The 71,494-nt window shown below is 35.6% G+C and overlaps 3 protein-coding genes and 1 long non-coding RNA gene across 9 annotated transcripts in view; 3 read left to right on the top strand and 1 right to left on the bottom strand.

Moving 5' to 3' along the window:
- Window positions 1-409: 409 nt before the first annotated feature.
- LOC134843618 (glycine receptor subunit alpha-4-like) lies at window positions 410-21,614 on the bottom strand. Of its 3 annotated transcripts, none has more exons than XM_063859784.1 (9): window positions 21,564-21,614; window positions 14,719-19,144; window positions 9,395-9,489; window positions 8,201-8,268; window positions 6,420-6,640; window positions 5,985-6,217; window positions 5,315-5,703; window positions 4,026-4,194; window positions 410-1,054 (listed from the first exon to the last, which is right to left on the bottom strand). In XM_063859784.1, the coding sequence occupies exons 2-9, from the start codon at window positions 14,793-14,795 to the stop codon at window positions 771-773; spliced, it is 1,536 nt and encodes a 511-aa protein (XP_063715854.1). In that variant the 5' UTR covers window positions 14,796-19,144; window positions 21,564-21,614; the 3' UTR covers window positions 410-770. The 3 variants fall into 3 exon arrangements, with proteins under 3 accessions (XP_063715854.1, XP_063715853.1, XP_063715855.1); XM_063859783.1 differs by lacking the exon at window positions 21,564-21,614 and adding an exon at window positions 20,269-20,288; XM_063859785.1 differs by lacking the exon at window positions 21,564-21,614 and adding an exon at window positions 19,813-20,125 and having other exon boundaries at window positions 14,719-15,826.
- LOC134843619 (galactokinase-like) lies at window positions 21,573-30,229 on the top strand. Its single transcript, XM_063859786.1, has 5 exons — window positions 21,573-21,839; window positions 23,632-23,840; window positions 25,802-25,980; window positions 26,376-26,544; window positions 29,644-30,229. The coding sequence occupies exons 1-5, from the start codon at window positions 21,595-21,597 to the stop codon at window positions 30,096-30,098; spliced, it is 1,257 nt and encodes a 418-aa protein (XP_063715856.1). The 5' UTR covers window positions 21,573-21,594; the 3' UTR covers window positions 30,099-30,229.
- Window positions 30,230-46,668: 16,439 nt separating this feature from the next.
- On the top strand, window positions 46,669-63,184 carry LOC134844091 (uncharacterized). 4 transcript variants are annotated; one of them, XR_010162663.1, is made up of 4 exons: window positions 46,669-46,865; window positions 48,096-48,161; window positions 57,825-57,864; window positions 62,579-63,184. It is a non-coding gene; the product is annotated as an uncharacterized LOC134844091 (long non-coding RNA). The 4 variants fall into 4 exon arrangements; XR_010162664.1 differs by having other exon boundaries at window positions 46,669-46,843; XR_010162666.1 differs by lacking the exon at window positions 48,096-48,161 and having other exon boundaries at window positions 46,669-46,843.
- A 5,426-nt stretch (window positions 63,185-68,610) lies between these two features.
- LOC134844618 (protein bicaudal D homolog 1-like) overlaps window positions 68,611-71,494 on the top strand; it is a 6,146-nt gene continuing 3,262 nt past the window's right edge. The window contains exons 1-3 of the mRNA XM_063861382.1: window positions 68,611-68,831; window positions 69,210-69,292; window positions 70,710-70,856. Coding sequence (XP_063717452.1) covers window positions 68,618-68,831; window positions 69,210-69,292; window positions 70,710-70,856 — 444 coding nt within the window. The 5' untranslated portion in view covers window positions 68,611-68,617. The remainder of the gene's footprint in view (window positions 68,832-69,209; window positions 69,293-70,709; window positions 70,857-71,494) is intronic.

A 71,494-nucleotide genomic window follows, 5' to 3' on the forward strand; every position in this document is an offset into this window, starting at 1 on the left:
ATGATTTTTCTCTAAAATTTGATTTTTCGCGGTTTGACTTACGATGCGATGATTTCGTTCAATGAATTCTATTTTTCTTATCATTTCCTTTTTTACCGTTTTTGCGTAGCTGTTTTTTAGCCCCGGTTAAGGAACTTCGCAGTTGTCACAAATATGGGGGGGGGTCGGGTGAGTCAGTTGAAAGGCTCAAGAGCCTCCTGCTTTTTGGCTGCTCGGTCTGCTCGTCCGATAACCATATTCGTCGCTAATATGGCTAATGAGTTCCTGAATGATTGCACTACTCTCGTAAGTCCGACGATATCAGGAAAAATCAATGGACAATGCGATCTATAATTTGATTGCGCAATTGTTGCCAATTTGTGAAGTTGAAGTAGAACTCTAGCTGGATATATCTGAGAGCTGTTGATCTCAGGTCTGATCACAAGTCCGAGATATTTTAACTTTGAGTAAACCTGCAGTTCCACAGTTAAGCTATCAGAGCACCAGCTGCTAATTGATGTAGGCTGGCTTTTTACGCAAATTAATTGAGAAGAATTCGATTTTTATTGATATAAATGCTGATTTTTAAGCATCCGACAAGGTAGTTTTACGCAGGCCTCGCTTGTCACCAGATCAAGAAAAAAAAGAAACTAATAGTATTAAATTGTATTATATTTCCACGATATTCGAAACTTCTAGCTTGTAAATAAATAGAGCTTCAAATGATTTTTTTGCATGTGCTCTTGAGTAAAAAGTTTCGTGGCTTTTTTAAAAACTGGAAATATTTGAGGTCATAGAATGATTCCGTTTTCACCTATTGGTTCCAACTGGGTGCTAATATGGTAATAGATGGACCAATACATGCACATTAGAGTAGTGAATGTCAGTGGGAAAAAGTATCGTGAGAATCGGTCGATAGAGCCGACATTGATATCACCCTGTTCGTTTTTTATTCGGATCGAGGGTCTTCGCAATGAGCAGGATAGTCTTCTGCTGCTTCGCCGTGTAATATTGCTGCTGCTGTTGTTGTAATTGAGGTTGTGGTCGTAATGTTGAGAGTAACGTATTCCGCCCCCTGAAATACAGAAACAGAACAGTCTCAGTGGTCTAAAATTTCGAGAAATTGGTGAATATTCTTATATCGTCGATTCTACAGGTCTTCGTTTTTTCAAACATCTATTTTTGGCTGATTATTGTCATATTTACGTTTAGTATTCTGTGGTGCAGGAAGTTGCTTTTTCAGCATCAAAAATTAGTCGTACAAAAAATCATAACAACCCTAAAGCATATTATTTTTCTACTAATTTTTTTTTACGTTCTTTTAGCAATTATCACTTCTTGTTTAATAAGAATAGAGATTTTTTTTCGAGTTTTTTTCTCAGATTAGTTTTAGTTTCACAGCAACCGGCTATCCATGTGACGGCCTATAACCAACATTAGTCTTTGCTATATCTGCAGCTTTCATTTTATCTATATTTTTGCCAATATTTTGTCAATACTTTACTTTGTATGTGTGCCAGTCGGTCATATTCGGAAGTTTGACCTTGAGAGAAGCAAAAAACACTTGATTTTGGAGTGAAATTTAATTTTTCTAAATTTCGAATGGAACCTGTCATGCACGATTTTCTCGCGATAACTGAAAATCAGAAAAGAGAAGTCAGAACGTTCGAGTGAAAAACGCGGGAAAGTTGCAAGAGAAATCGGTAGGAAATTGCTATTCGCAATTTCCATCATAGTGAACAAGAGTAGAGCTGTCCCATCTGAAATAGAAGACAGAGTATTCCCGAGAGAACGATTATTTGAGCTGGACCAGAGTGAACCTTCGACGGAAAGGTGGACAACTTGAGTGTCCCAATGGTTCACGAGAAACTATATCCTAGAGTTAAGACCTGTCCTCGTTATTGAAACTGATAAACATTAAAACTCATTTAGTTACATTATTTAATTCTTGAGTTAATTACCGACTGAAGTACTTCCCCTTCTTGAGTGTGCTACAATGTGAGTACTAATTTAAATTTCTAGAGTGTGTTTTATAATTGTTATGTTGAGGTAAGGCGAGTTTTAGGTTGATCCATCTGAAATGGATCAAAGTTACACTGTCTAATAAAAAGTAACTTAACGGATTGTTCCAACCCGGTTTTTAACGGCGTTCATGTATTTTGGGTATCTAGAGACCTAAGTATGGGGACGTTTCTAATTCTAGAGTGGGGGGATATTTTAGTAGTAGCCTTTAAGCTGTAACGGGTCGTAGTCTCATGTCACAAACGAACCGAACTGGCTCCGACCGTTCTTGAGGTAGAAAAACACAAGAGATGGTGTCCCTGACCCTTGAGCCAGTGGTTATAGGGCCTATTTTTCTTAAGCCTCATGTGTGACTGCAGTAGACGAATGTTACAATGTTTACATCCTTTTTCGGTGGATTACTCTTTTTACACTTGAATCATTGTACAAACACCGGAAATCGAATATTGACTCAATAGATAGCTCTGATAGAGTCTAGTGTACAACTCAGAGAGACAACAAAAATAGTCGTTCAAATTCAGTCGATACTCAGTGAGAAAACTAGTCTACCACGCTCCGAAGACAAGATTAATCTTGTCCCCTGCAACCAAATATTTCTCAGCCAAAACGATAGTGCCTTTAGATTGCTGAATTAGTATAGAACACCGTCACACTGAAAAGTAAGGCATCAAATAACACTAGTTCGAGATATATCATTACAATTAAAGCACCTTGTCATAATCCCTCTTGTTGTTACGACCAATTGAAAAATGTGGAGGATTCTTATGTTCGGGTGTTTTAGTTTTTTTGTTTCTTCTTGTTTGCCTCGCAAAATAAGGTACCAAAAATAATCATCGGTCGGAATGCGTCGAGTCTTGTTTCATTTCAAAGCCTATTCATCATGATTCAAACGGAATTAAAAAAAAATTCTGTCGAGAAAAACCGGTATGATGTTTTTGATTTTTGGTGTAATTTTGAGCTAATAATGTTTGTGAAAATAAGGTTTGCAGGCTTACAATAGATTTTTAAGAATAATTTAAACCGTGAAAACTTAGTTTTATTCGAGTAAAGTTTGTTCAAATTAATTCTGCAAAAAATAATAAAAAAATTTCTTTATTACGATTTTTATTTTTTTCTGCAGAAACTTTTTTCAAATTGGCCTATTTGATTAAATATGACTCGAATATACCTAATTGCTATATTTTTGTTCAGAGCCTATTTTTACACTACACATGTTCAGATCTTACTTTAAAAAAAATTAAGACTATGCTCGGAACATTCAGTGCTATTTGCACAGCAGGCTGGCCACTTGGTCTATATTTATAATAAAAGTCATTATTTGGTCTACAATTTTTTGGAAGACTATATTTTCTAGAGACCATGTAAAAGTCACTATTTACAACAAAGATTTCTGTTTTTTAATATTTTTAAAGGGTCGCCTCTTTGCACTGTTTTGAGATGTCCGTTTTTGGTGACGGGCCCTAAAAGGTTTCTAAAGGCGCCTTTGGCGCCAATACATACTTATATTGAGGGGGGAGCGCGCGCCGAAAAAACGCAAATTTTTATTCAAAATTATGCCTGCGGCGCAGAAATTTTGGCCAAAACGGACTTTTTAGTACTTTGGCAGAGCCTGAACTTGAAAAATTAATTTGGTCGGCCTAAAAAAAGGTCGACAAAAAATTTCGAAAATTGTCATAGTCACTTGAAGTCTATATATTTTTGAGAAAATAGTGGCCAGCCTGTTGCACAGTTACCGACTATCCGTGTTTCTTTTTGTTTTAAGAATGTTTTCTGCTTTTTTTCTGGCACTTCGGTAGGTCTCGTGCTTTTGATTACAAATTGAAATTGTATTGCGTCTGTGTGATTAGACTGTAAATAACACTTGGTTTGAACTATTGACACGTGTAACTTTTCATCGTTTCTTTGAGAGTCAATACGCTTATGATTTACACATCTCAACATAATGTTTTTCTTATAATCTTTTATCTTAGAAGTCTTTTCCTATAGTTTGTATAACGCGAACAAGCACTGTTTCGTGAACTCACCTGGTCGTGCATTGTGCGGGCGTCTCAGACTCTCTTGTTTCAGTTGGGACAGCTCAACTGCATATTGAAGTGATGTCTTGGACCCAGTAAGGTCATCAGGCATAGAAGATAGGAGATAAGAACTGGCACGCCTCGGAAGCTCCGCATTGCTGTCAGTGAGCTGAGGGCCCTGCAATGTATTACGTTCATTTTTCCAAATTGAGAAGCAACACTATTATTTATTGGCTTTTGGCAATTCACGGAACAATTTAGCCAAATGAGTTCATTATTCTAATTAGACGCCTGATTCGCTAGTAATATGTTGGGGAGCGGTGGTGAAGTGGTTACGTCTCCGCCTCTCAATCGAAAGGTCGGATGTTCGAGGCCCACCATGATCCGTGCTCGTTGCTTGAGGGTGAAGCAACATTACCCAGCCCAGAAAAATAACCAAAAACAAATAATTGCATGTAGTTCTTAAACAGGGGCACAACAGCGGTTCGCCGTGATGAGCTGTACAGCTCTTGTGTTGGTCCTTTCCCCCGTGGATAAATGATCTTAATGTAATATTAAATTGCTAGTAATAGTAAATTCATCTTGTATGTTTTCAATTTAAACAAGGATAGCCGGTTTCTGTGCAAGTAGCACAGAATGTACCGACCATAGGTTTTAGAAAGTTATTTTTCCAAGTTAGTGTAGTTTTTTCTGCGTGGTGTGATATAAGGATCTGACGTAAAAATATAATTTAGCTATTTTCGACAGTCATACTAATATAGGCAAATGGGACAAAAAACGTAGAAAATTTACTAGAAAAACTAAAACAAAATTTTTGCAATAAGTTTTTGAAGTTTTTGGTTCCCAAAATGAAGCTAAAAAACTCCAAAAACTAGTTTTACTTGCCTAAAATTCAGTTTTAAGGTTTTAAATTATTCATAATGCAGTTGTTGTAAGCCTGCTGGCTTGCTTTATTCGCTCGATGTAAGACAAAAATTTCAAACCAGTTTTTCTCAACACTGGGAACTTTTTTGCAAATTTTTTAAGGTGGTTCGAATCATGACTGTAATATATCACTCAACCCAGTCCGATGATTATTTGTGGTACTTGATTTTGCGTGGAAAACAAAAAGAAAAAACTAAAACACACCCGAATTCAAAGTTCCTCCATATTTTCAATGGTCGGAACAAAAAAAAACAATTAACGAAGAGTTTCATAGTTTGATGAATCACATGATGATCGAATGACCTAAATTGTATGATCCTATTAGAATTTCGTGTTCAAAAGTTTGAACTTTTTGTACTTCCTCCATCTCGTACCCTAGATTTAGTGCTGCTTTTTGCAGTGTCAGCTCCCGTTGATGGATTGCTGGGAGTCGGCCTGCGTACCCTGGATTTGTCCAGGTAACACACAGCTGCAAACTCAATCAAACTGGCAAACACGAAGAGAAAGCAGCCGGCGAAGTAGACATCAATGGCCTTCATGTAGGATATTTTAGGCATGTTTGCATTGGTGGATGAGATCAGAGTAAGAAGTGTGAGGACAGTGGTGATTCCGAGGGCTGCCCGTGCCGGTACGGATGCCCTGCCGACCCAGAAGGAGACCCAAGAGACCATGACTATGAGAGTGGAAGGAATGTACATCTGGATGATGAAGTAGAGTGTATTTCTGCCGAAGCGAAAAGTCACTGCTAAAGTGTCCCACTCGCCTACAAAAAAGTAGATCAGTAATAGTACTTACCATTATCTTGAGAGAAACTGCAAAGAGAGCGGATACTTTGTCATAACAGACAGTGCTTCAATCAACGTCCTTTCTTTCGGTTGTGTGGCTCCGTTAGCTCTATATAGTTTGAAAATTTGTTCATGCTTATTTTTTGTTTGATTTTTCAAGTTGTCAAACGGAGCTCAAATATTACTTTTGCATTAGGTCAATGACCTTTAGGAGCTGTCTATTGGAACTTTGAAACAGGCACTTCGTCTTTGGGCATACCTGTGGATAAGTTCCTGATGTAACTGTTCCATTGATAATTGACCACTCTGAAATTAGAAAGTGTAATGTCTTCTGCCAGTTTGATGGGCGGTGCATTCATGTGTGTGTTGCGCAGCCACTCGTACTGCAGGTCATTTGTAGTGAATCCCCAAGACGCTATCCGCAACTCACACTCCTGAGTATCCATCGGGAAAAGTCGTAGATCCATCGGACATCGTGACGTCACTGTGACTCTGAAAAATTGAACCTGGTTTTGTTTTTATTTTTCCTACTGGATGTTTTTGTGTAGTTGAGCCTAAGAAAGAAATGGTTTTCGAATTAGGCAGTTTTTTTTTTAAAAAACGAGGTTTAAAAAGAGACGCAAAGGTAAATAAATGTTAGTCCAATTTTATCTAAGTGGATTAGTTCTATTGAAAAGTTAAATGTTATTCTGACCTGATGCTCATGAGAATTCTGCCGTCCTTGTGGAGTCTGAAGAAGACGTTGGGTTTTGTGACCTCGTGTATGTAACTCTCCGTCTCAGTCTGGAAGAAGGAGTCTGGCAGCCACAGGTCTTCCAGCAGGTCCTGGCTCAACACTATCTTGTCTAGAGTGGAGTTGAAACGCAGTCTGGGGTCAGTCCAGTACTGTCGGAAGTAGATGCCCAGTTTGAAAGTCTGAACACGAAAATATTAGGGATTTATTTCACTGGCTAGCCTCTTTGTCGGTTAGATAAATACTGCCTGCCTGTTCAGCCTTTATAACCTCTTATATGTATATAATTCCTATATAATTTGTAGGTTAATCGCCAGTGAAAATCGAATGAGTCAGTCTCTTATCATTCTGTGCTGAGCGGTGGGAAGAAATGATTTAAAACCCTTGTCAAAAAACTTTGTTTTAAAACACGATATTGCACTTCTCAAACTATGAAAAGAAACAATTAAATATGTTTTTTTTAAATTACATTGCCCTTGCGATAAGCAAGGGTATTGCTATCGGGTACTAGACCTTTTTCCTGTAAACAACTTTGTTCACTGGACTCATCTGGACTCTGGTTCATAGTGGTACCTTGGTTCATAATGAGTTCAAATTTCTTTGAGTCTCCTACACACTCAGCCTAGAGGTGACGAATACGCCTGGGACGGCAAGGGTCTTGGGTTTCAATCTGACTAGAACCTATTTTTTTCAAACAGTAAATATTCCCGTTCAAAAAATTTCTAGTTTCGTCGGCTTGGTTGCCACATCTATGAATCGTTTTTTTTTGGCTGTAAACATTTTCGCTGTAGTTGTTTTTAAGTGTTTTAGCTTTTCCAAACTCCGGCTGAATCGAAATTTGCTGTTAACATTGGTTGTAGTTTTACCAACTCGAGTTATCAAGATTTTTTTCTTCCTTTTTTTTTGTCTTTTTTATGGGCTTATTAGGTTTCGGCTTTATTTATATCGACCTAGTGGCCTCTTATTGCGTCGTTCGGGGATCGCAAAAAGTTTTTGTGTGAGTGCGTATGCTCTGAGGGGTGAAGGGACATCAAATCTTTAAAATTAGTTAACAATTTTGAACTTTTTTTCGACATGAAAGGTTTCTGCTCAGGTATTTTCGGCTGTTACCGCTTGGTAATTATACGTTCAAATGCAATCAACTATCTGGCGTAGACGTGACACAACAGCTTGTAACCGCTAAGGTTTGCGGTTCAAATCCGGCCGGGACCTGTTTTTTTGCAAACAAGAGTTTCGGTGTTTTTCGGGTTATCGTCCGTCCGTTTATTGTTGTCGACTTAGTTCCCTAGCATGATTTTTTGAGGATTAAGCTTTCTTCCAAGTTGCTGTAACCCCCATGCTTGAGACGACTAAGCCCGGGAGTTCGATTCCAGTGGAGACCTGTGTTTTTGCAAATCGAAAGTTTTCGGCTTATTTAGATTTCAGTCGGTTTGCTTATTTTTGTCGGCTTTGTTCTGCAGAATTTACTTTTTTGGTAAAATTTGGTTTCTTTTTAGCATTTCGGAAGCTCTTTGTAAAGTGTCTAAAGATGCAGCCAGTTTTGTTCTGGATATTTTGTTGCAGTTTTTTCAGTGCCAAAACAGTTTTTTTGTTTTTTTTTCTTCATTTTTTCCGTTTGATTTCAATTATAGTCATTCATATTTGTATCGCAAGTTGTGCGAAGCTCAGCTTCGTCTTTGTGTTGATTTTTTTTGGGTAGAAACAGTTTTTTCGCAACCCACTTTTGCTTGTTTTCTACGTACCATGTCGACTTCGCTGACTGGACCCAGACTCACTACGTAGAGAGTGCACTCCACCATCAGAGGCTTCACTGAAAACACGAAAAACATATCTGTCGGTTATGTACACGGGAAGTTATGATTGTGTGAGTTATGGCTTTCAAAATATTTATGGCTTTCAAACAATTGAACGCTTTAACTGGCCGTTTTTGAAGTTTTTTTTTACTCTGCTCGAAAATTACTGTGCCAATTCTCAGAGTAGGTGTTTAATCGAGAAACCCGATTTTGGAAATATTCTCTACTTTACCGGCCCTGCCCTGCTTTTAGCAGAACAAAGTTACTGGTTTCGGAAAGTCAAGTTGTCTTCGAAAAGTCAAGATTGCGGAAAGTCAAAAATTTTCATAAAAATTACTCTATCAAATCTGAGTTAAAAATTTCAATCGAAAGAAGTGGTTGCGCGACTTTTTCCTGCATAGACTACTTATTTTTTTGTAAGAGAAAGGTTGTATCTTTGGCAAAATTCCAAATCTCAAAAATTTTCATTCTTAATTCAGTAGAGAAACAACTAAGGTTTTGGGCAATGTGCAATTGTTGAAATTACTTATTTTGTCCCGCATCAGTATAGCAAATTCAAAAATATCAAACACGTACCTCCAGCTTTAGCTGGGCTCTTGGTATAACATGTTCTTCCCTCTGTGTATAACTTGTTTTGAATAATCTCGAGTCAATATTTTTCGAGTCAATGTTTTTTCAAGTGCCTAGGGTGTATGTTTATTGAATCAGATCGTTGTATTTATGACATTCAAAGCTCTTTTTCCACGCTGCAATTTTTCCGAAATTTGTCAATTGTTCCTTTTTATGGATTTTGTCTGTCCGAGATTCATGCGTCTGTCTCTATGTCCTGGGCTTTACTTAGCTACCATGTGTAACAAAAGAATCAATACCCTTTTCTGTGACCTTAGCCTTATTGTTGCAATAGTTAAATTGAGCTTACTGTTTGCTGATGCTTACTCTGGGAATTTTCTACGAGCCCGTGATTTACCGCCATTTTCTATGAACTTATATTACCAGCACCTTCTTGTCAGATCAATTGAGTTGGGCTTTCAAAATTCAAAAATTAAGCTGATCAAGCAAGCCTAATATTGCTATCAACTTTGGAAATATTATTCAAAAATTCGTTTAGTATTGTTTTTCAACTGGGCAACAGATCTTTCTTACATGCACTGAGCGGCCGTAGTCTTTTCTCGTAATGACCTTCATCTAGCAGCTTCTTCAAAATCTGATCTGGAGTGTTGTGTTGGGCACAGATAGACCTGAAAAAAAAAGCTGTTCACAACTTAAAACAACTTCTATTTTGCAAGTTTCCTGACGCAAAGACGAAATAAATTACATGTAAAGAAACGCACGTCATACTTATTTCGGGGTTTTTATGGTGACTGAGCTTTGACAAAATCCACCCGAGGTGACAAGAAGGTAGCTTCTGCTAATGTAACGCCGAAAACAGGTGTCTATATGCACATGAATTCTGAGGCGGACTCTTTTATTTCAGCTGTTACCAATCGATTTTATCCGTCACAATTAATTATATGCAGACAAGGCAATGAATTATTTTCAGTGGATTAATAGCCTGGATCGTCTGATTTCGTTTTGCTCCTGGGCAGCATACCGGGAATCTACTTGACAACATGACCTCATAATTTAATCGCGCTAATTTTTATGCGGTTTAATTTTTGGATTGCAATTTTAAAATTATTTTCCAAGCGAAGTAATTTTTGCTGTAAATAAGTGTAAATGTGTTTGTATAAATATAAATGTGTTGGTAACGCTGAAAACTTTTTCTCACAGAATTTTTTGTTCCGGTCACTTAACGGATTGAGAAATAAGTATATTGTGGCGTGTGTTTTTTGCATATTTTCAGGTACCTTAAGTAATGGTTGTATGTGGTTCAAATGTGGTATCATATTAAAGTGATGTTGGTCAAGATTCGGTTTCCAAAAAATAATCAAAAAACAAATTGATTCTGTTGAGAAAAATTGGTCAGGGCTTTTTCGATTTCATGAGTAACTTGTTGACATATAATTTGTTGACGCCCGATAAAGGTGTAATTTACTTTCTTATGTTGTTTTAGAAATAACTACGTTTCGTTTTAATTTGTTTTTGATTTTAGAAAAACAATATTTGTGAATTTATTTCGGAATTTATTTTATTTGGACCATTCTGTGCTACTTGCACAGCAACCGTGATCGAACCATTTTTTAAAATTCCCAAAATTATTTTCTAGTGTCCAGAAAAACCGGTTTGAATTTTTTGGTTTTCCGTCTGTTTTCGAGCGATTAAAGCGATCGAGTTATGATTTTTGTATACTTGCACAGCTATCGGCTATCCTTGTTGTGTACTATTTTTTCTTTTTGTTTTCTACGCAAAACCAGGTACCTTAATTAATTTTCATCGAGTGATATACCAAATTAAAGCCCTTTGAGTCGTGATTTGAACAACCTTTTAAATTTTTGAAAATTTTTCTCAGGATCGAGAAAAACCGGCTTGAAATTTTAGATTTTTGGTCTAATTTCGAGCTAATAAAGTGAGCGTGCAGGCTTACATTGGCTTATTTAAGCTTGAGTTAAACCGTGAGTATTTGGATTTACTGAGGTAAAGTTGTTATTAGAATTTTTTAGCGCCATTTTGAGAATCAAAAACTTCAAAAATTCTGCAAAAGAACTTATGAAATTTTTCAAACCTTTTTTTTTCGTTTTTCTACATAAATGTTAACTTTTTTTTCGTTTTTCTACAAAAACTATTTTTCCAATTGGACTATTTGAATATGACTGTCGCATTTGCTTGATTTCTTTTTTTTTCGTTCAGATTTTTTCACACATGCAGAAAAAAAAACTATAATTTGTAAAAACTTTTTTTTGTATTTTTGAAGACAGCGGTCGGAACATTCTGTGCAGTTTACACAGTAACCGTCTATCTTCGTTGTTCCGACCATTTGAGAAATTGGGAGGAACTTTGTGTTCGGATGAGTTTTTTTTTGTTTTCCACGCAAAAACAGGTACCACAAATAATCGTCGGACTGGGTTGAGTGATATATCACATTAAAGCCCTTTCAGTCGTAATTTGAACCACTTTTCAAGTTTTCCAAAAAGTTTTCCCAGTGTCCACAAAAAACCTGAATGATATTTTTGATTTTCTGTCCTAATTCGAGCGAATAAAGCAAGTGAGCAGGCTTACAAGCTGAATTATGCCAAATTTAAGACCTTAAAATTTATATTTAAGCAGGTAAAATTAGTTTTTAGAGTTTTTTAGTTTCATCTTGGGATTTTTTTTTGCAATTTTTAAATTTTTCTACAGTTTTTCTACTCTTTTTTTTCTACAACATTTTTTTGTCTAAGTTGCCTTTATTACTATGACTGTCTAATATGCCTAAATGCTTTTAATACGTCAGATCTTTTTATCACATCAAGCAGAAAAAACTACACTAATAATAAAAAAAAGTTGTGAACCGTAGTTTTCTAATGACTGGTCGTAACATTATGTGCTACTTGCACAGTAAAAGGCTATCCTTGTTAAATTTGTGATTAGTTAAACAGTTTCATAGATGAAATGAATTGTTAACTTTAAGAATTCGTTCAATCTTGTCCGTTTTGTTTTTCAAATTCGATACGAAGGCGGATATAAATCACTTGATTGGTTACAAAGCTATTTTTTTACTGTCTGTCTGATATACTTGCATTTAAATGGCTTAATACCCAAATCGTTCGAAGTTATGATTTCATCTGATTACAGAAATGTGAAAAAATCACTCCAATGTTTCACAAATGATTCTTTCTGATTTCAATTTGTCAAATGAGTTTTTAGGAATCATTACTCCTAGATGTGCGTTTTACTGAATTAGTACCTTTTACGCTTGCGATAAGCAAACGTTATCAAAGTGGAATATAGACTTTTTTTTGGGTTAACATATTGTTCAACAGAATCACTTGTATCTTGGTTCATAATAAATTCAAATTTCTATGCTTTCCCGACCAACTTAGCCTGGAGGTAACGATTATGCCAGCGACGGCAAAGGTCTTGGGTTAGAATAAGACCAGGACCTGTTTTTTGCTTTTTTTAACCGGGAAATAATCTGTCTTAAATGAAATTGTCGGTCAATTATTTGTCTGTTTATCTGTTGTCGGCTTAGTTGTCACATCTTGAAATCGTTTTTTTAGCTGTGCGCATTTTTCTTCAATGTTGCTTTTAGTGTTTGACTCACTCCAACATTTTGTATTTTTACTTACCTTGCTTTCGTATTTCTTTCTTTTTATTTTGGCTTTGCTTAGAAATTTCTTCGCCCTAAATTATTTAGGCCTACTTTTTATCGGCTTATTAATCTATCTTTGAGTTGTTTCAAGAGAAACACAATTTCAATACTCCCCCCCCCCCGCACTTTTCAAATTGGCTGTATGTTTAAAAATCGGTGCCTGCGTGCCTGTATACTCCCGTTGTTTATCTTTTGACTTGACCCCTCTGTCTACAGCCTTCGGAAAAGTCTGTGGGGAATATTTTGACCCATATTTTTACACAAGCAAAGCTTTTGTTATAGTATGAACTCTATTTTATCCAACCGATGCCGCAAATATTGTTTGCGACGCAAACATTTTTGCGACAAATGTGTTCATTTTGAAAGAGTTCATTTTGATCAATAACCAGCTATAAAATACAGCCAATGCTAAGGATATCAACTCAGACTATTATATTACAAATAGCACTTTAGCTTCAAGTTATCATGGATCTGCGGCGTAGATGTAGGGAAAGAGGCCCGCAACAAAATAAGAGTTTTTAATGAACTTATTCGTATACTAGTTGAAATGTGTCCGCTCTATTAATTGAGGCATGTTAGTTGGTAAATTTCTTTTTTTTTTTCCAATTTGACTGCTAATGCGTCATAATTGGGTTGCGTCCCTTAGCAATTATGTAGACTCATAATTGGCGTGCGTCACTTAAGAAATTTTGTAGCCTCTAAATTTTACTCAATCAGTTTTTCTCAGAAGAGTTATCGGTCATATTTTTGCTTGTGTATGCGGAATGCAACTTCGCCTCTGTGTTGACTTTTACCCTGCCATATTTGAGATTGTAGGTTTAATTCAATGAGTGGGTTTTAGGAAGCTCATTTGTTTATGCGAGCATTCCCAATTTTTTCTTACACCAAAAATTCAGGCTCTCAAAAAAGTCAAAATTTTGATTTTGACCGTTTTTTTAAATATTTTTTTTAACGTTTGTCGTGAACGACCCTCCCAAATCTGAGATTTTGATTGCAATCGTAATTTCTGTCTGAGTTAATCCCATTTGCATAAGCGGCTACGCCCTATTTTTCCACACAAAAAGCTATGATTCGGAAATGTAAATTTTTTGATTTGTTGACCATTGTTTGGACTTTTCCCGCTAACTATCCTGCCAAATCTGATGTTATAGGCTTAATCGAAACCGCAGTTTTTTGAAAGCCAACCTTTATCATTGGCTATGGCCAGATTGTTTAAGAAAAAAAGTTATAGCCTTCAAACACAAGTCGAAGTTTTGAAACTTTGACAGTTTTTTTTTGCAGATTTTGACTTAACGCGAAAACTACCGTGCCAGTTCTCAGGTAGTGTTAATCGATAAACCAACTTTAAGGAATCTTCTCTGCTTAATCGGCCCCAAACTGCTCTTTACAGGAAAGTATCATGAATTTTGGAAATCCTTTTGACCGTTTTAGAGAACTTTTTTGAGTTTTCTTAAAATTTACACAATCAAATCTGAGATGAAAAGCTCAACTGAAATAACCCGTTGCGATAATGGTTCCTGCAGAAGCGGTGGCTTCTTATTTTTTTGGAAGAGAAATGTTGGAAAAATTGACCATTTTAGATTTTGACTCTCACTTATTTTAGTAGAGAAACAACAACTACGGTTCTGGGCAAAATTCAATTTTTGAAATCACATTTTTCTTGTCACATCAGTCAAGCAAATTCATTCAATATTAAACACATACCTCCAGCTTTAGCTGTGCCCCTAGTTGTTTTTAATCCAGACATACGAAAATAAATTTTTGGTTCACCTAGTTTTTTCCACTCGTTTTTTATATTTGTTGCCTCTGTGTCGAAAAATATGAAATTATGACATCGATTTTTTTACACCTGAACCGTGCAATTTTGGTATCGCAAGTGATGCAAAGCTCCTCTTCGCGTCTCACGAATTATTGAGAAATGACTAATTATTGACTAGAAGATGTTTTTTGCATGAATTTTTTGTGGTATATAATTTTTGAATCTCGTTAAAATTATTCATTGTGTATAAGAAATCAGAAATGAATAAAAAACAACAATTTCAGACTAATTCTTCTAATTGGTCTATAAAATTTGCCTGATCAGTCATTGCCCTGAAGCTCAGAGTCATAATGTGTTTTGGTTTTCTCAAGTCTCAAAAAAATTCATTGATGTTTTTTTTGTTCTTCTCTTTTGTTCTGCCGGAGCTAAGGCTTGAGTTAACTTAATCCTGTTTTTCAAATGCGCTAACTTTGATTTTACCTGTGTTTCAGCTGAACGAGTATCATGAAGACAAACAGCATGTGTAGATAATTTTTCTGTGGTGCAGCCATAACCATACTTGTGACTTTTTTCGAAATAGATAGAGTAATGAGTACAGCTGTTTCATAAAGTGCCGCTTCAAATGAACAAAAATCTAGTATATTTTTTGATTTAATTGTATTCTGTTCGAGGATAAACTGGACGTTATAATTTGAATTGGTCCAGAGAAATCTAGGACACAATATAGACACTAAATGTGAAAGTTAGAGATCAAAGAAGATTACCAATGTAATCAATTTTCAGTCAATAACTCTTCAGTTTTTCACATGTGGGCTGGTCGTGGTTGACGTGAAAAGATATTCTGAGTAAGGCGGTTTAGTTATGCGGTTCTCTAATAGGAAGAATTTCGAGATCGTGTTCACTTTGTTTCTGAATAAGGTTTGATAACTTGTTAATAAAAGTAATTTAACACCGTTTTTCTAGTAGAGCTCAAATTTATACAATTAAGTGTTTTCAATCAAAAACTTGAGGAGTAAATAACCAAAAATTGTCATTCTGTATGCTCTGAATTACTATTTTGATCGTAGCCGCTGAGACAGCTGACAATAAATCACACGAAAACTTTGGAAGGCAGAAACATCTGGAGTTAAATGAATGGCTTTAAGGCAAACATACTTGGAAGTAAACAGGAGTAAAAGATCCATTGGAGATTAGCGGAATGTATCCAATAGGTACTATTAAAAGAGGAAATGTCACCTGTTCGAAGGACTACATATCCGAAAATTGGTTTAGACAATCAGAGATTATGATTTAAAATTCTGATTGAAAGCGTGACAATTCAGTGCGATTTTTGAAAAGTTAAAAGCCTTGGCTGCCATTGAGTATATCAGTAATGATTTTAACCCCCGTATACTGGCTGATATCTTCTGGTGTTATGGTAGCTGACGTCACCTAAATTAATTAAAAGACAGATGCAGAAACAATTGTAAAGGGAAGGTATGAGCTGGGATTATCTCTTCTAATGATGACAAAACGTGATTTGAAGAAGCAGCTGGAAGCAACTCGATGATTTGTTTGGAAGAATTTTTAGGCAGATTCTTGTAACTATCTAAATTTTCTCGTAACTAAATAAGTTTAAAGCAATTTTTTTGTATTTTCAACTGGAGACTTTAAAAATATTTCAAGGAGAAAACTGACAGCTCGTGCGAATCTTTGAAATGCTAGAATTTGAACCAGAAGAGAGATTGAAGATAAGTATTGTATTCTCGGTTTAGAATAAAGGAATCTTCCTATTTGCTGGAAATTACGCAAATTCTGTGGACTTAGCTGGCTGATAGCACCAGTTGCTTAAATAATACTTTTCTGATTATATAGAACGAGTTTTGATGCGTAGAAGAGACATCTGAAAACGGAGACCCAATCGTGCTATCCCAACGAAGCGATGCAATGCTTCCTATTTTTAGGTTTTTTTTGTGAAAAACAGGAAATCTGATTGTCAATGTGAAATAAGAAAATACAAATCAATATTTTGCTTTGAGAAATTACTAAAAAGGGGGAGCTCTCTCTCTCTCTCTCTAGCTCTATTAGAAAGAGTGATTTCATCAGTCTGCTTTTACTAGACTTCTTTGAACCGGATTTCCTTCCGGCTAAAAGTGTCTCTCGAAACACAGGCACTTTTGCGAAGATGTTTGTTTATTTGTCTCTTTGTTTGTTTGTTTGACAGCAAACACTTCACTCGATGCCTGTTGTCACTACCACTGGTAAACAACATAACAGTGAAGGCTGTGGTAAGACAGCGAAGGGAGAGCTTTTAACTTAATTAAGTCTGGCTGCCATAATTCAAATATAACACTAGAGCGTTTGTTTGTGCTCCGAGTATCTACTTCTACTGTCTTCCAGATCGCAGAATTAAACACTGATCGCCTCCCAAGGTTCCCGGTTGGGAATTAAAGTGATTACTTTTTAGGCCATGGTTGAATTTCAGCGTTGATTATTTTATCTATGTAATTGGGTCAGTTGCTGCATGTTACTTGAGACATGCAAAAGTTGTTTTTTTTTGTCGATCCGAGGTACCCAAAGCAAGCTGATTAATGATTGACTCTGGCATTTTTTCTGGATTCCCTATTTGGAGATTTTTTTGCTCTCCTAAAACTTTTTGTCGAGAAATGCTGATTTGAATATTTTTGATATATTGACGAAACTACGGGAAGAAGAGCCAGCTTTTGGCTCTGTGATTATTTTAATCTAATCTCGTCCAATTATGGATAAATTTGGATCTGTATTTCAGTTCTCTCTCGCTACTCCTACCAGAGTTTTTTGCAAATCAACAATTTATAAGACATTGAAAACTTTTTTTTTTCAATTTTTGCATTGATTTTTTTTCTCATTAGAAACTTTGCCCACTGATTTCAGCTCGTAAGAATTTTAATCCGTTGGGCCATGCTCAATTTCGCGAAACATCAAACTTGAACCATCAAACTTCGTGGAACATCAAACTTGAACCAGGATGAAAAAAAGCGTAAGTTGCGGAACTTCGTGAGCTCAATTTTTAGGACAAATTTTTTTCCGGCTCAATAGACCCGAGTATTGTCGGCTTAAATGGCGCGGGGTAAGTTTTTCAAAATGCTTATTACAATGTACTTGAATACTTATGACAATTTGCTAGCCTTTCAATCATTTTAAAGGCTTTATGCCATTAATGCTTGTTGAAGTTTTGAGTCATTAATTACAATAACCATCTTTCGTTTTCCTTCTTTTGAGTTTTAATGTTGACGAATTTTTGATTTCGAGTTAGACTGACAATATCATATAAAACAAACGTTTGAAAATTGTAGTAATCTCTTTGGCATTCATTTCATACGTTTTTTGACTTAGCGGCTTTGTCTCTTTTTCTGTCGTGTGCCTCCTATTTGTGTTGTATCTCAAAAGGTGCGATGCTGTGCTTCGCCTCTGTGTGGTTGTTTTTATGTATCTCTTGTGCTGCTTAACTCCGCCTCACCTTTGTTAAAATTACTGTTTTTTTTCACTACCGAGTTTTGCATCACTACTGAGTTTCTAAATCAAAAGTTAGCTGAATCCGGCTATAAAAAATAACAATGATAGTAATATTTTTAAAGTATTGTTCAGTGTTTGGTGTATTAGATAGCAGCTTCTTCAACGTGAAGAAAATGAGATGTAAGCTCTGCTTTATTGAGCCCAAATCATAAACTTCTAAATTGGGTTTGGTCTTTAGTAAGCAGAAAGCGAATGAAAAATAGATAGGGCTGATTGATTACAGCTTTTTTCTATTCTCTGATTGACTTTAAAACATACCAGACTACTGACGTCAGTTGAACATAAACAATTGCGCAAGGTGAATTAGCGAGTAACTTGTCGTTGATAACTGTTCTATGCAAAAATCTTTGAATTGGATGAAAACTTAAAAGCTGCGGTGAAAAAAGAAAAGAATAGCAGGAATTCAAACAAGTGATGTATCATCAAAGAGTTCTTGACAATGTTTCTATCAAGTTTTGAAGTCAAACCAAGCGGTCAATAGAGTCAAGTTCTAGATGAATATATTTGAAAGTCTGATGCGGCATTTTACCTTGGATTTCGTTCGAAATTATGATTTTTCTGAGCACCGCTTTTCCGTTCGAAAACAAACTCATTGTAGGCAAACTGGTGTAGCACATTGAGTATTTGCGTTTCTTATTTCAGCAAAAATCTGAAAATCATATTTTAATTTCAAACAAAGTCCAGAGATTAGAAAATCACCATCAAATAAATTTTCCTAGAGCACTTCTACTAGTATGTTTTCAAAACTCAGAAATCGAAGTCCACAGATTTAGTCAAGCTATATCTTGGAATGTAAAGCTGTGCTGTTATAATGGAAAAGTTTGTTATTATGCTCTTGAAAGACAGAGATTGGTAACGCAACATACTTTTTCGAGATACTGATGGTAACGAAATGATTTTTCGAAGCTGATGAAAATAGATGGTACGCTTATTCCGCGAAAACCAATAACTACTGCGGGGTACGTGTGATTACTCAAAAACTGTGCATTTGTAGTTGTTTACTAAATTCACTCATGATTCTTACCCAGATTGATAAAAGAGACATATTCTATTTGTTATCTGACACTATATGCAGAAGTAAGTGCAATTCTTACTCGAGGGCTAACTTTTCTGACCGATTTAAGACCAAAATTAAGAAGATTTCTCGTCTTAGATTTGTCTGATAAGGCCAATAAGACTAACAAATAGCATTTTTTTCTCTTCGATAGTAACAATACCTTGGCACATGTAGCGAAACTCTACATGAATCATCGCGCGGCGAAATTGATGGTCTAATAAGTGAAAGGCGCAAAGTATCAATTGACGTTATTGTTGGGAGAAGTGTGGGAAGTAAACATGGAGAAGGTTGAGTTTTCCTACCGATCTTATGCACCTCAAACAAACTTAGAGGGGGTTTAGTGTGTTATTATACAAAAGGCTCATTAGAGGTTCTTTGAAAAAGTTTTATTTATGTCAATTATTTTCGTGGAAAATGCAAACAATCTTAGTTTTCACGACAAAATTGAATCCAAAATTGCAAACAGAGCCCAAAATCGGCACTCAAAATTGCTAATAAACAGACTATTCAAAAATTTGAATTACTGACGAGAAATTTGAATATTTGCGGTAGAAAAATTTAAATTGGTGCCAAAAGTTTTATTTTTGAATTATTATAATTTATTTTTTTTTCTTGTTTTTTAAACGGATATCACTGATTAGAGCCTGTTTAACTGTGATATACAAGGCTATTGTAGTCTATAGTGAGTTCATCGTCTGCAGGTTTATCCACTTGGAAAAATATGATTCTTTTGTCTATTTTCTGGATTTAAAACTGTGGTCGGAGCATTCCGTGCTAATCGCTTAGCGTCCTATTTATCACTTTATTTGATAATAATCAACGAACTATTTTTGAAAGGTATTGCAGCGCCAGAAAACAGCTGAGCTGGAAAAAAAATCCGCCCAATTTAACACGTGATAGTTAAGAAAATTTTTGGAAACTTAAATTTAAATTAGTTTTTGGTTAAATTGAATAATTTTGTTGTCCGGACTTATTTTCCGTACCTCAATTGATCCCGCTCGATTCCTCGCTATTTCTGTTAAAAATGATGTTGATTTCTTTTTCCTTTTCTTAATTGCCAATTTAAATGAAGTAAACAAATAATTCAGTGGAAGAAACCAAAAATTAAGTAACCAAGATATATTTCAAATTTCTAATTTATTCAAATTTTTCTGCAAGGTTTGAAAGAAACGCGATAAAAGCAGTGCTTTCTGTAAAAAAAAAATTATACACAAAAATTAAGTTGAACATGATAATATTTTCACAGTAGCTTTTTATTTGTTCAATTTCTGTCCCAGATTGTTGTTGCTGTTTGCATTTTTAGAACAAAAGGCTAAAAGGGGGTGTAGCGACTTTGCTTGCGTGCCGCTTAGCATGCGCAGTTAAAATAGTTACTCTATTTGATGCGGCACAAGTGACAAAGCAAACTCAATTCTTTAGCGCTAATCGATTCATGCTACGCGGCACGCATGATCGTAGGCCTGTCCTCGCGCAAATAGTAACAACAATATGCGACAAAAACGTAGCAAATAGTACTTTTACTGTGACTGGTTGGTTATACTTGTAGCTAAGAGTCGTTTTCAATTTGTTTTGTTTTTTGCTTTACTTTTACCGATAGATTATTTACCGATAGATTATTCCTAACCAGGTTTCAATCGGTTGGAAGTTAACTTCCTCTGGTTTTTGGTTATAGAAAGAGTTTCTTGACATGTTGTTTTGCTTGTAATCTCTCTTTATTATTATAGGTATGCTCAAAAATTAACGACGTCTCTTTAACTTTTTGGATCTGCAAAAATTAATGATGTCTATTTGACTTTTTAGATTTGATTTTTTTTTGGATAAGGGCAGCGTAATAATTTACGCCATGCAACCATTGAACTGCTCTGCATAAATGATTGTGTTCGGCTGATTTTAAAAGCTTGTGTACGCTAAATTTAGGTCGCAAAAAACTCCACAAAGCTAAACAATGAAAACCCGAATGAAAAAAAGGCACGAGACCACTCTTAAAAAAAAAGAAATGTAATTTTTCATTTTTTTGTCTAAATTTCCTGCTATTTTTTAGAAAGAGCGAAAAGAGAGGTTTCAAGTGCCAAAAACTTTTGGATAACTTTTTCGTGATGTCGATGTTTGTGATGACGATGAATTTCAAATGCTTTTTTCGTTTTTTTTCAGGAAATCTTAAAATTTGTTCAGGCTCAAATGTACTGTTTCGCCGTTTGATTTTTGATTTCTTTCGTAGTTCAATTTATTTCATTTGTTAAAAGGAAAACAAACCCCTCTATTGAAAAGCGAAAGTGTTAAGGTCCCGAAAAACGTGATCAACTTCTAAATTCGAAAATGGAATTTTATCAGATTTCGACCAATTTGATTTTCCGAGCTCTCCGAAAATGCTAGGAGGACCGAATTTTTCGGAAAGTTTTTTCGCCGCAGGCAAATATTTGAGAAAAAAACAGGCTAAAATGACGTGTTGGAGTACTGTTAAAAAAAATCATCAAATATTTGAGGTTGGCCAGCCAAAAATGGATGACCTTTTGGATAGTTTTGACAATCAGAAATGATGGAGGGCGGTCGATACTGAAGGCCATATTTCTTTTTTCTTCGAAATTCGATAGTTGAGAATTTGTCAAAAATCAAGTCAGTATTTTTTTCGGTTTACTTGCGTTCATTAGCTCTTTTCCAACCGCCTGTTTGCTTTGTTTAAATTATCATTTTTTCAATCAAGGCCTCAAAACTTATTCTAGGCCTTAATGTTTACGTTGCATTTCGAATTGATAGTAAATTTTAGAATGAATTTTCTAGAATTAATGGTAATGGAAGTTGTCCCGTCGTTAGAGGAGCTAGTTGAATCTGGTAAGAATTTGTTTACTTCTCACTTTGGCCATGCGCCCTCGGTGGCCTCGTGCGCCCCTGGACGCGTGAACATAATTGGGGAACATGTGGACTATAACAATGGCTATGTGTTACCTATGGCCATGCCACTATGGACCGTCATTGTGGGGTCATACAGTCAGACTAAAAGTAACAAGTGCAGGTTAGCAATTATTTTCGACCCCTCTCCTGCATCTGTGCAATTGTGAAAAGCCAGAGTGTCCTCAGTAAAAGCCTGGCAATAAGACGCAAAATCTTACTTCTGGCAACTTAAGCCAAATATTCCACGCTTAAGGTAGTTCCGCGCTGAATTTTCTGGTAATATTGAGAGGACGAAAGGTAATATAAGGGGAAGGTTGGTTAAAGTTAGAATTGTTCGTCACAACTCTTGAGGTAACAAAGTAACTTTGAAAGTAAATTTATCTCAACAGTCTGGGGCAGAATAAACGATAACTAGTTTTATATGAAGTTGATTTACATGTCTCGTCTTCAATTTTCCACTTTTGAGATGTTGTTGCACTATGTATTTGGACCAACAGGCCAATAAAATTGATTCGCTGATAATAAACTCCATTATAAAATAATTGTGAAAAGAGCTGGGAATAAATGAGGTAAAACTATAACAACAGTTGAAACTGCTTTAATAATTGATAAAGCTGACTGTTTTTTTTGTTGTTCTCGTCGATAGGAGTTGTCAACCGTATCGTGTTGTCTTCAAATCATCGTTGTCGTCTTTCTCGAAGCTGTCATACGATTAATTATGTTAATGGTTATTGCGTAATTACGCTTTTGAATATAAAAAGTCAAATATCTTTTTAGCTCATACTTTTGCAATAATTTTTGATTGAACATGAAAAAGGTTTTTTCTCCCCAATTGATATATAAGGATTGTTAAATTTGATATTTTACCACAGTCCTTTAAAGACTTTTCGCCAAATTCCCAACTCGGAGACATGCATTTGAAATTTTTAGGTCGAAAGTAATCGCGAGACAGGTAACTATAATAGACTTTTTGAAAAGAAATTGGGTACTCCGAAAAAGTAAACTAGGAGCTTTGATGAAATCACGACAACGAAGAATGCGTAATAAGGCTGACCACTGAAATCATAAATCTAATATCTGAAGTTTAGACGGTGGGTGGTTTCGTTTGAATTTATAGTCCGCCTTTGGTTAGTTGAACAATCAGAGCTAGACAGAAAAAGAAAATCTGCGTATGTACCCTGAAACATGACTCTAAATCATATCAAAAGTTTAAAAAAAACGTTCCCTTCAGAATCTTTTTTCGACCCCCTCGTTAACCAAAGGTTCCTCCTTTGGTATATTTTATGACATCCTGACCAACCCTTAAATTTTTCTAAGGAGCCTTTGGCGCCACTATATACTAATGTTGAAGGGGAGCGCGCGCCGAAAAATCGCAATTTTTCGCCAAAAATTGCCCAAAAACGTATATGCACGGTATATACGGTGCAACTTTTTGTCAAAAAAGCGTCTGAATAGACTTCTGAGACCGCTCGGAAAATCAAAATTTTTGATCAAAAAAAGTCGACAAAATTTTCGGAATTTTTTTTTGAAAATCCGCCATCTCCCCTCGAGACAATCCTAGATCCGCCCCTGGTCGATCACATGACTAAAATTCTCTAACTCTCAAGGTGACCTTTGGTTTCTCCGATTTGTAAAAAAAATTGAACCGTTTGATATTTTTTTGAGTCTGAAAAACGAAGCTAACGAAGAGCCACAATTTACTTTTCGTTAGTAATGTTACCAAGATATGCTGCGTGCTTATTTTATCTAATATTTTTGTTTTTGGTAATTAAATTTTGTTGGGTACACCTACAATCCACGCCACCTCGAAAAAATGTAAGCAAAATCCAAAAAACAGAAATCGAAGTAGTTTTTTGTTCATTTGTTTTTTGCAGAGAGATTTTCCTTTTTAGTTCCTTCTTGTTTCTTTTTAGAGTTCGAACAGATCTTGCCTCGGCTCAATGCAAATCGTATGAGTTCGAAGTCCCAACCGTCGAGTCCGGATCTAGTGTGAATATTCATCCAACCGAGGAGAAATCTACCAAGTGGGCCAACTACATATTGGGTACCGTGAACGAATTCGTCAAAGTGCACAGTCTGCAAAGTGGATTCGACTGCTGTGTGGTGTCTTCTGTTCCTGCAGGTAAAGTTTTTAAACAATCTGTACTGTAAGATTCTTATTCTCCTCATAAAACTCTTTCTATCAGAATGATATACGATATCTTGAGTGAAATTATTAGATGTGAAATGTTTACTTCCTGTATCCCAGAAAATTGAAAACTCTAGTAAGTGTAAGATATTGCTGACTTAAACGCTAGTAGCGCAGAATTGTTGAACCATAGTCTTCTTTGATTAAAAAACTAAGGTTTGTAAGGAAATAAATTTCTCGATGAGATAAATAATTTAAGAAAGCGGACTGGCAAATTGTGTTAAATGAAATTCAAGATGCTCTTGCAAAAAATTTGATGCAGCTTGACGCTGCCGAACGAACGTTTCCCACACTATTCTCGCTACAGCAAGTCACAGCATTCGTACCGACCGACCTTGTTTTTTTAACTGCATTAATTGACGAAATAAAGAAACTTGCACAAAAAGGGGAATAAAATTAGACTTACAAATCCGTTTGACCCTATTTTAATTTCGCTTTCGAGAGCAAGTGACTTGTAATCGGGAACTTGAATTTTTTCCTTTAAACAAACTTTATTACAAATTCTGCCGACATGCTCAATTTCTCAAAAATTCAAGAAAAGCTACTTTTTAGTTCATTTGGGGTAGAAGTTTTTTCAAATATAATTATTTAAAAATTTTGATTGTTTCGGATTTGTAGTTTTCGTCTTAATTTCTATCGGCTGTGTTTCCGTTTTTTAAAGTGCAATTTGTTTCTATCTGGTAGCTTTTCAAACGGTTCTTTGTCAAGCTGGTTTTTTTTCAATTGTTTGATGCAAACGGTTTCTAGTATAATTACACAAGCAAGCAAAGTATAGCCAATGCTAAGGATATTAACAAAGACTATTATTTTACAAATAGTACTTTAGCTTCAAGGTATCATGGATCTTTAGCGTAGAGGTAGGGAATGAGACCAGCAACAAGTGATTTTGTCAGATTATTTATTTTTTGAATCTCTTGTAATGCAGTGTTTTTTTTGTATCTCAAGTTTTGCGAAGCTTTGCTTCGCCTCTGTGTAAAGAAATTGTGACCAAAATGACTAGAAAAAAATAAAAAGGAACTGGCGTGAGTTTCTCCAGACTTGCAGTCACCCCGTGTCGTCCAGTAAGTTCAGAAAAGGGGTTCAATACTTAATCTGTACAGTCTGTAGCAGGATCCCACCCAATTTATTTAAATGAAAATGGTTTTCTAAGACGACAGACTTTGAAATAGCTTATCAGATTCAATATACGAATCGGAGAACTCATAAAAGCAACAAAACTTAGGAAAGCTCTCAAGTTTAACCTAGTTGACTCGCTAAGTTTCATTCCACTAGAAGCTGAAAATTGTATTAACCGGTGAAGCGTTTTGTTGTGAAAGCAGTGGCTCACAATTATTGCGTCCTTTGGCCTCTGCACCGTCCATCTCAAATATATTGGCCCGCTAGCCATGAAATTTATAACAGATGTTTTCAATTTCTTGCTTTCGTTGAATATCGGTCCACAAATATGTGGATGGATATTGTGCATCCTTGACTCGAAATTTTTTAATTCAGTGACTGATTTAAGCAACAAATGCCACCAAAACAGAACAGTTCTGGTCGCACTGGACCTATCTAAAGCTGCTTCGGCATGATCTATAATTTTATTTTTCTGAATCTGCTTCATGGCACCAGCATTACAGAAAGCTTGGTTATATGGGTATCAAATTGCTTGAGAGGTCGACAAGCAAAAACTGCGATTTATCCAGACTTACTTCAGTTTTTTTCATGAAGTGAATTAAGTTCGGCAGTTTTTTTAAAACCATTTTTTGTGCCAGTTTCATTAAAAACAACCACACTTAACTAAATCTGTAACTATACAAGTTTTGTTGTATTACCTGAGTCAGGTGAAAATCATGTATGAAAATTTCTCTTCATAATTCCCAATAGAGATAGAGAGTAGAAATAAAATATTTTAGGTGGTGGACTATCTAGTAGTGCTAGTCTTGAGGCGGCCATGTTTACTCTGCTGGAAGCATTGACTGGTCTCACTACAGTTGATAAAGTTGAAAAGGCTCTGGCGTGTCAGAAAGCAGAACACGACTTCGCAAATGTCCCTTGTGGCATCATGGACCAGTTTGCATCTATTTTGTGTCAGGTTAGCAGATACGGCTTTAATTTGGGCCTTTTTTATTGTCCTAAATGTGGGTTTCATGAATTTGAGTTCGTTTTAGTCAATTTAAGATGTTAAGATTATTTGGTTGTTATTTCTCAGCGAATTCATTATATCAGTTTGTTTTAATAGTTAGGTTTTTCAAATTTTATTTTATAAATTATGGATTCATATAATACTTTTTAAAACTTTCATCTTAGAAATGAGTGTGAAAATTACATTTTTTCATCTTGCATTATCTGTTTCAAACTTTTTTAAGCATGTGATAAATAGAAGTTATCCATTTTAATTTCTACGTATGCAATCACAGTACGCAAGATGATTATCATTAACTGTTTTCGTATACCGGTGTTTTTGAGACTTAAGTGGCATGTCTTTAGGAAAATCACCTTTTGATGTTGGACTGCAAAACCCGAGAGGTGACTCACTTGCAGTTTGCATTTCCCGAAAGCGCCTTCCTTGTCATTAACTCTCGGGTGAAGCACGAGTTGGGCGACGGAGCGTACCGAAAGCGAAGAGCCATGTGCGAGCATGTGGCCGCCACCTTAGGTTAGATTTGGGTCTCCGACTCATTTCATCTTTCTTTGGTTTAATAAAGAGTCATGAACGTAGTAATACTCTTTATAGGGCTTGGTTTTTTTTACGGAAAAAGTATTTATTTTTTCGCGGTTTATCTTTTGTTTTTTCGTTTCTTTTGCTGAAAAGAAAGTAAATTCCACTATCGAACAGCAAAGGCGAAAAGATCACAAAAATTGTGATCGACATCTAGTTTCGAAATTGGACTTTAATTTTCAGATTTTCCCGCGGAGTAAAAAATTTACCTATTGATCCAGTGGGTTAATTTAATCGAAAAAGTGTCTCAATCACAAATTGTTTTTGAAATTGAAAGAGCTCTAAGGTCTTATATATTTTTATCTTGAAATTCGAAAGTTGAAGCGTTTTCAAAAACAAGTCAGTGGTGTTTTTGTCTTGAGCTCATTGAATTTGTTTTCTAACTGTCTGTTGGCGACGTTGTGATAAGTGCAATTTTTCGTAGATTTCGACTAAATGGTTACAGAAATAAGAGAAACTGGATGCTATGGGCAAGCAACACAAAAGTTCCGACCACAGTGGTTTTGAAAAAATACTTTTAAACAGAACTGAACTTCTGCTTTTCACAAATGACGGCCTTTCTTGTTGGTCCGACTACTCTCGAACAGTGGTAAGAAACTTTAAGTTTTTCCTGCCACTTTTGATTGCAAAGGAAAACTCGTAAAGGGACCACGTGTGCCATGTTTTTGAAACCCCCATTGGTCGCAATTTGGATGATAAAAAATCAAACAAAGTTCTCTCTGGGTCGAGAAAAGTTTGTCCGAATATTATAGGTTTTCAGACCAAACTCGACAAACACTGATGCTAAGTCGACCTTCCAATTAGACAAAAAAAAACTCGATCTTTTCTTTGCTTTCGCAATTTATTTGTTAAATCAGTCTTGTCGGAGCGCTCTCTGCCCTTTGTTATCTTACATTAATGAGCAGCCATCGCCGAGTGGGGAAGGCCGCCCAATGGTGCCGTTTTTAGGCGATAGACTCAAAGCGCGACAAAATTCGCCGCAAATGGCACCGAAAGTTTGTCCCATTTTTGGGAGCTCAGCGGGTAAGGCAAACGTCTCACAACTCGAAAGTTGTGCATTCGAATCCCCCTTCGGTCACGGGTGAAGCGGCCCGAGCGTCATTCGCTTCCTCAAGGTAGGACTGGCTAGGGCGAAATGGATGATTCACCTACACCACGGTTGATCCTGCATTGATTAGGATTGGGGCAGTAAAAAATCTTAACTTTATGGTTGATTAAGCAGACTGTAGTCAGAAATTCTGCGTTTAAATTAAATTTTAAGACTAAAAATTTGTCCAAAACCTTTCCAGGAAACTTTTTATTTACTTTTGAACGAATTCAAATCTTTCGTACAGATTTTTGGTTTTTATTAGAAATTTCTACTTTTCTAACTTTTTTTGAAGAAAAAAAGCCCAATAGTCGTTTTAGCGTAAGCTAAACGACTAAACTAAACGGCCATGGTCTATTCGTAGGGCTTGTACCAGGAATGTCGGTGCTATATATATTCAAATTAAAAAAAGAAAAAATTTATTGAACCCGTGGTTACATGCTGACGGGTGTGTATTTTAGGGTTGAGGTTCTAACGCTAAAATTTGACCTTCCAGAAACTCTTAGCTTAGGAGATATGGACGATTTTACGATTTTTAAAAAAAATACTCAAAAACTTATCATTTGAAAATGTAATCGAATTAGATTTTTTTTCTAAGTAGAAAATTTGTTGAACCCGTAGTTGCATGCTAATGTTGTGTATCTTAAGATTGAGATTCTAGCCCTAAAAGTTGACCTTACAGAAACTCCTAGCTTAGGAGATATGGACGATTTTACGATTTAAAAAAAATTCCAAAAAAAATCTAATTTTAAATTTTTGTTTTCTTTTTTTTACCGGCGGTTGCCTGCTTACGTAGGTATAATAAAGGCTTCTGATTAGAATGACAATACTTGACCGTCCAAATGCTCGTAGCTTAGGAGATATAGACGATTTTACGATTTTGAAAAAAAAAATCTGAATTTAAATTTGTTTTTCTTTTCTTTTTTACCGGCGGTTGCCTGCTAACGAAGGTATTATAAAATAGGCTTCGGATTAAAATGACAATACTTGACCGTCCAAATGCTCGTAGCTTAGGAGATATGGATGAAATTACAAATTTTCAACAAATTCTAAAAAACATTTAAAAAAAAATCTTTTCCTGATAGTGAAAGAAGCATGCATAGCTAGGGTAGACGTTTGTGGGCCATATGGCCCCGTTGTCTATCCTCTCCGAGTCTCATTTTAATAATTACTTATAACGATGAATTGCCAAATTTATGTATGGCCGGAGAAATTTATTCTTTCTTTCTTTCTTTATATGGAACAAGACTGCTCGTAGCAGGGCAAAGCCCTGAATGTTCCGACTGCCCATTAATTGGTCTCAAATTCTTTTTGGCTTACGAAACATTGACAAACTACAAATTTAAGGTTTTTTAAGAGTAATGAACGTAGTGAAGACTCCTCTATAGGTCTTGCTGATTGATTGGGTTTTTCTTTTCAGAAAAAAAATCTTTAAAGTCTCTAATTACTACAGATATGCATTCATACATATTGATGCATTTATAAATGCACTTAGGTATATATGCAGTTTTTGAGTTGAATTAAAATTCATCTGCTGAAAGTGACGTAAATAGCTCTCTCCAAATACGAAAGTGGAATTTAGTTTTTAGATTTCTAGCGGAATAAAAATTTTATTTTGATCCAGTTTTCTCTAGTTGGGTTCATGTTATCAAAAAAGCATCAATTAAAATTGTTCTAGAGATTCAAAGAGCTATAATTGCACTATCACTAACGTTTTTGGCGTTGTCTGTCAGAGCGAAATTCAAAATGTGAAACCATGAATATATTGTTGATCTATTTCGATTGCTTTTTGAATGACGCCGATAGAAGAACGAGCCGTTAAATTTCCAGTAGACGCTGAATTAGCTACAAATTAAAAAAATAAGCTTCAAGGAACATTGAATGGTAGAACTGAGTCAGTTATTGGTAAGTTGAATCAGAGGTTGTTAGACTCTATTTTTCTATTTCAGGTGTCGAATCTTTGCGTGAGATTTCTTTGGATATTCTGAAAACGAACCAACCGCAGTTCGACCAGGATCACTTCAACAAGGCCCTGCATGTTGTCAACGAAATAGACCGAACGGCTCAAGTCGTCAAAATCCTATCGGCAAACGAATCTTCAGAAGAATCTTTAAATTCTATTGGTCAATTAATGAACCAATCACATGCATCTCTGCGAGACCTGTACGAAGTGAGCTGTAACGAGGTCGATTCTTTGGTTGAAATGGCGCAAAGTTGCGCGGGTGTGTACGGAGCGCGTATTACTGGCGGTGGTTTTGGAGGTTGCTGCGTTGTACTTGTAACAAAAGCGTCTATTTCTTCTTTGCTTGAGACTCTACAGAAAATGTACTCTGAAAAATATGACCTTGAACCCATATTTTATATGGCAACACCGCAGAGCGGGGCTTCTATTGTCCAGTTGTGATTCTGAGTGAGATAACTATAAATATTTAAGCAGTTAGTTCATAACTGTTAATTTATTCTGGAATGGTGTTGGTAATTATATCTATCCGCCCTTTTTATTTAGCAGCACGGAATTTAAATTTGGTCCATGGATTTCTATTGCCCAGAGCCTTCTGAATGCTGGTCAATACAACGCTTGAATAATCAGAAAGCAGACTAGCTTTGCCATAGTTAAATGTCTCCAAATTTTGCAATTTGACAACTCTTTCAAGTTATTATTATTTTTTTCAAATCAACTACCTTAAACCTTAGTTTTGCTAGTTTTCATTTTGCTTGCTCAGCCTTCTTTTTGAAATTGTGGCTTAAATAAAAGCGCAACAATTCCAAAATTCCGTCAGATGCATTCTGAATTTCGTGCCTTCTTCATCATCATCGAATATTTTGACACCGTCATTTTGAAATCGATGGTGGATTCATCTGTTTTTTGTATTGTTTTCTGTTGAATATCTCAAAACGTCAAATTTTGATTGTAGGGTAGTATGTCCACATCTTCTTGCAAAAACCTGAAAGTGACCATTTGCTCTCATCCATATAATGTTCTCGATTCAAACATAGCTCTTGGGATACTCGCATGACAATAAATCCATTTTCTGTAAGGCTGCTGCTTGTATCGTACATAAAAATTGTACCGGCCATTACAGCTATCTCACCATAGCTAAAAAATTGTCTCACCATAGCTAAAAAAATTGAAGCAAAATGTTTTTGCAGCACATGATGGCAATCGTACCACTAGGACACGAAATCGTCCATATAGTGTTCTCGATTCAAACATAGCTCTTGGAAGATTTACATAACAAGAAATGCGTTTTCTGTACGGTTGCGCCGGCTGCTGCTTGTATCGTACATATTAGTGGCACCGGCCATTATAGCTATCGTTGTCGCAACAAAGCTAGAAAATTAAGCCAAAATGTTACTGCAGCACATGGTGGCAATCGTACCACCAGGACACGAAATCGTTAGATAATCAGTCAAATAGACTCCTTTCATAAGAGATGATCCGAGGACAGCACGATTTTTCATTTCGATTTTATGTTCTCAATTTTTGATTATAACCCGTTTTCGTGGGAGATTCATGTAGTTTTTTCAGTTCGCAAAGGCATTTTTGACTGAAAATTATACAGCTCATCGAGGAAAACTCTTTTTTTTTATTAAAACAAGTTTTTTTTTATTTTGTTTGTGATTGCCTACATTGTATATGTTTCAAATATCGTACTAACTAGTTTCGGAGACTTCCACCACTGATTACACAAGCAATGCTTGTGTTATAGTATGAACTATCTTTTTTTCCAACCTAAATCGCAAATATTGTGGCGACGCAAATATTTTTGCGATAAAATGTGTTCATTTTGAAAGTGTTCATTTTGATCAAAAACCAGCTATTAGGTGCAGCCAATGCTAAGGATTGTAACATCGACTATTGTGTTCCGACTTTCGTAACAAAAGTGACGGAATATTTGTGCTCGGGGTGATTTTTTTTTAGACAATTTCGACTTGTTAACTAGTCATTTTTGACGGGGTTTTTCTTATATCAGTCAAAAAGTATGGTTGTTTTGAGCTTAAATATGGAAAGATATTTCACCTGTGATCATTTTTCATTTTTTGTAAAAACTTGGGCGCTTAAAAAGTGCCATTTTGGCTAATTTGGGATAATTAACCAATTAACTCGCGATATATTTTGCGCTAACGCGTAAGCGGAGATCCGTCATAGAAATCGTTCCAAATTGGTTGAAGGAAGCTTATTTGCCATAGCTAATTTGTTACTAGGAGCGAAATTTATCTTTTTGTACTTACTATGGCCTGTGGGGTATGATTTTCACAAAAAATCTCAAATAAAAAAAAAACATTTTTGTAAAATCCGGCTCTCGTAACGGAAGTAACGGACTATTTGTGCTCGGGGTGGGTTTTTTTTCTTCAGACAAATTTCGTTTTTTCAACTAGCCATATTTATATCATTCGAAAGCTATTGTTGTCTTGAGCTTAAATTTGAAAAGATATTTCACCTGTGATCATTTTTCGTATATTTATGGGGGTTAAAAGATTGCCTTTTTGGCCAATTTAAGACAAATAACGCGCTATATATTTCGCGCTATTAACGCGTAAGCGGAGATTTAATCCGTCTTTGAAATCGTTCCAAATTGGTTCAACGAAGCTTATATGCCATAATTGATTTGTAAATAAGAGCAAAATCTATCACTTTGTACTTAATATGGCGTGTGGGGGGATGTTTTTACAAAAAAAAAATTCAATTTTTTATTTTATTTTATTTTTTTTTACATTTAAATTTTTCATGTTTTTACTGCTCTATAGACCTTAAAAGGCAGTCTGAACTTTCAGGGCTTCGCCCTGATACGAGCATTCTTGTTACATTTAGTTTTTTCATGTTATTACTGCTCTATAAATTGAGGCATTTTAGTTGGTAATATTTTTTTTCAAATTGACTGGTACTGCTAATGCGTCATAATTGGCGTGCGTCACTTAAGAAATTTTGTAGACTCAAAGTTTTACTAATTCAGTTTTTCCCAGTAGCGTTTTCAGTCATATTTTTGCTTGTGCATGCGAAGTGCAGCTTCGCCTCTGTGTTAAAAACATTCTCTTCCCACAATTAGTTCTTACTTGTAGTAGAATAGAACGATGTTAAGCATCAACTCTTTGGCATAAATTAAAACTAGTTAAGAGATAGACAGGGATGTCGTCTGGATTATTAACAATTCGGTGAAACTGTCTGGAAGTCTATAAACTAAACGAACAGAGCTCGTTTAGTATAACTAGTAATGATGCAAGCACTATTCTGGACGCCTTGGAGCTTTTGAGTTAGATGATTGGGTAAAGACTGATAAATGCTTTTTCAATACTTTAAATGAGTGATTTCAACATTCTGGCTAACTAATGTCTTTTGTCAAAAGTTCATTAGTGTCCTAATGAGATAAGTAAGAGTCTTAGTTCATAAGATCTGTCCTAAGTTCTGAAACCAACAGAAGTTTTTGTGCTTCTGATTCAGGGTATCAAATGCTGCCGATAAATCAAGCGCTTCTCCTGTTGAATATTTTTTCTTATAAGCTGACGGTTTCTCATCAAGTAAGTTATTTGGTTCAAGGTGTTTAATTATCCATTAAGCTAGGATTTTTCTTGACTTAATTTCCCAATGCAAGAATATATCCTATACTCATTCAAGTTGTATCATGCTTGGATTCGTACACCGTTTTAGACTCTAACATGATGTTTTTGCCTAGATAAAAACACAACGACAAATAAGAATTTACTTCTCCATAATTGTGAATATAATTCAATTTGTAACATCAATCAAAATGGAGAGGATAGATAACAGACAAGCATGTCTAATGAGAATCTACCCATCTTTGGTTTATAAACAACAAATAAACTATCAATAAAAGGGGGAAAAACTTTTTTTTCTTTGTGTTTATCGAAAAAAAAAAATTGAAAAAATTGCTTTTGTTGAAAATGATATCGAGGAATATTTCTTGGCAAGGTATTGATGATCGGTTCGCTTGAATTTCTGTTGAATTTCTTAAGCACCCAGGAGTTTTCTATAAATCTGGAAAAATTAGTTTTTTATTGTCATGTTTTTGTCGCAGGAAGGCTTAGATGCAATTTTGTGCAATTTCAAGTCAGTGAAATCAATCGAAAACAGAAAACGTATCGTAATAACTGGTATTATGAAACGTATGGGATTAAGTTTTCTCAAGAACTTCTGTGCGCATGAAAGAGGTGCCAATGGACAGCCATGTGTTCATACCCACTCTTCTAGTCTCTATTTGCTTCACTCACTTTCTACAGCCTTCAAAAAAGTCTTTGGGGACAATATTTGACTCATTTTTTTTTTGGGGTTTTTCCTTTTGTCAGAACTGCCCTGCAAATCTGAGGTTTTGGTTCACTAATTTTTTTTGACCGTTTGAAACGTTTTCCGAAAACTGCCCTCACAAATCTGAAATTTTGGACCAAAGTGTAACAACGAGTTTTTCAATAAAAAAACGTATGGAAAACGCCCCTGCATAAGCGGCTACTGGTTCAATCCAAAGAGCAAGTTCTGGAATTGTTCCCTGGCTGTGAACTACGAGTAAATTTTCCTCAATCGAAAGAACAAGTGATGGGAATCTTCTCTGCATACGCCGTCAGGCCATAATTTGATACCTTAAAACCAAAATTTGGATGTTTCGATCGTGTTTTGATGTTCATGGTTCAATTGAAAGAACATAGTGCAAAGCTGTTCCCTGCAATAACGGTTACATTCTATTTTTGTAGTGTTGATATCGAAAAAGTCAGTTTTTAACGCTTAAGGATTTTTTTCTTCAAAACTACGTATGTACACTTTCGTCAATCATGAACACTCGTTTAAAGTTCACTTTCTTCATATCTGTAATCGTATTTTAACAACAATAAAAAAAACATATGACTCCTGATGATAATGCGCACATGCGTTTGGATTCGCTCTGTCTTGTACATCAAATTCAATTAATTTCTTCAGGACTAATCAATAACTGGATCATCGACCAAAATTGAAGCGTGACGCGAGGACTCACGAATACCTGCTAAGATCCGTGTAGCTGACTGTCTTTGTAGGTCTCCGTGAGTCCACTTGCGTCGCGCTTCGATTTTTGTCGATGATCCAGTTTGTGATTAGTTCCGAAGAAAGTAATTGAATTTGATGTACAAGTGGACAAAGAGAAACCAAACGGGTCTGCGCATTATCATCATGAGCTATAAATATATTTTTAAGTTGTTCAGTTGTAATCTGATTACCCATAAGAAGAAAAAGAAGGAAATAAAAGAAAAAGCCGACACCGCGGATCTTGGATTTGAGAATTGATTAACACCTGTCGCATTATTTACAATAGATTCATATACAATAAAAGAGAACCTAATATTATCCAAAATTGATTCATAGATGAAAGTTTTGGCATAATAAAAAGGCACCAGGTTTCATCAAGCATAGATTTAACAGATCATAAAACCTAAACTAAGTTCCGCTCAGCCTGCTTTCTGATATTTGTTATTTTAAACGTCCTAAATCGGCCTGTTGGAAGTCTCATTTAATTTTTCGGCACCGATGATTTCGATATTTAATCTTTTTAAGAAAAAAATTCAATCGGCAACTTGAAAATAGAGAGTAAGCAAAAACGCAGCATTGAGTTTTGACTCGTGGGTGTAATTATCATAAAAACTCATTTGATTACATTGGTAGCTTGAGGAATATAACCTTTTTAGTTTCAAATCATTAAAGAAAGTTACCGATTCAGTTTCACTCTGTTGTATTTGCTGGAAACTTCCTCTTTCCGTAAGTTTAGTAATTGCATTCAAAGATTTATTGCTTATTAACTACTCCTTGTTTTTATCACAGATCTGCTCCTTTTTTTTCAAGGCTAGCTTTTTTTAACTTTATAATGGCAAACACCTGTGTAATGAGCAAAGTTAAAAACGAGAAGTGATTTTGTCCATCTTTTTAATGACTATTTACACTTTTTCAAAAGTTGAACTTTTCTGCGCAACACCAAAGAATATCGAAAAAAAAGCTTGACGCGTGATTTTTCCAGTAACGGTGTCAACAAACATACAATTGCCACCAAATGCCCACCAAATTCCCTTCGTTTTTCGGGGCTCTGTTTTGCGTAGCTGAGTCGGTTGGACTTCCAATAGGGTTGGATCTAATTAATAACTCTTGAGAAGGAGGCTGAATTTTTAAAAATGAAATATTTATTTTTTGGCAGAGTAAAAATATTTCTCAGCTCTCCTTAAATTCTAAAAAGATATTTATAAACCAGGTATTTTGAGGCTGGTTGGCTAAATCAGATGTTATTTTACGAGCATAATTGCGGGCGTAGCTTTGTACGGCCAGTCAACTCCCTGATTCAACGCAATTCACTTAATTAGATGTCAAGATTTTTTGCCACTTTTATGACACTAGACTTTTTCCCCGTTGACATGTTTTTTTTTAAATTTATAAGAAAATAATTTAGCTGTATTTTGAAGCCGCAGTAATCTCCAAATTCCTTTTTGGAGTCCTATTTGGTCTAGCGGTAAAGTGTTTGCCATGGGAACCTAAGGTCTAGGGTCTGAGTCCCGACGGGAACTTGTTTTTTTATCATCTAGGAGTTGTCGGGTTATCGTATGTGCTTAGTTTTTGTCGGCTTTCCAAGGGATGGACTGTGCTTGAAGGCTGTGGAAACTTTCAGCATTTCCGAGTGCTGTATCTAGCATTTGTAAAGATGCATTTAATTGAGGTTAAAGCTTTTGTAGAATTTATTTGATATGTTCAGTTTTCTGCGTGTGATTCTTAAGACTCCTAGATGTTACGTCCTCCGAAGTACCAAAACATGTAATGTATCATTCAAATGACCTACTATGAGGAAACTGAACGACATATCGCACGCCGTAATTATCAAAGAAGCGCAGGAATTTTTCTTTTGCATTATAATCTAATGATTTTTTGGCTTCCTGAAAGCGAATGATTTTTGTCGGCTCAATGGCCGAGGTATTTTTGGGCACTTTTTGCACGTTTTTAGGCACTTTTTGGAAAGTTTTGACCAACAAATTGCTCTTTTTCGGCGCGCGCTCCTCCCTCAAAATTAGTAATATTGGTGCCAAAGGCGCCTTTATAAAATTTTTAAGGACTGTCACCAAAAATGGATATCTCAAAATAGTACAAAGGGGGACCATTTGGGCCGGCAGGGGGTCGAATCCACGTGGAGGGGGGGGGGGGGCGTCCGCCACCCTCCCACTTAATCCCTCCCTGTGTTACTTAAACAGCCTTCTGCGATTTTCATAGATTGTTAAACATGCCGAACACGTTATTTTTGGTGTGCATTCAAATTATTTTTTCATTAATTTTTCAATAATCGTTGAGGTTGCTTTTTTGTTTGCATTTGCGAATAGCTAGTGTTTATTGCAATGAATAAAAGTTTTTCAGGGTTCAATTTTGAAACTTATCACGAGCCATAACTCTATTTGTTGAAACATAATTATTTAGGACATGATTTTCGAAGTTTTTAAAAAGGTTCAATCTATTTTTTGGTGTCTATTTTCTATGGTTATAGCTACAAATTTTGTGACTGTCTTCATAGTTTTCATTAATTTTTAGTATTGTTCTTCACTATTTTCTTGGTTATGGCCGGGATTCAACGCTCGATGTGTTATTTACTTCAATGAGAACACTTATCTAAGTCTGATATTTTTCAGGAAATTTATTTACATTTTGTGCACTTTGTGCACATTTTGTACAATTGAATTTTTAGCGTTTTTTTTTTTCAGTTCAGTTCAGTTAGTTTTTAAAGGAAGTCAAACTCCACAATCGAAAGTGCTAGGGTCACTCAGCGTCTTTTGCAGTCTATCAATCAATCATATGGCAATTTATTAAGTTGGTATGCTAAAAGATTCATTTTGTAGTAGTTAGAACATAATTGAAAGATGCCCGAGGCCATCTTCAACTAAGTTCTAACTGTTTTTGCTCTTTCTGAGGGAAAGATGCCGGTAAATTCTGAAAGAGCCCGGAAAATTGTGAAAGAGCCCGGAAAATTCTGAAAGAGCCCGGAAAACTCTGAAAGAGCCCGGAAAAGTGCGCGAAACTATGCAAATGATATCTTTTTTCTAGCATGCGTTCTATTATTTCATTTTTCTTTCATGCCTTGTCGTGAGAGAACATGTGTGAAAGAGCAAAAACATACTCTTCTCACTTTGTATGCTGAAAAATTGGTCTGCTAAAAAATCGGTCCCCGTTTTTCATTGTAAGCAATATCTCTATGCCCACTTTTAAAGCCATCTCTGCTGTGGATTGCACTCTAGATATGTTAAGCAAACTATCATTTTCTCATGAAATTCTATTCAATGCATCTTTCAAAATAGCTGTGGTGTGTATATTACTCTCACGCTCAAGCTTACCTCTTTTAAAAAAGGATGTTAATTTATCAATGGTAAAATAAAAAAGATTGAAATTTTTACGTCAAAAAAGAACGGAAGTTGAAGGTATCAGTTTTCAGTAATTGAGGATGCTCAATACAATTAAGGTGTAGGCAGCTTTGGCTCCCGATGAAGGCTTGCAAAAGTTACAGCAACCCATTTCCTATCTTCATAATCAATTGCTGTAATGATTGTTCTGTTAAGGCGTCGGTTTACCTTTTAACTGGGGGTGTTAGCTTTTAAGGCAATGCAAGATGTGTCAGATTTTCGGCCTTGTGTTTTTTTGTGGAAGTCCTTATTGACTATGACATGTTTGGTTTTTAACTTGGCGGTGTTTAGTTTCATTTTCTTGATTATTTTACTTTCGAATCCCTCCAACTTGAAGCGTAATAGCAGAAATAACATTGCTGCAAAATTAATTTTGCGTTGAAACTTCTCAGGTTAAATCTATAACTCAGATAAGTAAATAATTTGAGTAAGGTTTCAAACTTATTTTTTAAAAAATTATGGACATTTTTAGGCCAGTTATTTTGAATTTTTCGAGCTCTGTCGAAACCCCAGAATTGCAATCTTCGGCGCTGCAAGTATTTATTGAGAGAAACAGAAAGTTGGGACAGCGCCGCAGTTACTTATTGGCCGAGTTGCTAGGTTTTGACTGCACGGCAGGTTTTTTATTAACCAAAATGGAGCTGTGACGAAATATTAAATAAACGGTGAAAAGTAAAGGCTGCAAGGTTGAATAAATATTGCGGCAAAATTGTTTTTCCCGATGAAACTTCAAAGATTAAATGCATATCTATTACAGAAAAAAATTGTTAGAAATAGATTCGAAAAATTGTATCGACCTTTTTTAAGCCAGCCATGAATTTAAAGCGCTGCTGCAACTATATATATATTTTTAGCGCGCCAGCAATTTCTGGACGGTTTTGACCTAAGTTTTGTTTTCGGGAATTGATGAAATTTCGGCAACTGAAATTGACGGATTCCAACCCCCTCACCCTTAAGCACGCTACATATATTTAAAAATTATTGACTCCTGACTACCATTCAACTCATTACTGAAAAGCTTCGAACATGCAATTTTGATGAATTAATTCAGCCGAATATCAGTTGTGCCATCCTGCCATACGTTTGGCGGATGAACATATTTTAACAAAAAGAGTAATTTATTTGAGAGTTTTCTTGGGAACTTAATTTCTCATGCATTCATACAACGTGCTTCTCTGTTTTTTGTGTCTAACTTAATGCTTAAATATAATGCCTCTAATTCATTCAGCCAAAAATATATATTTGTTGATCAACAATTCTTCCAAGTCGTATTCCAACAAATGGGGAGGGTTACAAAAACCATCACTTTTAAAAATAAATGGAATGAGCGTAGATATTCCTTGTTGTCATTATTTACAAATACTTCAATAATAAGAATGCCTCATCAATCACAGGAAAGTGGCAAATTAGTTTTGAAGTTTTTTGATTTCGCGGTGAAAAAATGCCATCTTCATAGATGCTTGATAATTTCGTTGCGAGAAACAAAGGTTTCAAGGATGTGCGAGTTTGGAGTCCAGAATTGGCAACAAAGCCTTTCCTAATATGTACAAAGAGTCCATTTAAAAGATTAGAGCTTAAAAGATAAGATGTTTGAGTTGTTTTGACGCTAATTTATCCGTTAATGCTAGACTAATTGATTTTTAGCTTTTACTCAGAAAAGTAGAAAGCCAATAAGGGTAACTATTCATCGTCATCTGAGAAGTCGAAACGGTAAGTATCTTGCATTTCATAAATAGCCCTGAGTAGTGTTAAGAGGTCATAATGGAGTCGTGAGTAGTTTTCGTCAATTTCCTCCCCCGTTTCTTACCCCGCTGAATTAATTCTGGATAGCAATTTTGGCTCTATTCCTGTTTCTCTCCCCTTGTGAAGTTGCAGTTTGAGTTATCTAAAGGTCGTTCACGAAAAATTGCCAAAAATTGTTTTCTTGTTCAGGCTGACTCGATTAATTGCAGCTTAGAACATCAAAAATAATTATCAAGAGGCGTTCGTTAATCAATTTATTACCCTTGCGAATAGCATGCGTTATCAAATCTGAATGTAGATTTTTTGGGGGGTTAACAACTAGTTTAACAAAATCAGTTGAATCACTTATGATGCCGCTGTGCAGCTGACATGCTCGATTTCATAAAAATTCAAATTTAACTACTGGGTGGTTGATTTCATCAATTTTTGGAAAAAAAAGTATTTTTTTTCTCAAAAACCCTTCTACCAATTTTCAAAAAAAGGTATCCATAGAAAGACCACCTACATTTTGTGTGCCTGCATACTCCCCTGGTCTCTTTAGTTGACCGATTTTTTTTTGATTTTTTCGTTCTCTCACAAATTAAGCCACCAAATCTGAATGGATTTAGAACGGAATAGAACGCTCCCCTCATAAGCGACTACGCCCAAACTTTTTACACCTAAAATTATGGCCCTCGGAATAGTCAAATTTTTGATTTTTTGACTTTTCTCGAGAACTACTCAGCCAAACTCGTGTTTTTGGGTTCAATCGAAATTACTGGTCTGCTTAAGCGGCTGCGCCCAATTGTTTTTAAACAAAAAGCTATATTTCTCGGAAATGTCAACTTTCTAATTTGTTGACCGTTTCTTGAACTTTTCTCGATAAATATTCTGCCGAAGCTGATATCATAGGTTTAATCGACACAACAGGTTGTTGGAAGCTTGCATTTTGTTAATTTGCTACGCCTAGTTTCTTTTAACAAAAAGTTATGGCCTTCAAACTCGTGAATGTTTGGAAACATTGCCCGTTTTTTGGAAGTTTTTTCACTTTACTCGAAGACTACCGTGCTAATTCTCAGCTTAAGTGCTCAATCAAGAAACCCGATTTTGGAAATCTTCTCTACTTTACCGTCACGGCCTGCTTTTAGCAGAAAAAAATTACGGATTTCGGAAACACAATTTTTTGTACTTAGACCATTTTTTAGAAACTTTTTGAGTTTTCATATAAACTACCCTATCAAATCTACTTTCAATCGAAAGAAGTGGCTGTGCGATTTTTTCCTTGAGGAGGCGGATGACACTATGGCCCTTTCAACCATGACCGAAGCGGCATTCGAACCCACGACTTTTGTGTTAAAGGCCGTGCGTCTTACCCACTCGGCCAATTCTGCTCAGGCTTTTCAAATGATTGCGTTGTATCGCCTCTGTGTAGAAAAAATAAGAAGCTGAATTTTTTTGCGCAAAAGACATTTGTTTTTGGATAACCAAGTCGTAGTTTTTAGCAGCTCTCGAAAAGCACCTGCGAAGACGTTTTCTGACGTTGTTCCGAAGATTTCAGCAAAACTGCTGATTTAACAGCAAATCCCGACAGCCAACAGGTTCGTTTAACTCCCTGAAAATCAACCTCAGGTGTTTTTAGGAAAAATAACGTAGAACTAAAAGGTATGTTATAAATGCATGCTAGTTGAACTGAAACTACCGAATGAATTAATTAAATTTGGCAATTTTTGAATCCCATGGTGAAAAAACAAAAAAGTTATTATTAAAAATAGGGCTAAAAAGTTGTCGCTCTCGTATTTCGTCCGAAGCAAACATAACGACGCCACACTCGGTTACTTTGGTATTGTTTTGATTTCCACAGACATTGTCTCTTATTTCCGCAAAAATCGAGTTTCTCAAACGATTGTTGACTTAGTCGAAAAACAAAAAATGATTAAGCACTAAGCACTGGATTCCATAACAACAAATTTTTGTCAGAATTTCGTTCAGGCAACGTTTATTTCTGTAATCCAGCTACAAAACTACTAACACATGTAAAATATGTGTCTAGGAAATCCAGAACGAAGCAAGCACATTTTGTGCTCTGTTATAAAACCAAGTTTTGCATCGTACTGAAAAATGCATCTGGTAAAATGCTCCCATACGCCATATTAAATACAAAAGAATAGATTTCGCTCATTCTAACAAATCGATTATGGCAAATAAGCTTCTTTTAACCAATTTTGAACGATTTTTAAGATGGATTTAATCTCCGCTTACGAGTTAATAGCGCGAAATATATTGCGCGTTAATTGTCCCAAAATGGCAATCTTTAAACCCCCATAACTTTACGAAAAAGATCACAGGTAAAATATCTTTTTAAATGTAAGCTCAAGACAAGAATACCGTTTGAATGATATAAAAAAAAATTCCGTCAAAAAAGGCTAGTTAAAAAGTCGAAATTTGTCTGAAGAAAAAAAAACCCACCCCGAGCACAAATATTCCGTTACTTTCGTATCGAAAGTCGGAACAATAACCTTAAAAATGTGAGAGTTGGGGAAACCTTAAATTCGAGATAGGGAAGTACTTTTTGACGAAAACCGAAAGTAGCTTGATGGATCTGATTTTTTTATATTGCAGTCTGACAATGAGACTTCGAAAAAGTCAAAATTGCAGGAAAAAGTCAAAATGCAAGCTTCAAACGAGATATTGTCAAGTAGTGACCCCTTTGTTGATAACGGCACGATGGTTGTTTTGTGCTTTAATTATTGCTTGCATCTAATTTTTTTTTTTTTTGAAAATGACTGCGTTTTGTTGACATGTGCTAAATAATAAATAAATTTAAATTTTTGACTCTTGGTACATGACAAACAACGAGAGTGAAACTGACCCTATAAATGGTAATAGCTCCCAGGACATGCTTAATTTAAGATTTTTTTCTTGGCCTGAAATTGAGGCAATTGACATCAAGCCTTTCATTTCATTTTCCTTTGTGCCTTCCGAAAAAAAAAAACTGACGATGACTGGAATAGCGGTTAATGTTTTCTGTTATTTTCAGCAATAAAGTTTTTTTGTAATTCATGTTAATTGATCAATTCAAAAGTTACGAAATTAATCTTGTTTCTTTCGAAAACTTTTTAATTCTATTAATCGCAATTGAAAATTTTCAGTTTCATTGGTTTAATAATTTATAAGGGCTAAATGACTTGTGTAGAGACAGGGGGCCTATTTTGTCTTTAGCCTAAAACCAGTTTGAATTCTTGCAATTGATGCCTGTCAGTTTGTTCCGTGACAGCTAGTCATGTAGATCCGCGGCACACTTAAGTTTGCAGGGCATCTGAATCGGCAACATGTCTAATCTATCTGTCGAATTGAATTTCCGAGGAAATTAACCGACGTTCATTTTTGTTTTCCCTACCTCTTTGCTATGTGATGTTCCTAATCATATGAAGTTCAGATAACCTATACCAGTCCAGCTATAATTGTTAGGCTATATTGGCCTGCTGAGACAGCATTTTATTGAAAAAATCATATGTTTTTTGCAGCAGACTGATATCATTTCCTAAATAAGGCGCATTAATTTCCCAGTAGAGTTTGGATAATTGTTATTTGCCTTAGATCGTCAGACTTTCACGTAAGTTGGTGCATTTTGTTTGCTATGGTAATTTTTTTACAAAGTTTAAGTTTTACAAATATTCTGGGATTTTAATTGAGTTTCAAAAGCGTGTTCTGAGTCAAAAGCGTGTTCGCGAAATTTGCGGTCTCATTGGACTCGAGTAGAAGAAAGTGACAGGTCATTTTCAGGGGAGAGTTTGAGGTTGTGTTTTTTGTGGAAGTTAAAGATAAAAAAAGGTAAAATAAAAGGCTTTTTAATTCTGGCTTGCATATAAACGAATTCGACGGCAAAAGTATCGGGCTGGGTGAGTCACTTGGACAAAAATTAGATATAGTGTTAAGATGATTATCCCCGAAAGACTATGCTGCAAATTTTTCAGGCAGATCAGGCAGAAGGGAAATATGAAATTTGTCATCAGGGTTTAATGATTTACTCATTCAAAGGTTTTTGAGCGGTCAAGTAACCTTCTATTTGGGGTTTTTTTTTAATAAAGCCTCGGGAGATGAAGCTGTAGAGTGACGTCCGTAGGCTGATGGAATAAACGGAGCTAAAACCAAGCTCTGCAACATGGTGACTGTTTGAGGAGTTGTTTTTATAAATGGTCACACTTTATACAAAAGATTGATTCTGAAATTTGTATATAATGTTCTTTACTTTAATTTTCTTTAAGTCGAATATTGTATCATGTATCACGTCAAATCTTTTTCAGCCATGATTCAAATGGCGTTTAAAGAACTTCAAAAAATGTTTTTGGTTTGAGAAAAAAGGTTTAAAATTTTAAGTTTGAGTCTAATTTCGAGCGAGTTGAGAAAATTGTTGTTTGAAAAGTAAAAAACTTCGTTTTACTCCTGGAAAGCTAGTTTTGGAAGCTTCATTTAGCCCTTCCTTGGCGTTAAAATTTTGTTATTTTACGAGCATAATTGCGGGCGTAGCTTTGTACGGCCAGTCAACTCCCTGATTCAACGCAATTCACTTAATTAGATGTCAAGATTTTTTGCCACTTTTATGACACTAGACTTTTTCCCCGTTGACATGTTTTTTTTTAAATTTATAAGAAAATAATTTAGCTGTATTTTGAAGCCGCAGTAATCTCCAAATTCCTTTTTGGAGTCCTATTTGGTCTAGCGGTAAAGTGTTTGCCATGGGAACCTAAGGTCTAGGGTCTGAGTCCCGACGGGAACTTGTTTTTTTTATCATCTAGGAGTTGTCGGGTTATCGTATGTGCTTAGTTTTTGTCGGCTTTCCAAGGGATGGACTGTGCTTGAAGGCTGTGGAAACTTTCAGCATTTCCGAGTGCTGTATCTAGCATTTGTAAAGATGCATTTAATTGAGGTTAAAGCTTTTGTAGAATTTATTTGATATGTTCAGTTTTCTGCGTGTGATTCTTAAGACTCCTAGATGTTACGTCCTCCGAAGTACCAAAACATGTAATGTATCATTCAAATGACCTACTATGAGGAAACTGAACGACATATCGCACGCCGTAATTATCAAAGAAGCGCAGGAATTTTTCTTTTGCATTATAATCTAATGATTTTTTGGCTTCCTGAAAGCGAATGATTTTTGTCGGCTCAATGGCCGAGGTATTTTTGGGCACTTTTTGCACGTTTTTAGGCACTTTTTGGAAAGTTTTGACCAACAAATTGCTCTTTTTCGGCGCGCGCTCCTCCCTCAAAATTAGTAATATTGGTGCCAAAGGCGCCTTTATAAAATTTTTAAGGACTGTCACCAAAAATGGATATCTCAAAATAGTACAAAGGGGGACCATTTGGGCCGGCAGGGGGTCGAATCCACGTGGAGGGGGGGGGGGGGGCGTCCGCCACCCTCCCACTTAATCCCTCCCTGTGTTACTTAAACAGCCTTCTGCGATTTTCATAGATTGTTAAACATGCCGAACACGTTATTTTTGGTGTGCATTCAAATTATTTTTTCATTAATTTTTCAATAATCGTTGAGGTTGCTTTTTTGTTTGCATTTGCGAATAGCTAGTGTTTATTGCAATGAATAAAAGTTTTTCAGGGTTCAATTTTGAAACTTATCACGAGCCATAACTCTATTTGTTGAAACATAATTATTTAGGACATGATTTTCGAAGTTTTTAAAAAGGTTCAATCTATTTTTTGGTGTCTATTTTCTATGGTTATAGCTACAAATTTTGTGACTGTCTTCATAGTTTTCATTAATTTTTAGTATTGTTCTTCACTATTTTCTTGGTTATGGCCGGGATTCAACGCTCGATGTGTTATTTACTTCAATGAGAACACTTATCTAAGTCTGATATTTTTCAGGAAATTTATTTACATTTTGTGCACATTTTGTACAATTGAATTTTTAGCGTTTTTTTTTCAGTTCAGTTCAGTTAGTTTTTAAAGGAAGTCAAACTCCACAATCGAAAGTGCTAGGGTCACTCAGCGTCTTTTGCAGTCTATCAATCAATCATATGGCAATTTATTAAGTTGGTATGCTAAAAGATTCATTTTGTAGTAGTTAGAACATAATTGAAAGATGCCCGAGGCCATCTTCAACTAAGTTCTAACTGTTTTTGCTCTTTCTGAGGGAAAGATGCCGGTAAATTCTGAAAGAGCCCGGAAAATTGTGAAAGAGCCCGGAAAATTCTGAAAGAGCCCGGAAAACTCTGAAAGAGCCCGGAAAAGTGCGCGAAACTATGCAAATGATATCTTTTTTCTAGCATGCGTTCTATTATTTCATTTTTCTTTCATGCCTTGTCGTGAGAGAACATGTGTGAAAGAGCAAAAACATACTCTTCTCACTTTGTATGCTGAAAAATTGGTCTGCTAAAAAATCGGTCCCCGTTTTTCATTGTAAGCAATATCTCTATGCCCACTTTTAAAGCCATCTCTGCTGTGGGTTGCACTCTAGATATGTTAAGCAAACTATCATTTTCTCATGAAATTCTATTCAATGCATCTTTCAAAATAGCTGTGGTGTGTATATTACTCTCACGCTCAAGCTTACCTCTTTTAAAAAAGGATGTTAATTTATCAATGGTAAAATAAAAAAGATTGAAATTTTTACGTCAAAAAAGAACGGAAGTTGAAGGTATCAGTTTTCAGTAATTGAGGATGCTCAATACAATTAAGGTGTAGGCAGCTTTGGCTCCCGATGAAGGCTTGCAAAAGTTACAGCAACCCATTTCCTATCTTCATAATCAATTGCTGTAATGATTGTTCTGTTAAGGCGTCGGTTTACCTTTTAACTGGGGGTGTTAGCTTTTAAGGCAATGCAAGATGTGTCAGATTTTCGGCCTTGTGTTTTTTTGTGGAAGTCCTTATTGACTATGACATGTTTGGTTTTTAACTTGGCGGTGTTTAGTTTCATTTTCTTGATTATTTTACTTTCGAATCCCTCCAACTTGAAGCGTAATAGCAGAAATAACATTGCTGCAAAATTAATTTTGCGTTGAAACTTCTCAGGTTAAATCTATAACTCAGATAAGTAAATAATTTGAGTAAGGTTTCAAACTTATTTTTTAAAAAATTATGGACATTTTTAGGCCAGTTATTTTGAATTTTTCGAGCTCTGTCGAAACCCCAGAATTGCAATCTTCGGCGCTGCAAGTATTTATTGAGAGAAACAGAAAGTTGGGACAGCGCCGCAGTTACTTATTGGCCGAGTTGCTAGGTTTTGACTGCACGGCAGGTTTTTTATTAACCAAAATGGAGCTGTGACGAAATATTAAATAAACGGTGAAAAGTAAAGGCTGCAAGGTTGAATAAATATTGCGGCAAAATTGTTTTTCCCGATGAAACTTCAAAGATTAAATGCATATCTATTACAGAAAAAAATTGTTAGAAATAGATTCGAAAAATTGTATCGACCTTTTTTAAGCCAGCCATGAATTTAAAGCGCTGCTGCAACTATATATATATTTTTAGCGCGCCAGCAATTTCTGGACGGTTTTGACCTAAGTTTTGTTTTCGGGAATTGATGAAATTTCGGCAACTGAAATTGACGGATTCCAACCCCCTCACCCTTAAGCACGCTACATATATTTAAAAATTATTGACTCCTGACTACCATTCAACTCATTACTGAAAAGCTTCGAACATGCAATTTTGATGAATTAATTCAGCCGAATATCAGTTGTGCCATCCTGCCATACGTTTGGCGGATGAACATATTTTAACAAAAAGAGTAATTTATTTGAGAGTTTTCTTGGGAACTTAATTTCTCATGCATTCATACAACGTGCTTCTCTGTTTTTTGTGTCTAACTTAATGCTTAAATATAATGCCTCTAATTCATTCAGCCAAAAATATATATTTGTTGATCAACAATTCTTCCAAGTCGTATTCCAACAAATGGGGAGGGTTACAAAAACCATCACTTTTAAAAATAAATGGAATGAGCGTAGATATTCCTTGTTGTCATTATTTACAAATACTTCAATAATAAGAATGCCTCATCAATCACAGGAAAGTGGCAAATTAGTTTTGAAGTTTTTTGATTTCGCGGTGAAAAAATACCATCTTCATAGATGCTTGATAATTTCGTTGCGAGAAACAAAGGTTTCAAGGATGTGCGAGTTTGGAGTCCAGAATTGGCAACAAAGCCTTTCCTAATATGTACAAAGAGTCCATTTAAAAGATTAGAGCTTAAAAGATAAGATGTTTGAGTTGTTTTGACGCTAATTTATCCGTTAATGCTAGACTAATTGATTTTTAGCTTTTACTCAGAAAAGTAGAAAGCCAATAAGGGTAACTATTCATCGTCATCTGAGAAGTCGAAACGGTAAGTATCTTGCATTTCATAAATAGCCCTGAGTAGTGTTAAGAGGTCATAATGGAGTCGTGAGTAGTTTTCGTCAATTTCCTCCCCCGTTTCTTACCCCGCTGAATTAATTCTGGATAGCAATTTTGGCTCTATTCCTGTTTCTCTCCCCTTGTGAAGTTGCAGTTTGAGTTATCTAAAGGTCGTTCACGAAAAATTGCCAAAAATTGTTTTCTTGTTCAGGCTGACTCGATTAATTGCAGCTTAGAACATCAAAAATAATTATCAAGAGGCGTTCGTTAATCAATTTATTACCCTTGCGAATAGCATGCGTTATCAAATCTGAATGTAGATTTTTTTGGGGGGTTAACAACTAGTTTAACTAAGTATTTTTTTTCTCAAAAACCCTTCTACCAATTTTCAAAAAAAGGTATCCATAGAAAGACCACCTACATTTTGTGTGCCTGCATACTCCCCTGGTCTCTTTAGTTGACCGATTTTTTTTTGATTTTTTCGTTCTCTCACAAATTAAGCCACCAAATCTGAATGGATTTAGAACGGAATAGAACGCTCCCCTCATAAGCGACTACGCCCAAACTTTTTACACCTAAAATTATGGCCCTCGGAATAGTCAAATTTTTGATTTTTTGACTTTTCTCGAGAACTACTCAGCCAAACTCGTGTTTTTGGGTTCAATCGAAATTACTGGTCTGCTTAAGCGGCTGCGCCCAATTGTTTTTAAACAAAAAGCTATATTTCTCGGAAATGTCAACTTTCTAATTTGTTGACCGTTTCTTGAACTTTTCTCGATAAATATTCTGCCGAAGCTGATATCATAGGTTTAATCGACACAACAGGTTGTTGGAAGCTTGCATTTTGTTAATTTGCTACGCCTAGTTTCTTTTAACAAAAAGTTATGGCCTTCAAACTCGTGAATGTTTGGAAACATTGCCCGTTTTTTGGAAGTTTTTTCACTTTACTCGAAGACTACCGTGCTAATTCTCAGCTTAAGTGCTCAATCAAGAAACCCGATTTTGGAAATCTTCTCTACTTTACCGTCACGGCCTGCTTTTAGCAGAAAAAAATTACGGATTTCGGAAACACAATTTTTTGTACTTAGACCATTTTTTAGAAACTTTTTGAGTTTTCATATAAACTACCCTATCAAATCTACTTTCAATCGAAAGAAGTGGCTGTGCGATTTTTTCCTTGAGGAGGCGGATGACACTATGGCCCTTTCAACCATGACCGAAGCGGCATTCGAACCCACGACTTTTGTGTTAAAGGCCGTGCGTCTTACCCACTCGGCCAATTCTGCTCAGGCTTTTCAAATGATTGCGTTGTATCGCCTCTGTGTAGAAAAAATAAGAAGCTGAATTTTTTTGCGCAAAAGACATTTGTTTTTGGATAACCAAGTCGTAGTTTTTAGCAGCTCTCGAAAAGCACCTGCGAAGACGTTTTCTGACGTTGTTCCGAAGATTTCAGCAAAACTGCTGATTTAACAGCAAATCCCGACAGCCAACAGGTTCGTTTAACTCCCTGAAAATCAACCTCAGGTGTTTTTAGGAAAAATAACGTAGAACTAAAAGGTATGTTATAAATGCATGCTAGTTGAACTGAAACTACCGAATGAATTAATTAAATTTGGCAATTTTTGAATCCCATGGTGAAAAAACAAAAAAGTTATTATTAAAAATAGGGCTAAAAAGTTGTCGCTCTCGTATTTCGTCCGAAGCAAACATAACGACGCCACACTCGGTTACTTTGGTATTGTTTTGATTTCCACAGACATTGTCTCTTATTTCCGCAAAAATCGAGTTTCTCAAACGATTGTTGACTTAGTCGAAAAACAAAAAATGATTAAGCACTAAGCACTGGATTCCATAACAACAAATTTTTGTCAGAATTTCGTTCAGGCAACGTTTATTTCTGTAATCCAGCTACAAAACTACTAACACATGTAAAATATGTGTCTAGGAAATCCAGAACGAAGCAAGCACATTTTGTGCTCTGTTATAAAACCAAGTTTTGCATCGTACTGAAAAATGCATCTGGTAAAATGCTCCCATACGCCATATTAAATACAAAAGAATAGATTTCGCTCATTCTAACAAATCGATTATGGCAAATAAGCTTCTTTTAACCAATTTTGAACGATTTTTAAGATGGATTTAATCTCCGCTTACGAGTTAATAGCGCGAAATATATTGCGCGTTAATTGTCCCAAAATGGCAATCTTTAAACCCCCATAACTTTACGAAAAAGATCACAGGTAAAATATCTTTTTAAATGTAAGCTCAAGACAAGAATACCGTTTGAATGATATAAAAAAAAAATTCCGTCAAAAAAGGCTAGTTAAAAAGTCGAAATTTGTCTGAAGAAAAAAAAACCCACCCCGAGCACAAATATTCCGTTACTTTCGTATCGAAAGTCGGAACAATAACCTTAAAAATGTGAGAGTTGGGGAAACCTTAAATTCGAGATAGGGAAGTACTTTTTGACGAAAACCGAAAGTAGCTTGATGGATCTGATTTTTTTATATTGCAGTCTGACAATGAGACTTCGAAAAAGTCAAAATTGCAGGAAAAAGTCAAAATGCAAGCTTCAAACGAGATATTGTCAAGTAGTGACCCCTTTGTTGATAACGGCACGATGGTTGTTTTGTGCTTTAATTATTGCTTGCATCTAATTTTTTTTTTTTTTGAAAATGACTGCGTTTTGTTGACATGTGCTAAATAATAAATAAATTTAAATTTTTGACTCTTGGTACATGACAAACAACGAGAGTGAAACTGACCCTATAAATGGTAATAGCTCCCAGGACATGCTTAATTTAAGATTTTTTTCTTGGCCTGAAATTGAGGCAATTGACATCAAGCCTTTCATTTCATTTTCCTTTGTGCCTTCCGAAAAAAAAAAAAACTGACGATGACTGGAATAGCGGTTAATGTTTTCTGTTATTTTCAGCAATAAAGTTTTTTTGTAATTCATGTTAATTGATCAATTCAAAAGTTACGAAATTAATCTTGTTTCTTTCGAAAACTTTTTAATTCTATTAATCGCAATTGAAAATTTTCAGTTTCATTGGTTTAATAATTTATAAGGGCTAAATGACTTGTGTAGAGACAGGGGGCCTATTTTGTCTTTAGCCTAAAACCAGTTTGAATTCTTGCAATTGATGCCTGTCAGTTTGTTCCGTGACAGCTAGTCATGTAGATCCGCGGCACACTTAAGTTTGCAGGGCATCTGAATCGGCAACATGTCTAATCTATCTGTCGAATTGAATTTCCGAGGAAATTAACCGACGTTCATTTTTGTTTTCCCTACCTCTTTGCTATGTGATGTTCCTAATCATATGAAGTTCAGATAACCTATACCAGTCCAGCTATAATTGTTAGGCTATATTGGCCTGCTGAGACAGCATTTTATTGAAAAAATCATATGTTTTTTGCAGCAGACTGATATCATTTCCTAAATAAGGCGCATTAATTTCCCAGTAGAGTTTGGATAATTGTTATTTGCCTTAGATCGTCAGACTTTCACGTAAGTTGGTGCATTTTGTTTGCTATGGTAATTTTTTTACAAAGTTTAAGTTTTACAAATATTCTGGGATTTTAATTGAGTTTCAAAAGCGTGTTCTGAGTCAAAAGCGTGTTCGCGAAATTTGCGGTCTCATTGGACTCGAGTAGAAGAAAGTGACAGGTCATTTTCAGGGGAGAGTTTGAGGTTGTGTTTTTTGTGGAAGTTAAAGATAAAAAAAGGTAAAATAAAAGGCTTTTTAATTCTGGCTTGCATATAAACGAATTCGACGGCAAAAGTATCGGGCTGGGTGAGTCACTTGGACAAAAATTAGATATAGTGTTAAGATGATTATCCCCGAAAGACTATGCTGCAAATTTTTCAGGCAGATCAGGCAGAAGGGAAATATGAAATTTGTCATCAGGGTTTAATGATTTACTCATTCAAAGGTTTTTGAGCGGTCAAGTAACCTTCTATTTGGGGTTTTTTTTTAATAAAGCCTCGGGAGATGAAGCTGTAGAGTGACGTCCGTAGGCTGATGGAATAAACGGAGCTAAAACCAAGCTCTGCAACATGGTGACTGTTTGAGGAGTTGTTTTTATAAATGGTCACACTTTATACAAAAGATTGATTCTGAAATTTGTATATAATGTTCTTTACTTTAATTTTCTTTAAGTCGAATATTGTATCATGTATCACGTCAAATCTTTTTCAGCCATGATTCAAATGGCGTTTAAAGAACTTCAAAAAATGTTTTTGGTTTGAGAAAAAAGGTTTAAAATTTTAAGTTTGAGTCTAATTTCGAGCGAGTTGAGAAAATTGTTGTTTGAAAAGTAAAAAACTTCGTTTTACTCCTGGAAAGCTAGTTTTGGAAGCTTCATTTAGCCCTTCCTTGGCGTTAAAATTTTCGGAAAAATCAATACATGGTTCTGCAAAGAATTAGATAACTTCTTAGAATTTGTTTTGGTTATTGATTTTACTAAGGCAATTATTGTCGATTACGCCTAATTCACTTACGTTTTACTAGTTCGAACACTTCTTTCTTTCATCACACCTCGCAAAAAAAACAATACTAAATTGATTCAAAAAACACCTTTTTTGTGAATGTGGTCGGAACATTCTGTGCTACTTGCACAGCGACCAGTGCTACTTGCACATCAGCAAGGGTATCTGTAATATATTAAGTTTTTATCATTAGTAATATTTCGTATGACTGTTATTTTGGTTGACCATCATTTCTATCATTTTTTCGTGAGAAACAATTTTCAATTCTGGAGGTTTTGTTATGCATTTCATGCATTTCTCAAAGAACTTTAAATGAAGTGGTGGTATATTATACTAAGGCTTTTTTATTCGAACTGCAAAATTAATTTTTGAATAATTTGCTCAAGCATTTTTAAAAACTTTTTTAGTTGTTTGAAAAATTATTTTGCCCGCGTGCTAAAATTTTCATTTCAATAAAATGGTTCGTCGTTTCGAATGAATTGTCATATTATTGCCCGTTGATTTGTTAGTAATATTTGAAAAAATGCGTTCGAATTTCTTTACCTTCATGCTTAGGCTGTCAGGTTACGTGCGCGCTAGCAAATTCTGTTTTATCTTTTTTTTTCTCGCTCATTCATTTCAACTAGTATATATTATTTCAGACTAACACACTACTTAACACACTGAGGCGCTAATTTTTATGTTATTCTTTCTTGGTTTAGTTTAATTTTTCTAGATTTTTAGCAATCTTTTTTGCTTGATTGGCGGCATGTATTCGGGGTGTTATTTTCAGAAAAATGTAGAGGTATGTTAAACAATTTTTGACACGCTTCTTATACATTTTGAAATATATTTTTTGTCCAGAGCTCAAAATGCAAAATATATTTCACATCCGACTATTTCTGGAAAGTTATGGGGTTTGAAGACACACGATTTGATCACCAGAGGATATTTAATATCACGCGGAACTTCCGATTGACTTTTAACGTGTAGCTCAGACAACAAAATGATTCCAATTTGAATAAGGATACGTAATCCAAATGTAGCTTTAAAGGACGCAAAATTTTTTTTATTGACAGCATAAGGGAAGTTTCGCTGTGGTAGAAAGTCTTTTTGGATGTGTTTGCAAAATGCAGCCTCGCCCGTTGTTTAAATTTTTGTGTCGCATTGTTTTTTTTGGCCTAATTGTATTAATGAGAAATTTCAATATGGTTAAGATACTTTTGCTCCCAAGATAGAATGCCGTCAAAAAAACAGTCCACCATGGTTAATTATTTGATTTTATTACTTTATTATCAAAAGAAATAAGATGCATTGTAGCTTATGCCAAAACCGAACAAATAGTTTGCAGAAACTGAGTTCAGAAACAAAGTGATAATGGTTTCAAAGATCGGAAGAAGATAATGGTTTCAAAGTGATGTTACTAATAAATAAATTCAAGACGTGTATAGGTGACTCAATACAAATCTACCCATTCTTAAACTTAATATAGGCTTTTATATCGACAAGATGAATAAACAATTGGTCTTTAGGGAGAGTCATTAGAACTGGTGGCAGATAGTTTCAACAGCCTTTTTATAAACATAGCCTCTATTATTTTCAATAGCCTCTTATATTTCAAATATGCAAAATATTTCTTCTTCTGGTGCAGGTGAAGTGAGTAAAAAATTTACGAAGTCTTGCTGCAATACAAAAACCCACTCACTGTCTCACTGACAAAAACTGTGAACGAGTCAATGAAACAAGCTGCTTACCCCTCAGAGCTCTCGAAAGCAAAAATTCTACCGATGAATAAAGAAGCTTCTGAGCTAAAATGATTTATTGTCGACCTTTAGCCTTGATTCCGTCAATAAGTAAAAATTCAAAACAATGATGTTTCTTAAATTTTACAACTATTCTGAAAAGTTTCAGTTCATATATATGAAACAGTTCGGTTATGAGAGTAAACACGGTACAATTGATCCCCTTGCAGAAGTAACTGAAGAAGTTCTAATGTAACTGAAGTTCTAATGTAACTGAAGTTCTAATGTAACTGAAGAAGCTAACCACAAAGTTCTAATATAGAAGCTTCTATTCTAAGGAGTTACAAATAACTGTTATGATTGCATACAAAGCTATCTATCAAATAGCAAGCAATATGTGCAAATGATTAATTTGTTCAAGTAATCAAAATGTTTCGTGCGGAGTACCCCAGGGCTCATTTTTAGCACCCTCACTATTTCTCATATATGTAAATGATCTTCCAGGTTTGAACTTAAAGTCAGAAGTTTTTTTTTCGCTGACGATAGTACAATTATTGGTCTCGAATTATATCTTGACATACTAAACAGCTACTTTAACTCCGTAGCCGATTGGTTTTCTACCAATAGTTGATCTCCTAATATGAAGAAAACATTTGAATTGGATATAACGAAGAGAAGCGCTTCGTACAACACTAGTTTTTATCAGAATAGAATTTTATCTTCAGAATTGTCATGGAATTTAGTTTTATAAGAATAGAAATTTATCTTCAGAATTGTCATGGAATTATTAAGAAGTGTTCATAGCTTTCAATCTAAATTTTGATGCGCAAATTGATTATATCAGAACTAAATTGCCAAAAAACTGTGGAAATATTGAAAAAATCAGACATGTGTCCCCTTCTGGGTATGTTCAAATATTATTAATCAAAAGTCAGATCGCTCATTCAATATGGCGTTTTGATTTTTGGTTGTACAAGTTTCAATGCATTGCAGCCAATCTTAGTTTTGCAAAAAAAGTGGTTTCGCAGTTTCCACAACATTCTTTCATATGTCTTCGTCTCTAGAAAAATGTTAGCAGTACACTTATTGTTCATATTTGATTTTTTTGAAAAATGTTCTCTGATAATAGAAAAATCAGAAGATTTGGTAAAAGCTCTCTGAAAAAGTTAAAAGTAAAAAACAAAAATTACAACGTTTTTTTCTTTTCTCTTCCAGGACTCTTAATTGCTTAATTCTTTTTGTGAAAATGAATTGAGTCCCTTTGATTTTCAGTCATTAAGTGTATCGCAAGTAAGTAATTGTGTTCATAGAATGAAATGTCTTTATATTTCTTCAGTGGTAAAAACAAGTTAGATCTTAAATTTAAAAACTGTTCAGTTTTACATTCAACTTAAACACTTTTCTTTCACTCTATTTTAATTATTACTTGAATGGTTTTTTTGTTCTTTTCCAGATAATCTGCAATAACAGACGCAGTAATCCCGCTCTGACTATTATTCTTTTTCTACTGCTTATAACCTGTTTACCATAACCTGCTTGTAACTGTGCATATTTTGATGTGTCAATCGCAGCAGTTTGGCTGGTTTTTTACGATCTGTGTTAATTTGTTAACATATCCTTTAATGTTAAATTTAACGAGCGAAACTTTATGATGTCTACCACTTGTTTACCGAAGACGTTCAGAAACTCTAGGGCAATATACGGCGACCAAATGGACCTTTTGTTTTTCCCTTTCGTTCAATGTTTTCTCGAAATGTGTTGCATTTGTATGAAGTGTGCTTAGATTGAATCAGAGAATGTTTTTTTTTCATTGTTTATACGCATGAAAATTTTACTGTTCGAATCACGAGTGAAAGGATTTTACTATGTCAATATATCACACGACCCATTCCGATGATTTTTCGTGGTGCCTAATTTTGCGCTGAAATTTTTAAAAAAGGAAAAAAACTAGAGCACATCCGAAGACAGAAGTTCCTCCCCATTTTCATTGGTCGGAACAATGACGGAAAAACTCACTTTCGATACTTAGTTAAGTTTCAATTTTATCTGCTATTAAGTGCTATTGGATTTAGTTACCCCCATGAGGTTATTATGTGAATGTTTATTCATTTTTAATACATATAAGTTTTTTTCTTTAAGTTCTAAAATTAACCTATTCATGATGACCTATCCATGTTGTATGATTCATTTCACTTATATGATATCATAATTATGTCCTATCATATAATTTTTTTGTGAATTTTATTGGAAAAAAGCAAACTATCCGTTGTCTTCTCTCATATAAACAAAAGCACGCTCAACAAAGACACTTCATGGTGTTTGAGTGAGATATCAGTCTTTTATTCATGATTTAGACGGCTGGAAACTTTTAGTTATTATCAGTGTAATGCTAGCTGGCTCGTCTGAACCATGATAAATGGGCTGTTAATAACCTGGCATAATTAATCTAACCAAAAACTTGTGAGCCTTGCGTGTCATCTGATGATAGCAATGAAGTCTGGTTATAATGGTTGGTGACCACTTATTAGCACTTGTTGTTGATACTAAAAGATATGGGCAAGCAATTTATCTATATTTGTCTGTAGTTCCGTTAGGTAAGTTGTGATACTGAATACGTAATTTAATTTCAAAGGTCTGCGCATTTAGTCCCTACTTTTATGAGCATATTTGGTCTTTGAAATGGGAAAAAATCATCTATCTTTGTCTAGGTTGACCGAATTTATTTTCCGAGCTCTGTCAAAGTTTAGTTGCACTTCATACTAATTTTGAGAACGGAGCTTCGAAAAGACTGTTTCAACGCTGAAAATTGACTAAGGCGCAGAAATTTTAGGATTATCCTCAAATTTTTTCACCTTAGCGAGTTTTCAGCGGAAAAGCAGGTTTTTCCGAGTCTTTGCCAAAATCCCTCCCACACCTCCCCCCCTTCCCTACCCCTCAAAATTGGTTTCATTTTTTTTGCGCGCCACAAAATGAATGTAAAGGTTACGTTGTAGACTTGTTGAGGGAAAGCAAATGCCCGCCCCACCTGTTTTTGTATCCGCTACTGGTATTAAGTGGTAAGTGTGTACGGTTTGGAATCAATTACGTAATTAGTTTATTTTTTTTAAGCCATGTAATAAAGCATTTTTTTTCTGGTAAGTTATAGATGATGCTTGTTTTTTGTCAAGGTTACATTTTTTATGATTAGTGCGCTTTTATCCGGGATATGCTGCTGCTGATTTATTTCTTTCGTTTTTCTTCAAAGGTGACATTTAGGCTAAGCCCCGTCCTTTGGGAATAAACAGGGTTTGTTTTTTTTGTGAGCGGAAGTTGACACTTTGAAATCAACCATTTGAATCAATGGTAATTTACTTTTTTGTGACTGAAACCTTCTAATAAAATTTCAATCAAATAAACTGTCCTATTTATTTATTTTGTTTATTCCGGAATTTAATTTTAGTGCGTTGATCGACAGTTGATTCTCTGCTAACCACAATATAGTAAGTAGATTGCTTTTTTCACTTTCATTGATTTTTGTAAATGTTGCTGATATCATCGTCTTTTAAAATGTCTAGCTTTTCTGATGCTGGTCAAATGTAAACCAGGAGAAAGGTTCTTGTTAACTTTTGAGTCCTGGGAGATAACTTGATGGAGAGGTTACGCCATAGCACGCACGTGTTGTCGCTCCTCTCCTCCGTATAATAAAGCACCAGAACCTGACCATGTTGCAATAGAACATAATTAAGTGAACCAGGACTGGTTTTTAGGGGAAAGACAACGAACATTTTACCCTCGCAATGAGAGAAGATTGAAGTTATGATAATTTTATGAAAATTTTGAAGGCATAATTTATGAATGAAAATATCTAAAAATTTAATTAATGCATGCGGGCGGGGATTCTTAATGAGGTTTCAAAAGGGGAGGGAGATTCTTAAGTAGATCATACAAATCATAAAAGTCTCGTTGGATGAGCAAGATCAGCTACGACGAAGAAACGCCACATGTGGTTGAAAGAAGGACTACCACACTGAAATTTTTTTCAATCCTGATGCGAGCTACAATGAAAAGTCTCAAGAAATCCTGGATTTGATTCGCAGCGCTTTAGGCTAAATGCGAGCGTTAGAGTAGATAAAATTGAGTATTCAACCCTTTCACCTCCCAAAATTTCCCCCTTTAGAATTATTCACGACACCCGTTTTGGTCAACCAACTCTTTTTTAATGGGGATGCATCTACCAACACGCAGAGGTGGATTGAAGTGAAGCAACTATTTCTGGATTGTCAACTGAGTCTAGAAATAATAACTTTTTTGTGCATCGATTTCATCCATTCCAACTTTCTTCGTCCACCTCTGGAGTTAAATTATGAAAAGTCAAAATCACAATCACGATGTGAAAAGACAAAATCACAATCACGATGTGAAAAGACAAAATCACAATCATGTTTTAAATTTTTCTGGCATGAAATTTATCCTTCTCGATATTCAGGGTTAATTTGTTCTATTTTAGTTATCCAAAAATAAGCTCGTAAAGGATCAAGAGTGCTAACATATTAAAGCTTTTTTTTAGCTGTATTTGGATTTCAAGAATGTATTACAACAAGTTTCTCTCAGTGTTAATGAGAGTTGATCTCTGTTTTGTTTTGCTTCTCAGACCGATTTAAGATACACATGGTCATCTATCGCCATGCGAAAGATATTCAAACGCGAGTTTGAGCTGTTTTTTTGCTGAAATGATTTATTGTTACGAATTCTCTCGAATAGCGAAAATTAACTGTCGTGTAGGGTGTGTTTTAGCGGGTATTTTTATTTTCATTTTTCTTTTCGCAATGATCAATGTGGTGCTTGTTATATTGGTGTGAGCTTGATCGTTACTTGCTTTGAGGTTGATCGGCTGACAAAGAACATCGAAAAAGATAACTATACGAAAAAATTTTGAGCAAATAAGAGTTGACACTGAAGAACTTGTTGGTTTCTTCTCGTTGAGATTGATAAATGCTGATGATTCCTGATTTTTGTTTCAAAAAATTTCAAGAGCGTCTAGTTTGTTTCATTTTTATCACACGGTGGAAGACTAATAGTTGAAGCGCTTTCAGTAATCTTAAACGCTATTTTTCAAGGGATCTGGACAAAGTATCCCAAATGAAAGTATCTCATACAAAATTATCACATACATACCTGTATAAATCAATGGACTAAATAGCCCATGTAATATATCCTGAGGATTTATTCTTATGTCTATATCGCAGTTAAAATGAGTTCCTTTTGTTAACTTGTCGGCTTTTATTAAACAAATTGTCAGTTTTTTCTATGTATTTTTAATTGATTTTCCAAAATTCGGTTATTTTTCAACGTAAAGCTTATGTGAAGTAACAATTTTTGGGAGTTGGTTGAGGCTAATATATCAATAATTTTACAGACATTCCTCCATACCGGGTAAGCGGTTCAGGGGTGGGGCAGGAGACACTTTTCATCCATTGAAAACCAAAATTTGTGATCTATCGCGAATCCGAGCGTTCAATCTTTTGATCAATAGATTTTTGTGCAGAACAATTATACCATGTGAGCTTACAAAATTGCGTCTTTTCTTCTATTGAAATTTCACGCTTGAAACTCAATTTGAATTCACGCTCATTTTCAAAACTTGGCATTGCTTGATCAGTTTGTTCAAGTGTGGCATTCTTTTCGGAACTGAATGGTGATTCATCGGATGTGATTTTTTGGGTGGTGTTGGCTACATAGTCCTGAGCTCTTATTGTTTGTATGGCCTTTTATGGTTTTCGGATGGAGTGGGATATGCTAGCGAAGATATACAGATGAATGATTTCATGTCATTAAACCGTTTTTAAATAGTCATTTTTGCTATCGTTTTGATTACACTCGCAAGTTTTAGCGAGCAAGACAAATTACTACGGCTTATTTTTTATCGGCTTAGTCAACTAATTTTGTGTCGCATTAAGGGAAACATAATTTTTATGGTCCCCTCCCCAATTTATGTTAGTTGTAATTTATCAACTCGGTTTGCAAAATCAATTATTCTTTTTTTTCCGGCTGAATGCGTTTCGTCGTATTTTATATCGACTCACTAGCCTCAATTGGGTCGTTTGATGAGCGAAAAAAAGTTTTTATGCGCGTGTGTGTGTTCTCAAGGGAAGGGGACTCAATTTTTTAAAAATTAGTTTTGAATTTGAAAAAATAGTCATGAAGAGTTTCTGCTCAGATATTTTAGGATTTGTTACCGTTGGTTTGCTTTGTTCCGATAATGATTTTGCGATCTATTGTCTGGACATGTTTTTTTCCACAAGTATCTTCACTCGCTTTGATAGATCTAATTTTATCCCAAGAGGTGGGAAGCTCAGCTTCGCCTCTGTGTAGTAAATTGTCTAGGGCTTGTGGCGTATATGCGAGGAAAGGGGACTCTTAATCTACTGGTAGTAGGATCAAATTCGCCACAGCAAAAGTTCTATGTTGAAGGCTGGTTTTTACCTCTATCTTTTTTCACTTTATCGAGCTTTTTTTGCGAAGCGCAACTGTACCTCTGTGTAATTTATTATTTGAAAACTATGGTATTAATCCGACCAGTTTCAAAACAGCTTAAAGATCTTTGGTTTGCGTTTGTTTCCGCCCAGTTTTGAGTTGCTTCAGCTTTTAGGGGTTAAGTGTTGTACCGTTGTAAATTTCTTGTATCGTCGTGCTCTCTGGGACTTTGGGAATTGTTTTAAGGAAATTGTTGTCGTAAGAAAAGATCTGTAAACCGCCACGGGAGTTTATCAGAAGGGTCAATACTAATGATTTATTACCTGTCTCGGTGAAAAAGAATTACTCGTAAATTGATTAACGAGTTTTTGTAAAAAATGTTTCTCGAAAATGTCTTTTTTTTTCTATCCTTTTCAACTCTTTGTGCATTTACAATTGTGATCAGATTTTTCTCAGCTACAAGCACAGCAATTGACTGCTATTGTTTGAAATTATCGTTAAGTATGATTAAGAATCCCTTTTGCATATGCTCTTATCCAACTTCCCCCTTTTTTCAAATTTTTAATTTTCTCAGCTGTTTTGCTGCATGATGTTATGGCTGAATGCGTGATGTTACAATGTAAAATATGATTAACAAATACAAAGGTGGATCTAGGATTTTCTCGAGGGAGGCGGATATTCAAAAAATTTTCGAAAATTTTGACGACCTTTTTTTAGGCGGTCTAAATTAATTTCCCGAGCTCTCCTAAAGCACTAAAAAGACGCTGCTTTGGCCAAATTTTCTGCGCCGCAGGCAAGTTTTTGAAAAAACAGGTCAAAAGCCGTTTCGGGCACTTTTTGGAAAATTTTGACAAAAAAATCGCGTTTTTTTTGGCGCGCGCTCCACCTCAAAATTAGTATATATTGGTGCCGAAGGGTCGGCAGGGGTCGACTTACTGAGAAAGAGGGGGCTCTTTTTCCTTTACCCCCTACCTGCAAATTTTTATATTTGAAGTTACTGTTCACTTTGTCCGATTGTCATGAAAATTGGCATGTAGACTAATTAGGCCATGACAAACATATTTGATCTCCATAATTAACCTTGTAAGACCGCTCGTTAGACCATAAAATTCATGTTTGAGTGAGGTGGGGGGGGGGGGGAAGGAAAAAGAGCCGAAGAAAGCGTCCATTCCCCCCCCCCCCCCCACCCCTAAATCCGCCCCTGAACAAATATGTTCGCAATAGTTAGCTTGATCACCATGCAAAATTTCATCACATTATGACGACGTACAATTAGTTTTTCATAAGTTCAAATGTGGGGGGAGTGGAAAAGATCCGCTAGAGGAGCTGACGATATTTTCAATAGCCTGAAAAGTGCCCCAATTCCAATTCACGTACCAATATTCTAATTAAGTGGACGAATTTGATCTTTGATTTCCATTCTGGCGAAAACTGATTACGCCGGCCATTATTCTTAATTGTGTTTTTTTCCTCTCCGTATATATCCTTTTAACGATAGATTTTGACCGAGTGAAAATAATATTTCACCTAAGAACTAGAATTCAGCCATTTTCTTGTTTACTTACGTAAAAAAAAAACTAAAATTGTTTGAAAAAAAATTAATCAAAAGTCGCGACTACTAAACAATTTTTATCTCCCTGCTCAATTCCTTTATCTATTTCAAAGGAAACGGTATGGCTTCTATCGGAAGCTTCGACTAATGTCATCAGCGACTAGTTTAATTAGAAATTCTTTGTTTAGAACTTACGAAGCTCATTAAATTTCCTTCTATTTTGAAGCAGTTGAGCTCAACGGACGAGAAAACCGGTTACAAACTATACTAACCAATCGATACCACCATCTATTCTGATTTTCATACAGCCCGCAACGAGACTTCGTATATATATATAATTCAATCGAAAACAAGTTAATCAAAATGGGAGCACTTTGTAAAGTCAACTTCACCTGTATCGTCCTATGTTGTGTCATTGGGTTGATTCTAAGCGAAGTCTTGGCTCGACAAGACGACGATAGTGGCGAGTTCTTCACGCCGAGGAGACTTCGACTGAACCCGGGCAGATTTGGAGCGAGGCGATCGAGGTGTGGGAGACCTGGATGCTTCAACGCCTGTCTGGGTAAAACGAGTGACCCGAAAAACCCCTTGTTTGTCATGTACTGCAGCGAACAGTGTTGCTAGCTGCCATTATTGTTATACTCCAATGATGCCGATTAATTTAATTCAATTAATTTTAAGCAATTAATATCGAGAGTCTATTATCTATCACAGGTCAGTTTTGCAGTTTGCATACTGATGATCTGTTGATTTAATCCATCTTTCCTGTGAATAAATTAAAAGTTTTCACCCGTTGTATTTCCAACTTAGAATTCTGGCTGTTGCACGTTGTAGAGGATTTTTAGAGTTGGGGGGGGGGGGTGCTCAAACTTAGCCAGGAATTCGATTCCTTATGCCACCCAAAGTATCATCTTTTTGATACTGTTTTTGAACTTGGTCGCATTGGCTTGTTGACTTCAGTGAATTATTTTATAATTAAATTAGAATTCCCATCCATCGTTCATATTTCTCTTACATCTGCCACCAATCATTGAACACCCAAAATTCTAAATGCTGTTTGATTTCCTGGCTTCTCTATTCTTTCAATAGTTCAAAAAAGAAATTCGAAAAATGCGCGTGGTTTTTTTCTTTACTCCCAACATAGCAATTAGTTTCATCGAGAATCGCCCTCCTTTATTTACACAAACAAATGCTTGTGTTATAATACGAGTTGACTTTTCCAACCGAAGCCGCAAATTTTACAGCCCAACTTCTTGTAGTGGTCTTTATGCAGTGTATGCTTGCGCAATATTCATAACAAAAAAGCTGAGGCTGGTCTTTTGAATACTTGAAAAAAATTCAAGCTTAAATTTCGATAATTTGAAATAAATTTTAAAATCCAACAAAATAGAAACTAATAATTTTCTCATTTTCTTAAAGTATATTTGGATTAATTCGCATGCGTTCACTAAATATAGATTTATTTTTAATCCAGAGTTTTTCACCCCAAATGCTAGGCGCCTTTAGAAAACTGATGTTTCGCTCGCATTATTGATCTCATATTGGTATTTTTCAAACCCCCATTTTTTTCCAAATTAACTCAATTTTAATATCTTTGTAGTGCTCTAATTCTACATGGCAAATCAATGGAATGTGTTTCATCCGCTTTATTGTTGCTGGTGCTGCAAAATCTTGTGGCCAGCAAGTTATACTACACAAGCAGCTTAGATTATATATTTTATTAGGTTATATTACTATTACGAGTTTATGTTTTTCTCAAGCTAACTCGCACAAAATAAGGCTCAACTTGTGCGTTAAGTTTCATAATAGTGTACATACAGCTGGCATGAAACAGTTTACATAGCTCTTGTTTTCATAATAAAAAAAAGTTGAAAGAAAACAAAGCAGGAAACTCTGCGTTAAATGTACAACAGTAACCGGGTGTTTTTCAAGTGGTTTCTTTGGAACTTTCTGCAGGAGAGGGAAACCCTCATGGCAAAACGAGCGAATTGCAAAAGTAACATCAGCCAATTAGATTCAGTATTCACAAAGCTGAAAAAATATTAGACTTTATGTCGGTTATTAGACTTTTTCTCGGAAACAACTTTTACAACTGTGTAACATATTAACATTGCTTTATTGTGAAATCTATATCTATACTATATTTAAATGCGAGTGACAGCTATCTCCCATGTTTAAGCATAATAATTTTGCATGTTTAACGAAGGAGTTTTTTCATGTTTAAGCTATATCATATATTGCAATGCTGAAGAAAATTTTTAATTAGCTTTCCGCAAGGTCATTAATTTTCAGTAATTTTTTCTGTCTGTTTACCTGCTTTTTTAATTGATATGATTGTCTGTCTACCCGTCTCCTAATTTTTAAAATTTCATCTATCTATCTATTATATGTTTAAATGCGGGAAAATTTCTCAGTTTTTGAAATTCTCCTCACCCTCTAGTTGGGTTCTGTCAGAGTTCTCTCAGGGGTTGCGATTCTTGCCTCCATTTCTCAATTCTCAAATCCTTGTAGTTTTCGTGATTCCTAACCTGTAGTTGGGGCAGTCAGAGTCCTTGTAGTTTGAAATTCCTAACCTGTAGTTGGGGGCAGTCAGAGTAATCTCAGGGGTTGCAAATTTGGCCTCCAATTAGGAATGCCTAAATATTTTTAGTTTAAGAGATAAGACGATTTTTGTGATTTTTTGGAAATTATCAGAAAACTCAAATTGCAAATTACTTCACCAAAGTGAAATTCCCAACCCTGTAGATGTGTGCTGTCAGAGTACTTTCAAAGATTGGGAATATTGCCATCAAATAATACTGCTGAAATCTTGGTAATTTTCGAAATGTGAAATCATTTTAGGGTGACCAAATTGATTTTCCGCGAGCTCTCCAAAATCACTAAGAAGACCCTGTTTTGGTCAATTTTTCTTTGCCGCAGGCAAAATTTTGAAAAACAGGCTAAAAAAAAACGTTTTTAGGCAATTTTTGGAAAATTTCGACCAAAAAATCGCGTTTTTTGGCGCGCGCTCCTCAAAATTGGTATATATTGGCGCGAAAGGCGCCTTTAGAAAATTTTTAGGGTCCGTCACCAAATATGGATATCTCAAAATTGTACAAAGGGGGTACCCTTTGGGTCGGTAGGGGGTCGAATCCCTGAAGGGGGAGGGAAGCGTCCAAACCCCATCCCATAAATCCGCCCCTGAGTACATCAATGGTGTGCATTCTTTATACAGTTTGATGGCTATCCATCGGAGTGTTTTTTGTTTTTCTGCAATTGAAAATGGTGATGTGTTCGTGTTTTTTTAGTTTTTTTTTCACGCCAAATGAGTCACTTCAAATAATCATCGGAACGGGTCGAGTGGTATACCAAATTAAATCAATTTCAGTGATAAAAGTTTTTTCAAAAAAATTGCTGCAGTGCCGAGACTTTATTTTTAGTTCAATTTCGAGCGAGTAAAGCGTTAAAAGTAAATGAAAGTTTACTTTTATGTAGATTTTATGGCTATAAAAACTTAATTTATTTTGAAGCAAAGGATGGATAATAGAATGTTTTTGGATTTATAAATTAGTACTTTCATAGCTAACATTTTTTACTCCAGCAATTTTAAATTGGCGTGTTTTTTATATTTCTTCGACGGATTTTTGTAAAATCACTGAACAGAATTTTTCAATGGTTAACAGTGTTCACGATTTCATCGATTTACAAAAGTTTCCTTGCTAGTCTCAAAGAATTCAATACATTAGAGTCACGGTTAAAATGTTGAGTGCAATCATATTGAACTTTTTTATGTAATTTTTTTAAATATTTATTGCTTTAAAAATTACTATTTATGTCATTTAATTATTTATCTGAATTTAAAATACAGTTTGCTGCATCGCAATTAATGCGAAGCTCGACTTCGTCTCTATGTTAAACCGGTATCTTGTTCCATTGATTTTTCAGAAATTAAAATGGCATTAAGTTTGACTCTGACTGCCTGAATGGACTCCAGTTTGCAAAATGAGTCTCTCCAATCGCTGAAACTGAAACACAAAACGATGAAAATGACTCTAGAAAAACTGGAAAATTTCAAGAAATTATCTGCCACGCAAACTGTCGAGGGATTCGAGTTAGAAGTAAAGAAATGGCGCCAAGTTTGCATAGACGTTTTGAACGAACTTTTTCAAAACGAGTTGTCGAGGAATCCACAGCTGACAATGAGTGATTTTATGACAAACGCAGCTTCTGAAAATGCATTGTTACTACTTAAATTTGACTTTGAAAATGAAAATTTTGCTGATGATTCGAATTGATAGTTTCAAATGTGAGATATGATCTAAATTGTGACAATAAATTAAAGCCGAACAGGTGTAATTTGCTGAAGGATTTAATAGGAAACATTCCGAGATTGGAATACTTTCAGTTTTCTTTGAAACATACTCCACTGCTCTAAACATTCAGCGCAGGAGATTTGAAAATATCATTCGCACCAACAACCCAAGAAAAGTTTAGCCAGGGAAAGAACTCTCGAAATTGGGGAAAATCCTGCAAAGGGCTGAATAATTGCGTGTGTATAGGATTTTCCGCGCTCTCCCGGTTTAAATCCCCCAGGATAAAATCCCACCGGATATAATCCGGCTCTTTTTCCTTTCCCCCCCACCTGCAAATTTTTACATGTAAATTTGTTGACTACATTGTCCGATTGCTATGAAAATTTACATACAGACTAATAAGGCCACGACAAACATATTTGGTTTTCATACTCAACCTCGTAAAACCACTCGTTACCCTAATATATTGAAGGTCGTGTGAGGGGGGGGGAGGAAAAAGAGCCTATAATCCTCCGGGACTAAATCCCCCATAGGACCAAATCCCCCTAGGACAAAATCCCCATATTTTATTCAGTATGATGGAAACCAAATTGTACACATTATTTATTGTTTCTATTGATTCCGTTTTGAATTGACTTCCATTTAATCATGCATCGCCATTTTGACGTGACTTTTCAGCAACTTTAAGATTCCAACTTTCAGTTGACTTCCTATAAGAACGAGCTTTGATTGCAAAAATTATTCAGCCACGTGGCGCAGTCAGTACGACAAGTGAATGGAAAATATTGTTGACTCCTTCAGCGTGAGTGCGTATCCCAAATATGACAAATATGACATTTGAACATAATTTTGAACTTAATTTAACGTTAATTTATGTTGACTGATAAACAAATAAACACCCGATATAGTCCCAGCAAAACGATTAGTCAAACAGGTGTGATACCAGTTTGCGTGGTCGCAATTTAATCCCCCCATTAGCAATTAAACGTTTGCCTCTTGACGCAAAATTTTGTTCAGTTTGTAAAATACGTGCATTATTAAGTACCGACTCATTCGAAACAATAACAATGCAAAATATTAGTCAGATTTGTGTTAAGCAACAAAGGGGGCCAGAAAGCGCTTCACAACAACTACGCTTACTATAAGAAAAGATAGTTGGTCAATTTTATTCAGTGGTAGTGAGGGTTGCGCCGATCAAAGCAACAATGTAAGGCAAGCATATGGATTTCATGGGGCGAATTCCTCAAATCGTCCTCACATGAGCACGCACACGGCCCGGACTACGCCTTAATGGAAACGTATACCATTAACGAACAGATCAAAGCGGACGCAGCGGCCTGCAGCGACCGACTCTTCGACATAAAAGGTGCTGTTAAATGCCCTGGCGAAAGCCACACCAGAATGCTCCTCGAAGATGCCGGTGGTGCGTCACCTCAAACGAAGGATCAGAAGAATCAGAAATAAAAACCGTAGCCAGCCACCGATCCCAACAGGATTCGATTTTGAACTGCCTGTTAAATACATGCAAACCATGAGTGGAGAAGACTTTCTTCTTGAAGATTCGACAGTTCCGGGAACCGGTAAACGATATTTGGTGTCCGCAACCAACAGAAATATCGAAATCTTAAACTCTTATGGAAACTGGTTTATTGATGGAACTTTTAAAAGCTGTCCTTATAACTTCTCCAAGTGTACACTGTCCACTGCTTGGTAGATCGAACAACTTTTCCATGTTTCTATGCCTATGCCCTTCTCCCCGATAAGTGACAGGAAACGTACCACGCTTTCTGGTCGAACTAAAAAGCAGATATCCCCCACACCCCCCCCCCCCCCCAGTTCAATCATTATGGACTTTGATAAATGTTTTATCTGAGTACTGCAAAAACTGTCAAATTTTGCGTGTCAGGCTTAGCATATTTTTCAGATTGTTTTTGAATGAAGAATATCGGCGAGCTGTTACGTGAGTGTTTAGATGAAGAATTGGTGTCGGAGTGCAATGATGAAATAGACAATCTAGCTAGTGCAATAGAGTACCACGTGGACCATACTATGGCACAGAATGAGACCATGGCCAACTGTGAGAAGCAGAAGCGACTGGACATAGAGAGACAGTTGAAACATGCGCTCCATATTTTGGACACTGTTAGAGGTGAGAGTTGCGGTATACCACATAGGTGTGGATCGTCCTCCTCGATAAACTTGTGATAGTTAGAAAACTTATAAAAAACGATGAAATCAAATTTACTGAAAAGATTCAACTATCCAAGGAAACATGGGATGGGATCCTATGGGTTTTTTTTGTAGAGACATAGTTCAGAAGCGGAAAAAGCTCGAAAATAGCTCATAGCTGGTAGTTATTCGTTTTTTTTTCACAAACCGAATAAAGAATGTGTTACCTCGCTTCTTGACGAATGCTACAGCATTTTGAATAATGTAAAAAAAATTTTTGTGATCCAAATGTTAAAAATGTCAATTTTGAAATATGATTAAAGGTTTTAACGTTCTCTAATTTATTTTTTGGCAACAGGAGAGATTGAAGATACGAAGCAGAAGCACATGAAAGTAGTGGAGAGACTCAGAGGTCAGAGGTCACAGCTTAAAACAGACAAGGTCAGTTTGTTGATTGTATGTATGCCATATTGTCGGCAACATACTTTTGGGTCTACGAATCTGAATGGACTTCAAACTGCTCAATTTTTTCGGAAAAACATAATTTTTAGTTTTTCGCGTTAAAGCAATATTGAAAAATTAATTAAATGAACCATAAACTATAAGTTTCCATGATTGATTGGACTGCTCAAGCTCGCTCTCGCCGCATAAAGCGATCCAGGTTTTTTCAACGCTTGTTTTATGCAGTTTTTTATGCAGATCTTATGCAGGTTTTTTCAACGCTTGTTTCTTGAGTACATTTGTTCGAACCACAGACGCTGAGTATGAACTTTTGAATTCACACCACAAATAAATGCTAGTGTCTCAAGTGATATATTAAAATAAAATCCTCTTCAGCTAAATTTCGAGCTGAAAGTGGTCTGCAAGTGTTTTATTTGCAGAATTTTTCATCGGCGATGGAAGGCTTGCTTGGCGCATGGAATGCGTCTTTTCAACTGTCCAAAAGACTTGAAATATTCGTGCCGCTGGGGAATTTCTAAACGTCTGTCGAATCTGTTATCTGCAGACTCTGTTATGTGCAGACCAGTGGATGAGCCAATTGAAAAGCTCCTTTGTCGTTGCAGGAGTGTAGACAGGTTGCTATGGTGCTGCTATGTCGACATGAATTTGTTTCTCTTAGAGTCCTGTTTCATTGTTTGGAATTTTCCTTAGCATGCACATTGTTCTTGCAATTTGGGCTGTCTTCTTGAGTGATTGCTGTCACCTGACACTTACGCGAGCTCCATATTGAAAATCTCAGTAAAACTTGTCGTGTTTTGCTTCCTTTTTTAAATGTTTGCATCCATTTCTATCTGACATAAAGAAAACTTGGAACTAGAACCTGTTAATTGTTCCAAAAGCCAGTGTCATAGGCTAGTACGAGGACGGATCTAGGTTTTTCTTGAGGTTCGGATTTTCAAAGTTCTTCCAAATCACTATGAAGACCCTACTGTGACCAAATTTCTGCTCCACAGGCAATTTTTGAAGAAAAAAAAAGTAATTTTGAAAAAATACAGTCCCAAAAAGGCCTTGTTAATGCTAATGGTTTTTGTTTAAATTTGATCAAAAAAAATTTTTTTTGCGCGCGCGCTCGGCCCTTGGAATTTTTAGAAAAGTTTTGGAGTGGGTCTTAAAATAGTTCCAAAGAATGGATCTTTTGGGTCGTCAGTGGATCGAGTCGCTAAGGGGGACGGTAGCCGCCCCCCCCCCCCCCGAATTCGCCTCTTGGCTGGAAGGACTTGGGGTAGACTGGGATAAGGTATAAGTCGCAACATGTGTCAAATAAGTCGAAACATGTCTCAAATATTATATTCAATTGCTTGCTTTATTTGATTAGTTATCCCTGAATATTTAAGCAACATACTAATTGGTTTTTCAGGTGCGTCTGAGCACTGAGTTGGCGAACATTACTAATGAGGTGGCTAGACTAACAGTTGTGCAGCAGCAAGTGGGAACGGTAGAGGACAGGATTGAGAGAGTGGGCAGGAATTGTCAGCACAGCAAACACACGGACCACTCAAAACTGGTAGTTGTTATAGTCAACCACAAATTTTATGGACAGCAACATGGAGCTGTCCATTATTTTTTTTCGTAAATAACTTTGTTTACAGAATGGTCAATTTAGTAGGAATGGTAAATATCACTTCTGATGTGCTCAATATCTTGAAAATTCAAATAAACTACCATCATTTAATTAGTAATTAGCTAAAACATATTTCAGTTTGTAATTTTTTTTTCAAAAAAAACTAGTTGTTCTTTTCTGTAGTTTTTCTGACTGCAATTAATTATTGCAATTATCCTAAGTTGAAAATCAGTTACTGTAATAAATTTTTACCCCCAAAAATTATGAAATCATTGCACAATTGTACAAATCAACTCGGTGTTCGGAAGCTCCAGTTGATAGTTCTAATGTACCTGTTGGTTATTATCTGAGGCCTAAATGTAGGGGCTCCGTTGATTTCATTGCAGTAGTTTTGCAATTGAAAATCAATTACTCTGTAGTTTTTCTGGCTACAATTAATAATTGCAATTATCTTGAGTTGAAAATCAGTTACTGTAATAATATTTTATTCCCAAAAATTATGAAACCATTGCAAAATTGTACAAGTCAAATCATTTTTGAAGCTAGCTCCGCTTTTTGCAATTTTTTTTCTGCAAATGAGA

This window comes from Symsagittifera roscoffensis, chromosome 4 (assembly GCF_963678635.1).
Source record: "Symsagittifera roscoffensis chromosome 4, txSymRosc1.1, whole genome shotgun sequence".
In the NCBI taxonomy this organism is placed as follows: Eukaryota; Metazoa; Xenacoelomorpha; order Acoela; family Convolutidae; genus Symsagittifera; species Symsagittifera roscoffensis.

Coding starts and splice junctions, on each gene's coding strand:
- LOC134843619 (XM_063859786.1), top strand. CDS start 21,595: ATGAATTTTCTAGAATTAATGGTAATGGAAGTTGTCCCGTCGTTAGAG. Junction 21,840..23,631: donor ACTAAAAGTAACAAGTGCAG/GTTAGCAATTAT, acceptor GTTTCTTTTTAG/AGTTCGAACAGATCTTGCCT. Junction 25,981..26,375: donor TTGCATCTATTTTGTGTCAG/GTTAGCAGATAC, acceptor GCATGTCTTTAG/GAAAATCACCTTTTGATGTT.
- LOC134843618 (XM_063859784.1), bottom strand. CDS start 14,795: ATGGTTATGGCTGCACCACAGAAAAATTATCTACACATGCTGTTTGTC. Junction 9,490..14,718: donor CTCGTTCAGCTGAAACACAG/GTAAAATCAAAG, acceptor TTTTTTTTTCAG/GTCTATCTGTGCCCAACACA. Junction 6,641..8,200: donor CAGTCAGCGAAGTCGACATG/GTACGTAGAAAA, acceptor TTTCGTGTTCAG/ACTTTCAAACTGGGCATCTA.